The sequence below is a fragment of the Mya arenaria genome, chromosome 12 (assembly GCF_026914265.1).
Source record: "Mya arenaria isolate MELC-2E11 chromosome 12, ASM2691426v1".
NCBI lineage: Eukaryota > Metazoa > Mollusca > Bivalvia > Myida > Myidae > Mya > Mya arenaria.
The window spans coordinates 64,336,235-64,408,323 of record NC_069133.1 but is presented as its reverse complement, the minus strand read 5'-3'; the positions used below and the strand labels follow the sequence as shown (position 1 = coordinate 64,408,323).

Below are 72,089 nucleotides of genomic sequence, written 5' to 3'. Positions count from 1 at the left end.
GTGCGGTAACTGTTATGTACCATATTGCCAACAACATCGTTCAATCACTATGGTAATGGGTGCTGTAACTGTTATGTACCATATTGTCAACAACATCGTTCAATCACTAGGGTAATAGGTGCTGTAACTGTTATGTACCATATTGTCAACAACATCGTTCAATCACTAGGGTAATGGGTGCTGTAACTGCTATGTACCATACTGTCAGCAACATCGTTCAATCACAAGGGTAATGGTAGCTGTAACTGTTATATACCATATTGTCAACAACATCGTTCAATCACTATGGTAATTTGGGTGCTGTAACTGTTATGTACCATATTGTCAACAACATCGTTCAATCACTAGGGAAATGGGTGATGTAACTGTTATGTACCATTTTGTTAACTACATCGTTCAATCACTAGGGTAATGGGTGCTTAACTGTTATGTACCATACTGTCAGCAACATCGTTCAATCACTAGGGTAATGGTAGCTGTAAGTGTTATGTACTATATTGTCAACAACATCGTTCAATCACTAGGGAAATGGGTGATGTAACTGTTATGTACCATATTGTTAACTACATCGTTCAATCACTAGGGTAATGGGTGCTTAACTGTTATGTACCATACTGTCAGCAACATCGTTCAATCACTAGGGTAATGGTAGCTGTAAGTGTTATGTAACATATTGTCAACAACATCGTTCAATCACTAGGGAAATGGGTGATGTAACTGTTATGTACCATATTGTTAACTACATCGTTCAATCACTAGGGTAATGGGTGCTTAACTGTTATGTACCATACTGTCAGCAACATCGTTCAATCACTAGGGTAATGGTAGCTGTAAGTGTTATGTACTATATTGTCAACAACATCGTTCAATCACTAGGGAAATGGGTGATGTAACTGATATGTACCATATTGTTAACTAAATCGTTCAATCACTAGGGTAATGGGTGCTTAACTGTTATGTACCATACTGTCAGCAACATCGTTCAATCACTAGGGTAATGGTAGCTGTAAGTGTTATGTACCATATTGTCAACAACATCGTTCAATCACTATGGTAATGGGTGATGTAAGTGTTTTGTACCATATTGTCAACAACATCGTTCAATCACTAGGGAAATGGGTGATGTAACTGTTATGTACCATATTGTTAACTACATCGTTCAATCACTAGGGTAATGGGTGCTTAACTGTTATGTACCATACTGTCAACAACATCGTTCAATCACTAGGGTAATGGGTGCTGTAACTGTTATGTACCATACTGTCAACAACATCGTTCAATCACCAGGGTAATGGGTGCTGTAACTGTTATGTACCATATTGTCAACAACATCGTTCAATCACTAGGGTAATGGGGCTGTAAGTGTTATGTACCATAATGTCAACAACATTGTTCAATCATTAGGGTAATGGGTGCTGTAGCTGTTATGTACCATATTGTCAACAACATCGTTCAATCACTATGGTAATGGGTGCTGTAACTGTTATGTACCATATTGTCAACAAAATCGTTCAATCACTAGGGTAATGGGTGCTGTAACTGTTATGTACCATATTGTCAACAGCATCGTTCAATTACTATGGTAATGGGTGGTGTAACTGTTATGTACCATATTGTCAACAACATCGTTCAATCACTATGGTAATGGGTGATGTAACTGTTATGTACCATATTGTCAACAACATCGTTCAATCACTAGGGTAATGGGTGGTGTAACTGTTATGTACCATATTGTCAACAACATCGTTCAATCACTGGGGTAATGGGTGCTGTAATGTTATGTACCATATTGTCAACAACATCGTTCAATCACTAGGGTAATAGGTGCTGTAACTGTTATGTACCATATTGTCAACAACATCGTTCAGTCACTAGGGTAATGGGTGCGATAACTGTTATGTACCATATTGTCAACAACATCGTTCAATCACTAGGGTAATGGGTGCGGTAACTGTTATGTACCATATTGTCAACAACATCGTTCAATCACTAGGGTAATGGGTGCTGTAACTGCTATGTACCATACTGTCAGCAACATCGTTCAATCACAAGGGTAATGGTAGCTGTAACTGTTATATACCATATTGTCAACAACATCGTTCAATCACTATGGTAATTTGGGTGCTGTAACTGTTATGTACCATATTGTCAACAACATCGTTCAATCACTAGGGAAATGGGTGATGTAACTGTTATGTACCATTTTGTTAACTACATCGTTCAATCACTAGGGTAATGGGTGCTTAACTGTTATGTACCATACTGTCAGCAACATCGTTCAATCACTAGGGTAATGGTAGCTGTAAGTGTTATGTACTATATTGTCAACAACATCGTTCAATCACTAGGGAAATGGGTGCTGTAACTGTTATGTACCATATTGTCAACAACATCGTTCAATCACTAGGGTAATGGGTGCTTAACTGTTATGTACCATACTGTCAGCAACATCGTTCAATCACTAGGGTAATGGTAGCTGTAAGTGTTATGTAACATATTGTCAACAACATCGTTCAATCACTAGGGAAATGGGTGATGTAACTGTTATGTACCATATTGTTAACTACATCGTTCAATCACTAGGGTAATGGGTGCTTAACTGTTATGTACCATACTGTCAGCAACATCGTTCAATCACTAGGGTAATGGTAGCTGTAAGTGTTATGTACTATATTGTCAACAACATCGTTCAATCACTAGGGAAATGGGTGATGTAACTGATATGTACCATATTGTTAACTAAATCGTTCAATCACTAGGGTAATGGGTGCTTAACTGTTATGTACCATACTGTCAGCAACATCGTTCAATCACTAGGGTAATGGTAGCTGTAAGTGTTATGTACCATATTGTCAACAACATCGTTCAATCACTATGGTAATGGGTGATGTAAGTGTTTTGTACCATATTGTCAACAACATCGTTCAATCACTAGGGAAATGGGTGATGTAACTGTTATGTACCATATTGTTAACTACATCGTTCAATCACTAGGGTAATGGGTGCTTAACTGTTATGTACCATACTGTCAACAACATCGTTCAATCACTAGGGTAATGGGTGCTGTAACTGTTATGTACCATACTGTCAACAACATCGTTCAATCACCAGGGTAATGGGTGCTGTAACTGTTATGTACCATATTGTCAACAACATCGTTCAATCACTAGGGTAATGGGTGCTGTAAGTGTTATGTACCATAATGTCAACAACATTGTTCAATCATTAGGGTAATGGGTGCTGTAGCTGTTATGTACCATATTGTCAACAACATCGTTCAATCACTATGGTAATGGGTGCTGTAACTGTTATGTACCATATTGTCAACAAAATCGTTCAATCACTAGGGTAATGGGTGCTGTAACTGTTATGTACCATATTGTCAACAGCATCGTTCAATTACTATGGTAATGGGTGGTGTAACTGTTATGTACCATATTGTCAACAACATCGTTCAATCACTATGGTAATGGGTGATGTAACTGTTATGTACCATATTGTCAACAACATCGTTCAATCACTAGGGTAATGGGTGGTGTAACTGTTATGTACCATATTGTCAACAACATCGTTCAATCACTGGGGTAATGGGTGCTGTAATGTTATGTACCATATTGCCAACAACATCGTTCAGTCACTAGGGTAATGGGTGCTGTAAGTGATATGTACTACACTGTCAACAACATCGTTCAATTACTAGCGTGCGTTTAAGTGAACAGAGTAACATATCCGCACGATGGTTATGCGCCGTTTTAGCCAGCCTTCTTGTAACAAATTACCATTAAAGTCAACTTGGTCCTAAAGTGAAAAGAAAGACTCTAGCATTAACAATACTTTTAATATAGCACTGAGAGAAAAATGTGTGAAATTATACTAATGGGAATATTTGACATATTTCTGATGTTTTTTCTTGGCCACATATTCTTTTTTGTCCAGGACTATAATTTGTGTATATTTCGATTTAATTTATGTTACTGACAGTTCAGTGCAAAATCATTCCATTATTTTGTTTCAGATTACAGATATCTCGTAGGACACAACAGGTGAACAAGTACCTCGAGTGATAAAAGCTAAAAACCGGTTATATTATTGCCGTTAAAATGCATCGGCGTTGCATTGTTGTCGTCCTGTGTCTCTCACACATGTGTACATGTATTTGTTTGCTTGGAGAAGAAACAAAAAAGAAACTATAGGAACCCATGAAAAGGAAAACCTTTAGAACGAACATGGCACGGACAATTGAACCAATTGAAAAGGAATACCTAATGCATTTACATGCCCGGACGTTTGGTTATTGTTTATTAAACGATATAATACCAGGAAGCCCAGTTTAAGAACTATGAAAACGTTTACCCAATGGCAACGCATAGGAAATAACAAAGGGAAATTATTTTACCTCTTGCATTTCGAACATGCCTCCCAACAGAAGAATTAATACGACTTTTTATCTGTAGGGAGTTTCTAAAAACAGCAAGGGGAGTATGCGATTTATTGAACATATAAACATTCTTAGTTCATACTACATTACGTGAGATAAGAAAAGTGTAACAACTTACAGACCTGTAATTAAAATAATGTCTTCCTTATTTACGCCCTAAAGTAAGACCTGTTTACTGATACATTACTATACACAATTGTAGATGATGGATAAAAAGATAGATGTATATTATAGATGGTTTATTTATAATAATATATGGTTTATTTTGAGTACATGTTCATTAAGCCACATGGCCCGTGAGAAAAACAAAATACACGTTTAACATTTACAAATGACATAGCAAATGAAGCACGTAAGGATTGTTTAAATTTAACGAAAGATTTTACAGGTAACGAAGGACATGATAAGAGACAACGTAATACTTAAAGCTGCAAGTCGACATCATATACGTAGGTGTTCATATACCTATATTACTACATACAGTGCCAACATAGTGCAACATAGAACTCTGAGAAAAGTGAACTTTGTACACATTATATATTTACACATTTCAAAAACAAAAATATCGATCTTCAATTCATACAAATCAAAGGACAAATACCAATACATAAAACGAGATGTAAGGCAACATATTGAAATAAAAACAAAAGACAAAAAAAAAATAAAAAAAAAAAAAATAAATAATAATAATGAAAAAAAAAGAAGAAGGTTGTTTATCTTTGTAAACTTTTTCTAAATTTAAAAGCCTTATCTACATATGTGCATAACTTTCTGAGTTTAGAAATATTAGTTATTTCGAAGAGTTGTTTCAGTTTATACATACTTGGATTGGACCAATACTATTTTGCAATGTATCTTTTACGGAGTTCAGTATATAAACTACATTCTATCACAAAGTGATATTCGTCTTTCAATTGATTGCATGTAATACACTTTCTGTCTTGACGTGGAATACAGTTTGGACGATGCCATCGGCCTGTTTCAATAGACAGATTATGAGATGAAAGAAGTAACCTAGACATTGCTATGATTAAACTATTACATACGTTACATTTTAAATAATACTGAAAGCCAAAGGAAACAATGGATTTAAAGAAGTTTATGGTTCAATTTTCGCGTTCCAGTTTTGTACATTTGTATCACACAAACGTTATATAAAATTATTTACAAAAACATTTGCATCACCAACACCCTGAGCTAGCCAAACTTCATAAAATCCTTATGATGATAATAAATGTTGAAGTAATGTTACCCACGACACATTATTTGGAAGTAATTCAACATCAGTTTTTAAAACTTCGTAGACAATTTTACAATACTTCAAGTCGTCACTACTTAGAATCTTTAGCCAGTACTTCTATTTCTAATATATCTATTGTAGGCTAAGTCAAATCGACCTAGTACACCGTCAACAAAATCATTCTGTGAACAGCGTTTTACCTGAAGAATGCGTTTGCAATACTGTGTGTGGATACATTCGATAGTATTTGCCTTATGAAAACCCCAAACCTCACTAGAGTAATTAAAAATAGGTACAATCAGCTTGTCAAAAAGGTCGAGTCGGTGTTTGACGCTGATGTTAGGACAATTATATAAATATTTATTAAGTTTAAAAATAGCTTTTTGTGCTTTGCCAGCTAGAGTTACATCTGTTTTACTAAAAGAACCACCAGAGAAAAAGACAACACCTAAATAAGACAGAGACCTGACTATTTCAAGAATTTCTCCATTGAATGAAAGCTGTAGATTCCTTGGAAAAATGCCACCCTTTCTGAAAACAATTATTTTGTTTTCTGGACATTTATTTTGAGTTTCCATCTACGACAATACTCATATAAATTATCTAAACCGTTTTGCAAGCCTTCCGGCGAATCAGAAAAAAACAACAATGTCGTCAGCGTATAATAAAATAAACATTTTTGTCATATACATCTCGATACCATTAAAACCATTCAGTACTAGATGCTCTTCAATATCATTGAGAAACATTGAAAACAAGAAAGGAGACAACGATTCACCTTGACGAACGCCTAAAAGGCAAGAAAACTCTTCGCTTAACTTGTTGTTGAACCTAACACACTTGTCATCATTTTTCCGCGAATACCAAGTTTTATCAGTTTAGACCAAAGACTATTGCGTTCAACATAATCAGAAGCTGTGCTAAAATCTATGAAACAACAATGCAATGTTTTAACTGATTAATCATGTGTGTAATAATACCATGCAGGGCGAATATATAATCAGTAGTGCCCATTCCACTGCGAAAACGGCCTGAGCCTCGATGTAAACATTGTAATTTTCAGTCACGTGATAAAACGTCAATGTTAACGATATTTTCAAATGCAGATAAGGAATTTGGACCACGAACTGTAACACAAGTAATGAAATCAAACACGGATTCCGAAACTAAAACATAATCCACTAAACTGCATCCTCTCGACCCTACAAAAGTAAATTTACCAATCCCCGCGTCCTCGCCACAACGACCATGCGTAAGCCTGTTTGTTTACAAAAATCGATAAAAGCAGTACCGTTATTATTGGTGTGACCTTTATCCTGGACGAGATATGTCAACGTATAATCGTCAGGTAGTATAAACAGGTCATTATTTAGGTCAAAATCAATACAATCGGAGTTATCCGATGTACGGCTGTTAAAATCACCAGACAATAATATATTACACTGACCATCTGTATAATTGTGAATAAATGCTACAGAGTTTAACAAAGTGTCAAAAACATTTTCTAACTGTAAATTAAATATACCGCTACTCTCTGGTACAACATAACATACACCGATAAATAAATCATTATCTAGAAAGAAAATATTGCCGTCAAGCCGTATCCATAAAATGTCATCTTCACTTTGGAAAAACAAACTTTTATCATTCACATATGTATCTTTTACATAAATAATTTTTCCACCGGAATCACGTTTAGAGTTTTTACTTTTTTCCCTAAGTAAACAAAAAAGCTGAAAGTTTTCTACATTTAAATCAATAGATTCATTAGACCATGTCTCAGTTAGCATAACTATGTCATTTTTATCAAATATGGAAATAATTTCAGGACAATGCAGTTTGCTGCAATATTTAGACACTAAACACTGTACACTAAGGACGGCCATTTGAAGGTTTCCAAGGCGCGCTGAAATTGATTGTGTCCAACGTGGACCCAGCTTACGTCTGGTCGTTGATCTAGGAATATGGGAACCATCCTGACTCCCCGGCTGGGTTTTAGGCTTAACAGTTATGAGTTTTGTACCATACGTCACGTGCTTCCTTATGTTTAAAAGGTGATGGTACAACAATATCACGTGGCTGCGGAAAGTCGATCACCATGTCCTTCTCGTGACTATTGGATCGTGCCGTCGGAAATGTTACATCAGGCGTAATTTGGGATGTATTTCCTGAGGCATCAGCAGACGGTATACTCTGCCGCCACGTCGTTATCTGGCATAACATCAAGCACAGTGTGGGGTGGGTTTCGGGAAGGAGAAACAGATGTCCATTGGCGTCAAAAAGTTGTTCGACGTGACGTCACATTTTCCATATGTATCCAGTATGGGAAAGTCAACTAACCTGGACTGATTTAGTACAGAGTGCCAGTCGGGAAACTCATCTTGGATAACGCGGTTACCACAGAGGAGTTTGGCCGGATAAACGATACTCACACTGGACCCGGGGTTATCTTTCTTGGCGTTCTTAAACTGCCCCAATAAGCGTTTCCTGACGTCAACAATTTCCTTTGGCATATCTTGATCAACCAGGGCAATGTTTAAATGTTTTTGCATTGGACATAATATGTTCTACATCATTATAGTTCATAAAGTTTGCAATAATTGGCCTAGTATAGTTTTGCCCCATCTTAATGGGGCCTAATCGATGTGTACGAGTAATCGCTACTCCAGTTGTATCAATTTGCTGCGTGTGAGCAAAAACCTCCATTAAAAGAGTCGCACTGTTTTCATAACGGGTCTCCTTGATCCCTCGAAATATAAGATAATTTCGTCTGCCACGTGCCTCGATATCAATGGATTTATACGAGTTTTAAGAAGTGTCGACTGCTGGTTAATGACCGAGGAAATACCGTTAGTCTTATCACTGGCAATTTTCATATACTGATTGGATATTGATATTAGTTCACGAGTACTGGCTATATCACCTTTCAAATTCAAATTTCTTCAAAAATCATTGATAGTTTGGTATTATTACTTGCATTTGCAAAGTCATCGCCTGTAGGGACCGAACTAGCACTAGTAGTATGGCGCTTCTGTTTACTAGTTTTCTTGGCCGTAAACTCCCAATCACCCGTATCATCTTCCCGAGAAATATCTACCTGGGAAAAGTTAGCCACCATTTTGTACACCGTCGAAAACAAGCACGAGAAAAGAAATGTAATGCACTCGTACACACAAAATACAATATTTTTCTCCAGGCAAAAGTACAGTACAGTTTTGCGCAACTAATAATCCATGTATTTACCTCTGCAGTTTACAAAATATCCATTCCATATTAATTTAATAAAGTTTTCACTTGGAGTGCATAAAAACCGTGACCACCCAACGCCATCTTGCTACGTCATTCCAATGTATACAAACATATACAATAAACATTATACAGAATGGAAGATAAATATATATATATAAAGATACTATTACTAATATTACACATGCCTTTTATGGTCTGAAGCATTGCCATGAATAAGCTGTATTGCGTATATTTTGATCGACTTTTAACAGATGTTTACTTTTGCGTATATTTTGATCGACCTTTTTATAGATGTAGGCCCTTAAATGTGGTAAAACCTGTCAGTAATGGTTCGTACCTCTTTGCAAGTCATTTGTACAACAGAGTCACCATAATACAGGGAAATGGCATAAACAACATTTTTGGCGCGTCTTGTTCCCTTTGGATTGAGCAACATTGCCTGACTTTTACGAATCATTAGTTTGTTATTTATGCGTCGCAGGGGCTAAAACACCCCAAATTGCATCCCCCGTTAGCCTCTCAGAATTTTGACGAGGATATACAAATTGTATATGCAAACAGACTGGACTATGTCTACACTATTAACTATCTGGTAAATAGGATATCTGTCAACTTCGCTATTTACTATTACTCTAACACAAGCAATGTATGTGTTGCTATAAGAACAGACCTACCGGGACTTTTACAGTCTTACAGGCTATATTGAAAGCCTTTCAATGTTTTAACCCAGCGAGCATTGTTCTTAATGTCACAATAGAACTACCATGAACACGGCTTAATTCAGAAAGAATCATTGGCCCTTATGTAAGCCAATTTTGTCTTCATATTTCATTTTAACATTGAAATATTGTCACTATATATGACTGGGTATAAATCAACCATAATGGTCATGCAGATTTAAGCAAAATTTCACAGGAGTATTAAACAAATATACGCAATCAATAATATGAAATCCACATAGCAACGTGGTTTCTACGGAAGGCCATTAGTGACGTTATTCATCGAATGGCTGTCGTAGAACACATTTACCGACATAGATACATATCAAATTCAGACTAAAGAATACATAGATCATAACTGTCAAAAACAATTCCGACAAAATCAATGCCAATATTTCTAAAAATAATAACAAGCGAAAGGCAATATATAAATTTAAAATATGTATTAATCAGAATATTGGTTTTCAGAATTTAAACAAATAAGAGCATACATGTCAAAAATCGCCTTTAATTTATCTTCCACAATTAAACGCATTAGAAATGTCTTTTTTAATGCTTTGTAATCCTTTGCGAAACTGGTTATCCAAAAACCAATAAACGATAGGATTTATAGCATGGTTAATAAATACAATTCTCAGTGCAAGAAAAAACAGCGATTTGTTCAGATTTGTCATGTACGGCAGCACATCATTCTTCTGAGCAACTGTAGCTAAGCATGCCAAATACTCAATAACACTGACAGAAAAGATACCCGTCAGAATCAACATAATCACCGTTTTTCTCCGTATTCGTGCATTATTCCAAATTTGGGGACTGCTCTCTGATTCGCTTAAGAAAGTATGTCTATTCGATCCATTTACATTTGATTTCTTGCACTTTTCATTCGATTTGTTTTTTAAGTCCCTCGATTCACATCCGTTATTAACTGTTATGATCACGTCAGTGTCGCCGTTAACACCATGTGTATGATTCCTACCAGCTTCATTGAGTTCAATGTCCACTGTTGAGGTCGCCTTGGCAGACTGGTCTTTTACAGGTTGCACTGGTATGGTCAATATCTGTCGACATTTGCCACTGTTTTGTTCATCGAGGCTTGATTTGCTCACAGTCGGTTCTAAACAGCCACGTGAAATTCTACGCTTAAACAATTTGCAACAAACGAACCCATACATAATAATGTTTGGAACAAGAACAAAAGGCATTATGACCAGAAGTGCATGAATGTATTTCAAATGTACACCAGTATTTAGGTACTTCTGGTCCTTTTCACATACAGTTACCCACACATATCCATTTCCCTCCGTTCTGTTGTACGAGTGCACACCCCAGAAAATTGGCACCGGTGTAGACAAAATTGCTGCTAGAACGTAGATAATAACACAAAGGATCAACGCGTGTCGCGGACGAATCTGCCAAGCAAATGGTCGACAAACTTTACGGTAACGGTCGACTGCAATAGCGCACAGACAAAATGCTTCTCCTGTAACAATGAACACATTGCAGAATGATTTAATTTTACAGAACACCGGCACAGGGTAAATGTACCAGTAGAGTTCCGTTACCATTTCTCCAGCCATTGTCGTGAATGTGCTGATAAAATCCAGAAACGACAAACATAGAACAAAGTAGCGAAAATTGCACGCTTGATATCGAAAAAAGAACACGAGTAAAACTGCCGTATTTCCAATCAATCCAACAATCAATTCAACCCCAACCCAAACTGCTACATATATCACTGACTTTCTGAATTCTTCGTTCAGTCCCCTCGCCGTAACTTCAGTACTCGAATTATCCATTCTCAATAGACAGACCAAGGAATCGTTGAGTCAACCTCTGCAGAAAACTTTAAATGGGTGCTTTACATAAATAGTTGCGACTTGTTAGAGCTGGTGTTCGTATTTCCATTATCACCAGTAGCACCATGCGGCAGTAAAGAAAAAATATCGAGGTTATCATACAGTACGTGTCTTAAATTATTTTCCCTTTCACTGATTAAAATACATCCCCGGTGTGAGAATCCAGAGATGGACGATGTTGCTAGGGAAAATAGGATTGACTAGCGAATAAGGGGCATTCACCGTATGACAATGAAAATTAAACCTGCACTTTTGTTAAAGCTTTAAACAGGAAATTAGACCATTTCAAATTGCGAAATGCCGCTTTCAATTTTCACTGTAAACGTATGGCATTTGAATGTGTTTACTGTAATGTCAAAGTATCTCATCCGATGTATGAACTCTCTTAACTCACCAAAAACATTATAAAGGCATTCGGATCAAGTACATGAATTGTTTATAATTAATGAAATCAATGGTTTTAATAAAGATCTATTTTAAATAATATGTTTGTGATGTTTAATCCATTCTGCACATTTTGTACCACGCTGTCAAGTAAAAAGGAAACAAAATGATTGAACAAGTGTCATTTCTGAAATCGCTAACAATGTGGATGTGTTTGTTTAAAAAAAATACCGTTTTTATCGTTCGAAAATTAAAGGCATACTTAATCGTATTTACGAATGCAATATTAAGAGCTATTACAGGAGTTATGAATACACCCCAGACACCGCCTGGTCAGAGAAATAGTTTTACAGGCTAATTTTACTTTATCAAGGCCCGTATTTAAGTTATAAAGTGTAATGAGGTATATCCAGTTCGTTTGGTGGTACAAACGACACAATTCTGTTATTTTTTTAATAAATCTAGGACCATAACCTTTGTTAGAACTAGTAAAATATGGTAGAAATTACAAGTGTACAATAGCCCACCATTAGAGTTGCATGTGTATGTATATTTTTGTTTCAGCTACATGCAACGTGATAGTTTTCAGGCCGTTGACTAGCGAATAAGGGGCGTATGAACTCTCTTAACTGAACAAATAAACATTATAAAGGCGTTCGGGTCAAGTACATGAAGTGTTTATATTTAATAAAATAAATGGTTTTAATAGAGATCTATTTCAAATACTATGTTCGTGATGTTCAATCCTTCTGCACAGTTTGTCCCACGCTTTTATGGGAAAAGGATGCAAAATGAGTGAACGAGTGTCATTTCTGAAATCAGTTACAATGTAGATGTGTACTTTTAAAAAGAATAGAATGCCGTTTTTCTCGTTCGAAATTAAAGGCATACTGAATCGTATTTACGAATGCAATATAAAGGGCTATCACAGGAGTAATGAATACACCCCAGGCACCGCTTGGTCAGAGCAATAGTTTTACAGGCCAATATTCCTTTATCAAGGCCCTTAATTATGCAGTTAAATGAGGTATATGCAATTCAAACCATTTTTTACTAAATCTAGGGCCATAACCATTGTTTGAACCATATACATATGGTAAAAATTACAAGTGTACAGTAGCCCACTTTAAGAGTTGCATGTGTATGTATGTGCTGTTTTCTGCTACATGCAACGTGATAGTTTTCAGGCCGTTGTTTGATAAGTCAATGGTTATAATTTGGCCGAGTGAAATGGTACAAGAAGCAAATAATATTGTTAAAAAGTGACATAGCATTGATATCGTTGTCTACTCGTAGGTCCCAGTAAGTTAAGAAATAGAGTCGGTATATACGTGATTTGCACTTGCATAATATTCACACTTCATGAGTTTCCAAAAGGACGAATAGTGCAAGGAAGTGGAAAGCTGCTGCGAAACAGCGTCGACATAGAGCCCGACTGATTGACATCGATGATACATGATTTACATCGCTTAAAATGTTAGCGAGTCGGCTTAATGCTTATAAACAGGTCAGTGTGTGAATCGATCATGTGACTTCCAAGATGTTCGGGAAAAAAACACATTCCGCGCTTTTTAAAGCGGGAATACATTCTGAGCTATTTTAAAACGGGGTAATTCAGCTGAGACACCGTGTGGGTTGACAAGATTCCTGCGTTTATGCTTTAAATAATGTATTATAGGCCACATACTAACTTATTTTGACAATTCTATGCTTGTCTAGAAAATAAAATAGTCTATTTGCCAATTTTGGGACCATCCGGCGCCAGGTCCCTTTAATCCAAATGTAATTTGTTTTAAGGTATTAGCCATGTAATAAAACTCGGGAAACATCGGGTAACATCGACATATATCGCCACTCGCCGTAACAGATCGCGACGAACATCGGGCGTATTTGGCCTGTACCGGATGTTGCTATTTTTAGAAACAGAAGGTATTTCCCCGCTATTCATAGGTCAATAATGGAATTTCTACATTGTAGTATTTGGAAACTCTGTGAAGTATTTCTCATGAATATACGTTTAAAATAAATAAACACTTAAAGTGCACGCTGACATTTGATTACGATACATCTAACAACTTGAGTCATTACAGTAAAACAAGGATTATAAGTGAATTATACGCGAATGAGAAGATTTTCTGTCGAAAAAAACGAACTGTTAACAATCAGCATGGAACTGGGATATTCAGATATTCGTATCAAAGGGCTATGAATGTAAGTATCCTTGAGCAGTTTTGTACGTTGATGTGTTCAAAAACGTATGTTTTTTAATTTATCTTTGGAATTTTTAAATCATTTTTGTTAGCTAAATGTTAAGACAGCGTGTTCATATTTTTACATGTACTCATGGACATGTTACATATTTTTATATGTACTTATGTACATTATTTATGTATGTGATATGAGTATGTGATCTTTAATTTGATTGTTATATCTTAGAAAAATATCAGACTTGAAATTGTGTTTTAAAATGATGTGTTTTGGTACGTGACCTATTTCTAACATGTCATAATACATCTACATACGCGTTATTTGTTTACAAAATGCATATTTTCAAAATAAACTTGTGAGAAAAAGTTGTAAATGGCTTGTGGCTTGAAGCCACAACTGATTGGACACTAGCGACATTCATTTGCTTGGTGTAGGTCTCGTTAAAACCCCAGACTGTAATGAATCATTATCAACCATACGCACAACAGCTACATATTTGTACCTACCAACCCTTACTCTTGGCTAAAACGGATATTAGTGCAGACTGTATAATACTTGTGGATTTGTATTTTATGGTGGTAGTTTCTTTTGGTTGATAATCAGAAGTCTAATTTCTTTCAGGCAGGGAAATGACTGAATATTACTTAGTCACCAACACTGGGTTATGAAGAATTCGAGCCTGCATTAAATACTATGTTGGATCCTTCAGATAGATTTGACATCCATGTCTATGCACAAGGCAGTCGCATCTGACAGAGATGATGTGAGTATTTCATATAAAACATATTTGACTTGGTTTTGTTCTTATAAACCCACTGTATTCAATAATCAAGTGGTGGGGTGGTTGTGGTGGTGGTGGTGGTGGTGGTGATGATGATGATGGTGGTGGTGGTGGTGGTGGTGGTGGTCGTGGTGGTGGTGGTGGTGGTGGTGGTGATGATGATGATGATGATGATGATGATGATGTTGATGAATTTTATTGATAAATTTAATAATTTTCATTATATATACATGTATGTATCAGCTTGTTTTTTTCTTGTTGTTTTTTCAAAATAATGTCGAGAAATACTAAACTGTTTATATTTTATTGTTTATATGTATGGCAGTATAGTTATGTATACTTAGTAAGAAGTAAGAAAGGCTTTAAAGTACACCTCTTTTCCTTTACAGCACTTAACATTCCGGATGGGTAAAGTACCTGAAGGGGCATGAAAACCAAATCAGCATTGACTCAGAATTGAGTAGTTATCATCTGTGCTCACACTACAAGTACAAACGCATGGGAACAGACGAAACTTCAAATGTTGAAGAGTAAAGAATTATTGTATAAAAATCTTACTGTTAGAATACCAATGACAAAATAAGACAGATAGACATCAAATTACCCACAGAGAGTGTTTACATATTATAATATTAAAAAGACAATAGTTGAGAACTTTCACTCTGACATTTTTGGAGGGGCATTACCGCCCACTTAGTGTTCTTGTTTTTTCACATATTTTAGTTTAAAAGTAAACTCATTGTTTTAAACTCTATTTCTGAGTTAGTATCATAATTAAATTCATTTATTTGAAAAAGTACATTTTATGAATAAGTCAATTTAAGCTTTATAAATTTTTACAAGAAAAAGGTTGATTTTTAAGCATTTTATTAGCTATAAAAATGTATGGTTACATGATAGTATGTATATTTTCTTCAAAACTGGACGGTAAACTATCATAAATTGTCAATAGACATCATAGATAATATTTAAAATGATTTCAGCAATTTGCCTTATATTTAACTATTTTTTATGAATTTTGTAAAACTGCTATATATTTTCAAACATCGAAATACTGCTCTGTTCCGAAGACTCACAAGATCAATCAAAATGATTTTTTCCATGTGTATCAATAACTTGTTTGTTTGAACTTAAGTTTTCTGTTAACTGAAGTATTATTTTACCAGAAACTGTTGTGTTTATTTCATTATCTCTGATAATGCGAAAAAAATAAAATATAGACAAAATATTTACTTGTCGCTCTTTGTAGCCCTTGGAGTTTGGGGGTGGGTGTAATGAAACATAAATAACTTTTTTAATTCACGGTAAAAAATCTTCAAACTTTGGATGAAAGTCCCATAGGTTACCATGATTATAACTATAATGTCGGTTAAAGCTTTTGTAAAAGTGTGTATTACGCGGCTAATACCTTAAATGTATTCTATTTCATAAACAGGTACACAATAAAGAAACATGTTACAAAAAATAACTAAGAATTTGATCTAAAGCTAATGATATAAACCATAATCCTTGGTATCGAATATTCTGTTCTGTAATTGTTTTATGAATAACGAATGATGTGTTTGCTTTAAAATGAAATCATTATGTGTCAACAATAAAACGGTCCCAATTTTTCCAAAGTGCTTAGGCGTAACAAGCTTTAGTTGCTTATTTCAGTATGCAAAATGTCTTAGTTAATCTCATTTTTACAAATGAAAATCAGGTTCTTGTAATTAAAGTGACACTCTTATTCAATATCAATGCATATACATGTATAACAAACATATATTTTCACTGATAAACCTTAAAATACTTACTTAATAATGCATTTATGGAAAATATTGATTACTGATAACAAGATTGTGACCGTGTATTTAATAGCTGTAAACGCATAAATATTAAATGATTGGTGAATGCTAAAAGATTTACTGTGATCTACCATGATTTCAAATGGTATAAATACTGTGTTTTATGCACATTTCTTTCAAATTAAAATAGATATCCTTCATAAGAGCCATAGTTTTCGACATTTATTCATCCTTTTTTGAATAATAAAATAAAAGTAATAGTTGTGATAAATCTAATGTGGGAGTAAGGGTGCATCTTTGATATAAAACTAACTTCCTTAACAATTTTTTACATACAAAAACAAAAAAAGCGAGCTTAGCTTAATCCTATTTCGAGAGACTTCAGATGTTTCCAGAAACTGCTATGTATCCCTTCATTTCATTATAAGCTTAATTACGGGTCTTAACGCAAGATTATGGCAAAGTTTAAGTTTCAGCAAACTGTTAACAAGCCTCTTAAGTCTCGAGTTCTCCTTAGCAAAGCTCCTTAATACTACTAACAAATACTCAGACATTTCAGCTACTTTTTGGCAGTGATGGCTTGTGAAATTACCTACAATGTATATCAGAAGTATGTCCTGATAGGAAATATCGGTTAATATAGGCCACGTATGATAAATAGTTTTATCAGACGTCTGCATTACACCTTTCAATGAAAGTATAGCTTTAAATGACAGTAAGTTATTTTAAACATTCAACTGTCATTTTACTCAATTGACCGTGAATGAGGAAGATTTCCCGTTCCATGGACAATAGAAAGTAATGTTCACCAAACAGTCGGCTAGTTATATACAATAAACAATCATAAACAATGTTCAATTGTGCTATCCGGAAGTCCTTCAGCAGACGGAAAAGGTCACTTACATTATACACATTGTTCACCAAGCGTAAGTGACAGTCGGCTAGTTATATACAATAAACAATCATAAACAATATTCAATTGTGCTATCCGGAAGTCCTTCAGCAGACGAAAAAGGTCACTTACATTATACACATTGTTCACCAAGCGTAAGTGACAGTCGGCTAGTTATATACAATAAACAATCATAAACAATATTCAATTGTGCTATCCGGAAGTCCTTCAGCAGACGAAAAAGTCACTTACATTATACACATTGTTCACCAAGCTTAAGTGACAGTCGGCTAGTTATATACAATTAACAATCATAAACAATATTCAATTGTGCTATCCGGAAGTCCTTCAGCAGACGAAAAAAGTCACTTACATTATACACATTTGTCAACATGGACATCCTAGTGTGTTACCGATCGACCTGCCCTAATGACCATGCGTATATCTTTAAGAGAGCGGCCGTCAAGTCCAAATAACAATGCTCGTATGAGTATGTGAGGGTTCGATATACCTAATTGCAATCATTCAACTAGTATGTGTGCGGTCGACATACCTAATTGCAATCATTCAACGATTATGTGATCGGTCGACTTACATAATAACAATCAATCAACGAGTATGTGAGTGGTCGACTTACCTAATAACAATCATTCAGCGAGTATTTGATCGGTCGATTGACATAATAACAATCATTCAACGGGTATGTGATCGGTCGATTGACCTAATAACAATCATTCAACGGGTATGTGATCGGTCGACTGTCCTTATAACAATCATTCAACGATTATGTGAGCGGTCGAATTACCTAATAACACTTATTCAACGAGTATGTGAGCGGTCGTCATACCTCATTTCCATCATTCAACGAGTATGTGAGCAGTCGACATTCCTCCTTACCGCAATTCAAAGAGAATGTCAGCGGTTGGCATACCACATTTCCCTTATTCAATGAGTATGTGAGCGGTCGACATTCCTAGTAAGCATCATTCAACGAGTATGTGAGCCGTCGACATACCTAATTGCAATCATTCAACGAGTATGTGAGCGGTCGATTGACCTTATTGTAATCATTCAACGAGTATGTGATCGGTCGACTTACCTAATAACAATCATTCAAGGAGTATGTGACCGGTCGACTTACCTAATAACGATCATTCAACGAGTATGTGAGTGGTCTACTTACCTAATAACAATTGTTCAACGAGTATGTGATCTGTCGACGGAGCTAATAACAATAATTCAACGGGAATGTGAGCGGTCGAATTACATAATAACAGTCATTCAACGAGTATGTGAGTGGTCGTCATACCTCATTTCCATCATTCAATGAGTATGTCAGCGGTCGACAAACCTCAGAACCATCATTCAACGAGAATGTTCTCGGTCCTTATACGTTATAACGATCTTTCAACGAGTATGTGAGCGGTCGACATACCAAGTCATCATCATTCAACGAGTTTGCCAGCGGTCAAAATAATTACTTACATCATTCAACGAGTATGTGAGCAGTCGACATTTCTCCTTAACACCATTCAACGAGTATGTGAGCGGTCGACATTCCTAGTTACCATCATTCAACGAGAATGTGATCGGTCAACTGAACTTAAAACAATCATTCAACGAGTATGTGATCGGTCGAAATACCTTATTACAATCATTTAACGACTATGTGAGCGTTCGACATACCTCATGACAATCATTCAACGAGTATGTGAGCGGTCGACATTCCTAGTTACTATCATTCAACGAGTATGTGAGCGGTCGAAATACCTAGTTACCATAATTCAACGAGTATTGGAGTGGTCGACATTCCTCCTTACCATCATTCAACAAGTATGTGAGCGGTCGACATACCTCATAACAATCCTTCAATGAGTATGTGACTTGTCGACATACCTCATTACCATCATTCAAAAAGTATATGAGCGGTCGATATACCTAATAACAATCATTCGTCAAGTATATGAGCGGTCGATATACCTCATTACAATCATTCAACGAGTATAAGAGTTGTCGACATACCTCATTACCATCATTTAACAAGTATATGAGCGGTCGATATACCTCATTACAATCGTTCAACAAGTATACGATCGGTCGATTGACCTAATAACAATCATTCAACGAGTATGTGATCGTTCGACGGAGCTTATAACAATCATTCAACGGGAATGTGAGCGGTCGAATTACATAATAACAGTCATTCAACGAGTATGTGAGTGGTCGTCATACCTCATTTCCATCATTCAATGAGTATGTCAGCGGTCGACAAACCTCAGAACCATCATTCAACGAGAATGTTCTCGGTCCTTATACGTAATAACGATCTTTCAACGAGTATGTGAGCAGCCGACATCCTCCTTAACACCAATCAACGAGAATGTCAGCGGTCGGCATACCACATTTCTTTTATTCAACGAGTATGTGAGCGGTCGACATTCCTAGCTACCATCATTCAACGAGTATGTGATCGGTCGACTGACCTAATTACAATCATTCAACGAGTTTGTTATCGTTCGACTGACCTAATAACAATCATTCAGCGAGTATGTGAACGGTCAAATTTCCTAATAACAGTCATTCAACGAGTATATGTGCAATAGTCATACCTCATTTCCATCATTCAATTAGTACGTCAGCGGTCGACAACTCTCAGAACCATCATTCAACGAGTATGTTCACGGTCGTTATACCTAATAACGATCTTTCAAAGAGTATATGAGCGGTCGACATACCCAATTTTCATCATTCAACGAGTATATGAGCGGTCGCCATTCCTAGTTACCGTCATTCAACGAGTATTAGAGCGGTCGTTTTAACTAATAACGATCTTTCAACGAGTATGTGAGCGGTCGACATACCTCATTACCATCATTCAACGAGTAAGTGAGCGGTCGACATTCCTAGTTACTATCATTCAACGATTATGCGAGCGGTCGAAATACCTAGTTATTATAATTCAACGAGTATTGGAGCGGTCGACATTCCTCATTACCATAATTCAACAAGTATGTGAGCGGTCGACATACCTCATAACAATCATTCAATGAGTATGTGAGTTGTCGACATACCTCATTACCATCATTCAACAAGTATATGAGCGGTCGATATACCTCATTACAATCATTCAACAAGTATATGAGCGGTCGATATACCTCATTACAATCATTCAACGAGTATATGAGTTGTCGACATACCTCATTACCATCATTCAACAAGTATATGAGCGGTCGATATACCTCATTACAATCATTCAACAAGTATATGATCGGTCGATTGACCTAATAAAATCATTCAACGAGTATGTGATCTGTCGACGGAGCTTATAACAATCATTCAACGGGAATGTGAGCGGTCGAATTACATAATAACAGTCATTCAACGAGTATGTGAGTGGTCGTCATACCTCATTTCCATCATTCAATTATTATCAGCGGTCGATAAACCTCAGAACCATCATTCAACGAGTATGTTCTCGGTCCTTATACGTAATAACGATCTTTCAACGAGTATGTGAGCAGTCGACATACCAAGTCATCATCATTCAACGAGTTTGCCAGCGGTCAAAATAATTACTTACATCATTCAACGAGTATGCGAGCAGTCGACATTTCTCCTTAACACCATTCAACGAGAATGTCAGCGGTCGGCATACCACATTTCATTTATTCAACGAGTATGTGAGCGGTCGACATTCCTAGTTACCATCATTCAACGAGAATGTGATCTGTCAACTGAACTTAAAACAATCATTCAACGAGTATGTGATCGGTCGAGTGACCTCATAACAATCATTCAACGAGTTTGTGATCGTTCGACTGACCTAATAACAATCATTCAGCGAGTATGTGAACGGTCAAATTTCCTAATAACAGTCATTCAACGAGTATATGCATAATAGTCATACCTCATTTCCATCATTTAATTAGTACGTCAGCGGTCGACAACTCTCCGAACCATCATTCAACGTGTATGTTCATGGTCGTTATACCTAATAACGATCTTTCAAAGAGTATATGAGCGGTCGTCATACCCAATTTTCATCATTCAACGAGTATATGAGCGGTCGCCATTCCTAGTTACCGTCATTCAACGAGTATGAGAAAGGTCGTTTTAACTAATAACGATCTTTCAACGAGTATGTGAGCGGTCGACATACCTCATTACCATCATTCAACGAGTAAGTGAGCGGTCGACATTCCTAGTTACTATCATTCAACGATTATGTGAGCGGTCGAAATACCTAGTTATTATCATTCAACGAGTATTGGAGCGGTCGACATTCCTCATTACCATCATTCAACAAGTATGTGAGCGGTCGACATACCTCATAACAATCATTCAATGAGTATGTGAGTTGTCGACATACCTCATTACCATCATTCAACAAGTATATGAGCGGTCGATATACCTCATTACAATCATTCAACAAGTATATGAGCGGTCGATATACCTCATTACAATCATTCAACGAGTATATGAGTTGTCGACATACCTCATTACCATCATACCTAGTAACCTTCATTTAACGAGTTTGTGAGCGGTCAACATTCCTAGTTACCACCAATAAACTAGTATGTGAGCGATCGACATTCCTAGTTACCATCATTCAACGATTATGTGAGCGGTCGACATACCTCATTACCATCATTCAACGAGTATGTGAGCGGTCGACATTCCTAGTTATCATCATTCAACGAGTATGTGAGCGTGCCTTCATGCCCATGTTTTTCACTAGTTTATAAGCGATCGACATGTTCTTATTACTACAATTGTAAGAGTGTGTCAGCAACCGACGAGGTCGACATGCCCTAAGTACTACGTTTGTTAGAGTATTAAAGCGATCTACATGCCCGAATGTCTCTGTTTTTAAGAGTGTGTGAGAAATCGACTTGCCTTAATGATCATGCTTCCACAGGAAGTGTAGGAGGCTTAGCCTAATTCGTGCTAGTACAATTTATTTGACACAAACATACATGTGGACTACAGCTTTAACTCAACACTCAATTTCAACTTCCCGGAGCTCTGCTAGCAAGTTCAGTTTCGCTCTCATGTGACCGACTCAACTCTGATCTTAACTAGACAATATTCATAAAGTAATAATGTGAATAAAAAGGTCATAGTATGTATCAATGGTCATTACCCAATACGTCCTTCGCTGGTAAGCACGTTCCACGAATACCGTGCAATATTATATTATATTTAATATAAAACAATAACATGTAATTTTCTATTAATCTCGCCATGTTAGTTCATGCATTATAAAGCAATTTTAATGGCAAACTAAGCGTGATAACACACATACAAGTCACCCTAATTGCTCAATATTATTATCTGCTCTTGTTATCTTCAATACATGTATGTACTGTAAAAGCTATATATCAATTTTATCAAAATTGAACGTTCGTAAAAATACGAATAAATGCATAAAGTTCACTCAATTAACATACTTAATACTGAGTACTTTAATGTTACTATCGTTATTATTTCTGTTAAAACTCAATTTTATGACCCTATCAAACGTAACATGGTTCTACTCTACACAATTCTTGACTCAGACTGCCTGCCAACGAAAACCATGGCGCTTTTATACTCGCACAGCAACTGTAGGTTGGCGGAACGCTTCTGCCATAAAAATGATGGTACTGCCACCCAAGACGTTATCAGTGCCAACCAAAATGATGGCAGTCATGTGACCGCCACGAAAATGAACGATATAGGAAATTAATGGCAGCCATCTTGGAGAAAATACGCTACTGATGCAAAGAAAGGCTCTGAACATAGCTTAAAGTTTTGGAATATAAACACAAACAATTCAAATGGATGAATACCCTTATATATGACTGATCTCTACCTCAAAACAGCAGAAATGCGCATAATATCAAAAGGCTGACTTTGTGCGAGCACAGAAAACTTGCGATCAATAAATGCAATAAATATGGATATAACGTCGGACCAGCGGTGAGGAAAACAAATGCATTTTGACACAAACATATCGAAGGAAGCTATAAATCATCATCTAAGATCTTGAAGCATGTACATGTTGAACAAAATTTAACTATATGCTTGTAGTTGTAACTTCCGGGTGAGGTAAAGTCTATCTGATTGGCACTTTTGACAAATGCAAATCCAGAGTCAGTCTATGATATTTTACTCCTCCGAAGGTCAACATGCTCTACATGGAGTGGGGTAAGTATAGACTCAAATCACTTTCAATATTAGATGTCAATATTTATAATTTTCATATAAATACTGTACTTATATTTATAATAGTTTTATTTTATTACAATGTTTCTACGAGTTTGTGAGCAATCGACGTGCTCTAATTACCATGCTTTTATGGGTATCTGAGCGATCGACATGTTCTTATTACTATGTTTCTACGAATATATAAGGAACGACATAATCTAACTACCATGCTTCTCACATGCCCTTGTGTCCCTACTAATTACTATGTTTCTATAATTATGTGAGCAGGCTACGTGCCCTAAAAACTGTGCTTCAAAAAGTATGAGAGCGATCGCCTTTGCCAAATTACCATGTTTCAACGAGTATGTGAGCGATCGACGTGCTCGTATGACTATGCTTCAACGAGTATTTGAGCGATCGACGTGCTCTAATTACCATGTTTCAACGAGTATGTGAGCAATCGACGTGCTCGTGTTACTATGTTTCAACTAGTGTTTGAGCGATCGACGTGCTCTAATAACCATGTTTCAACGCGTATTTGAGCAATCGACGTGTTCTATTTACCATGTTCACACGAGCATTTCAGCAATCGACGAGCTCTTATTACCAAGTTTCGACGAGTATGTGAGCAATCGACGTGCTCTAATTATCATGTTTCAACGAGTATGTGAGCAATCGACGTGCTCTAATTACTATGGTTCGACGATTATGTGAGCAATCGACGTACTCTAATTATCATGTTTCAACGAGTATGTGAGCAATCGACGTGCTCGTGTTACTATGTTTCGACGAGTATGTGAGCAATCGACGTACTCTAATTATCATGTTTCAACGAGTATGTGAGCAATCGACGTGCTCTAATTATCATGTTTCAACGAGTATGTGAGCAATCGACGTGCTCTAATTACTATGTTTCGACGAGTATGTGAGCAATCGACGTGCTCTAATTACTATGTTTCGACGAGTATGTGAGCAATCGACGTGCTCTAATTATCATGTTTCAACGAGTATGTGAGCAATCGACGTGCTCTAATTACTATGTTTCTACGAGTATGTGAGTAATCGACGTACTCTAATTATCATGTTTCAACGAGTATGTGAGCAATCGACGTGCTCTAATTATCATGTTTCAACGAGTATGTGAGCAATCGACGTGCTCTAATTACTATGTTTCGACGAGTATGTGAGCAATCGACGTGCTCTAATTACTATGTTTCGACGAGTATGTGAGCAATCGACGTGCTCTAATTATCATGTTTCAACGAGTATGTGAGCAATCGACGTGCTCTAATTATCATGTTTCAACGAGTATGTGAGCAATCGACGTGCTCTAATTACTATGTTTCAACGAGTATGTGAGCAATCGACGTGCTCTAATTATCATGTTTCAACGAGTATGTGAGCAATCGACGTGCTCTAATTGCTATGTTTCAACGAGTATGTGAGCAATCGACGTGCTCTAATTACTATGTTTCAACGAGTATGTGAGCAATCGACGTGCTCTAATTACCATGTTTCAACGAGTATGTGAGCAATCGACGTACTCTAATTATCATGTTTCGACGAGTATGTGAGCAATCGACGTGCTCTAATTATCATGTTTCAACGAGTATGTTAGCAATCGACGTGCTCTAATTACCATGTTTCGACGAGTATGTGAGCAATCGACGTGCTCTAATTACCATGTTTCGACGAGTATGTGAGCAATCGACGTGCTCTAATTACCATGTTTCGACGAGTATGTGAGCAATCGACGTGCTCTAATTACCATGTTTCGACGAGTATGTGAGCATTCGACGTGCTCTAATTATCATGTTTCGACGAGTATGTGAGCAATCGACGTACTCTAATTACCATGTTTCGACGAGTATGTGAGCAATCGACGTGCTCTAATTACCATGTTTCAAGGAGTATGTGAGCAATCGACGTGCTCTAATTATCATGTTTCAACGAGTATGTGAGCAATCGACGTACTCTAATTACCATGTTTCGACGAGTATGTGAGCAATCGACGTGCTCTAATTACTATGTTTCAACGAGTATGTGAGCAATCGACGTGCTCTAATTACTATGTTTCAACGAGTATGTGAGCAATCGACGTGCTCTAATTACTATGTTTCAACGAGTATGTGAGCAATCGACGTACTCTAATTACTATGCTACCAGAAGTATGTGAGCAATCGATGCGTCCTAATAACTATACATGTACGAGTCGGTAGATACGCTCTGTCACAAGAATGTGCATAACCTACCTACGTTCATGTAATACAAATATGTTATGAACATTTGGTAGCCAAATATTTCAGATTACATTGTTTAGAGGCACAAATCTCAAAGGTTAACATACATCCAAATAGAGACACACAGCTCCACGATACAAAGGATATAGAATTGTATTATCTTTCGAATTACCGCATTCGAACAGACGGTGAAAACGGATGTTCAAAAGAGGTTCAACCGTTTTATGATTATAGACTGGTGGTTAAGGTGTCTGCCTCTAACTCAAAGAGTGTATGGGCTCCATCACGGATACCACGAAATGTAAAAAAAAATCAGTACTGGTCAATATCCGGGACGTTGTCTGATTTGGGTCAATATGTATGTTCAGGTCTCTTACAATTCATTTTGTGTGTAATGCATCATATTTAAGTCTACGTTAGTTTTACAGCTAAACATGCTTTCAATATGAACTAAGACTTTTGGCTGCTTTTGATTGTTTTAACTAAAAAATAATATTTTAGTTTTGACAACCTGCGTTATTTTCTATAAAAGTAATTATTTTGTATAAAATTAACCTCTTTTATGTCTGTCACCTTTCACTGCTTATTTTAAATTATACTTCCATTCCTTCTGTTGATACATAATAAAAAGCAAATGAAAGGAAATGGTATGGCTCTTATTTCTATACTTCTCCGAGTGTTTAAGCATTCGAGATGCACTCATAACCATATTTTATACGGGTTTTTGAGTAATTGATATTGCCTAAATGTCATTTCATGGTCTAATTACCATACTACGACGAGTTATGTAAAGGATCAGTAATGCAGTAATAAACAAACTGAGTACGATTATGTGAGCGATCGACATTGCCTATTTAGTATCGACAGTCCCAGTATTCGACAGAATGAGATAAATCGTTGACAAAAGTTTCTTCATTTTATTTACTCATTTAGTGTTGTTTATTTAAAGCTTAATGTACGTATTACAATTAATACCACTTTAATTAAAAAACGAAACATGTATTCACTACTGCTTTGTTTTGTTTTATTAAAATACAAAGATTCAAATGTTTACAACTTAGTTTTGAATTTCGTTTACATCTATTATTTTCCAAAAAAGTTGTTTTTGTATGTACCCTTTCATGTTTGTAAACCTTCAAACACTATAGTTAAATAATACTTCCATCTTTTTTCATGCAACTTTCAAAAATACATTTTTATAAAAAGCTTTGTAAGGTGGGTCTTTAAGATTGTGACTTGCAGTTATTTTAGGGGTATTTTCTTTTAAATTTTATTCGTCTGCCGCAAATAGATATGAATCGATGCATAAATCTATTGCGCAGTTGCCTTGTCATTATATACTAGCCTTCAGTTTAAACAAATTTATTTACGCACTGATAAAGAAATACTTCTCTGGAGCTACTTTTTGTTATATTTAAGAGGTGTTTTCGATGGGCAAATGAAATGTGTTTAACTTAACATGTATATCTAGACAGAACAAAATGGGGAATTGGCTTCAAAGGTCAAGTAAGTGTATTTTTCAGTTTATATTGTCATTATTTGAAGCAATTGAAAATGGTATTAAATTGCTTTAAAATGGTCAAAAATATATAAATTGAGCCGTCGACGTTCTCAAACTACCATGTTTCAACGAGTATTTGAGCAATCTACGTAAAAATATGGTCAAAAATATATCAATATTCCACGGAACAATGGCTGATTCATGTATATCCTGCATATGGACATTTCGTCATGATTTAGGTTTGACTTGTAGCATATCAAGATCTGCATATATAATGTATTCAACATTTTCAAAGGATATTTGTAATTGTAAAAATATAAACACAAATTAAAATAAACAACATTCAATTTCCTTTTCTTTCAATTAAAGAGGTGTTTAGTGATATTCTAAGGTGAGTATTAAATGTTCAAAGTGTGTTGTGTTTTTTGTTTTGACCTGATCTTTGTAACTATTGAAATAGTATAAAGAGATCTCTAAAGTCCTCTAACCCAAAGTGTCTCTAACCTTATTTTTACTCGTTTATGTTGATATTTAAGTATCAACCAATAATAAGCGTAAACTGTCTGGTTAGTTTTGTGGTGTTGGAGACGAAGAAGGTGTGTGTTTTTTCAAATAAAATGGCATTTATGAATCAAACACAATACAAAAACAACTATCAATGTGTACGGTACATACACTTTGAATCAGCAAATGTTTAGTTTTGTCTTAAAGATTGTACATGAACGACGTTGTAGGCTAACGCTTTAGCATACAGCTAATATAATATGGCCTGAATTCATATATCAAAATGAAGATTGGAGAATAAATTATGGCATTTCTGAAAATCAATCGATGGCAATGGGCTATCAACGAAAACGCTGCCGAGGATTTTTATAGGATATTATATTGCAACTGCTTATCCCATATTTAGTATTGGAACAGAACGCCAATTAATTATATATTTTACAACGATTGTGAAGAAAGTTAAGATATTGTGGTCTTGTGTTGTGGGGGAAACCGGAGTACCCGGAGAAAACCCACTTGTCCGGCTTGATGACCACTAATCAAACTCAATTGCGCCCAGGTCAATAATCGGACTCGGGTCGCTCGGTAAGAAGCAAGTGAGCTTACAACTACGCTAACCGGAAAACCAGGAAGATAATTAATACGGTCACATCTTTTGTGGCCTTGTGCCAGATTTGAGTGCATATCTGCATGTTTGAAATATTTAATACATTTAACACACTGTATGATATGCACTAAGGCGTACGTCTATTTAACCATAAACAATTTTAAGTATGATTTTGTCAATATTTATCCCAATGTTATACTATTTGAGTTACTACAGTGTTGGGTAACTTATAAGAAATACCATACTTTAAATTCATATAGTCTAACTAGTGCCTATTATGTTACATTAATTCCACTACGGCCATATACGTCTCATTTCCAGGAGCGGAGCGTTCATTTGTCAAAAGAGAACATAACAAAGAGCTGAGGTCTACAATTGGTAAATGTAATTTATTTATTTTTTTTATTATTTTTTTGAGGTACAGGAATACAATTGAGGTATTACTGGCTGAACCTAAAAAACAAGTCTGAATGACACCACATGCTACTAACCTTGAGGTATAACGAGTACAAATACGCGATAGTTCCAAACGTTCATGCGATATTGACAACATTAGCGAATCCAGGAACTTACTTTTGAGGGGGCGAAATCTTTTGGTATTCGCCCCTCCCTCAGAACCGAAATTTATATGGTTACAATTTTTACATTTTTTGTTAAAAACATATTACAATTGCAAGTCTGAAATCGTGCATTTTGAGTGTATTTTTTTTCTCCGACATTCACATTTGAAATAAATTTGGACCATTTAAGGGTGAGCGGGCGCCGGGTGCGCCCCCTCACAATCCGCTAGTGATTTATACCCATTATTTTTCTACATTCAAAACCCTTTCGATTGATATAAATTGAATATGGGTTACCAGGCATCCAAATTTCATTAATGGACTGTACAGCAAGAAGTACATAGTTAGCATCCAAGCGTTGACGGGGGATCTTCTTTGAATGATCATGCATCGTATTCAAAATGTTGTTAATTGTGTCAATGCACATAAGATTGTATTGTCAGTAAGGCAGATTCGGCTTTAATTGCTGATTTCGCAAAACAAAACGCCACACCGCTTAAATAAGCTTTTCTCATTTCAGCCACAGAATCTTCGAGTGGCTACGGTAGTGTGTCGAACAGTGTTATACGAGATGGTAAAATGCTGATTTTTTGTACAATCATAAATTGATTTAACATTATGTTTTAAAAACATATACATGATATCAGTTACTTCAAACTTGCAGTTCTGTATAGCTGTTGGCTGCTAACGTATTTCTCCCTTACCAAGTTATATTGGCAATGCTACACATTTATACATTTTATATAACACATTATGTCATAACAAATATGTCAACAGGAACAAAATGAATTTTTGGATAAACATGTGTATAAAAGCGTCGGCTGCTTTTGTAAAGTAAAATAATGACTGTTCTTTTTTTTGTGCGAGAAGAAAGGGAATAGGTAAAAACAGTATTGGTTGATTATATAAACTTTCTTATATCATTGTTGATATATTTGACCTACTGATACACCATGTTAAAATTTTAGCTGGTCCTCCTGGCAGATCAAATTTCAACAAAAGAAAGATTTTAAAAAACTTTCGATATCTCAAACGAGAATTAGAACCGGATCCCTTGATCGACAGATTCGTTCAGGATGACTATTTTGATGATTTCCACATTGACACGCTGGCAAGCGAACCAAGAAAAATAATGAAAAACGATGTATTTCTACGGATGCTTTTGCGCCTTCCAAGTGAAGCTTTCAAAAAATTCTTGGAATACTTGTCTGAACAAGATGTACAGCAAGACTACATACGTGTTCGACTTGAATCTTCCGTAGAAGGTAATGGTAGATCAGTGTATATTATGACCTAAAGCGAATTTGTAAAAATAGAACAATCCTAACTTTTAAGTATTACACTAAAAAGTTCTATAAAGTCGTATGCTTTCTGATTTTTTTCCGACATGTTCTCATTGTTAATGGTTATTTGTTTATACAGAAAATACTTTTGACCTTCCGGGGGTTCAATTCAGTTTACCAGATGTAAAACAGAACTTGGTGGCGTATAAAAATCTTCTTTTAGAACAGTTGGAGCCAGAATTAATCGCTGACTTTTTCTTGGAATTTGAAGTACTAACTGTTTCTGAATACGAAGACGTTATTCAACCATTTCTGTCTAGACGTGAAAAATGCAAACTCCTTTTGCACTTGATATCATCAGGAAGACCTGAACATGAAGAGGAAGGTTACAAAGTGCTTGTCTTTGCTTTAAAAGAAATAAAAAGGAATGACCTTGCTGATTTATTAACGCAACATGATAACTTCCCCACGCAAGGTAAGAGTTCATGACTGTTACGTTAAATAGAAGATAATGTTTATCGAAAATTGTATATTTTTTTTACGTTAATATTTCTTATCCAGGAACACACGATGCATCGAGTCACGAGCGAAAAGCGTGCACACGGCAGTTGAAAGTAGTATCAGAGCCGACCAACTGTGACAAAACCTCTTTATCTGCAATTAACGAGCATGTTACTGGTAAACAAAACAATGCATTGATAATGAAGTTTAATTTAACATAAATTTTTCAGTTGTGTTTGATAACATAATGACAGTATGTCGTTGCAGAACTATATGCGCGCTTTCCTTTTGTATATATTTAGGAAACAGGGATTTGTACCTGCTGGTTCGAGTAAAAGGCTTAGGCAGAGAACATGAGGAGAGGATCATAGACGAATTGAAAACATCTGGAATGCAAAGTTTAAACGGGCATTTAATATTACATGCTTCAGCCGTTGTCCAAAAAATTGACAGGGGTTCCATTATATTTGAGATTCACATTTGCAATTCGAGGTATCGTGCATCAATCGGAAACCATGGTTTCAGTATTGTCAAGACGGTCGTTGAACTAGTTGAAATGGCACTTAATCAACAGGGTGTAGCACGGATTTTATCACCGTCTGAAATTAAGTTGCAAATAAGCATAAAGCCTTTATTCACATCCTCATTGGGCGATAGTGGTAATTGTTTGTTATTCAGTGTATTAATGAAATTGCATGTATTTCAAATTCTTCACTTTTAATATTAAACGATTATTATAGATGTTGAAAATCAAATATGCCTTCCAGGGAAACCGTTTCGGTTAATAAAGCATCGAGATCACCTTGCCGATAATATCCAAGTCCATACCTTCTTGGATTCGATGCTAAGAGAAAGAATTTCGTTTTCAAAAGATGAGCTGAGCGCAATGTACTTTCGAAGGGGAAAAAGCTCAAAAGATGCGAACTATATGCTGATAGATCACGTTGTGACCAAAAAGAAAATAGCGATCGCAGCATTCACAGACACACTGAAAAAAACAAACAGAACACTGTACGCGACGCTTTTGCCTGAGTTTCCCCCAAGACATGGTAAGATAGTTTGTTTCAAAGGAAATCAGCAAGTGTTTTAAGCGTAAAAAATCAGACCGCGTTGGTTTGACACTTGTTGTTATGAGTAATGGTTGCGATTAAATGTTTTTAAACATGCCAAACACTATGTGGTTCATAGGATTTAACGTGCTTGTTGGTATTTGCCAAAATTATTCTTAATACTAACGTTTCCGTACAAAAAACGCTGTTAATCATAAAAGCACTATAGTACATGAACATAAGAAAGTTCAAAATATTATAAACACACCTATAGGAGAACTGCTAATTAAGCAGCAATATGAACTTTTTGTCTTTTAATTTAAACTTGCGTAGGGTTTATTAAAATACAAATAATAAAACATTATCATAAATTTAAATTTCAAAATCATTTAAATGATGCAATAAAATCCTCAAGGACAAGCCAGGTAGTCGAAGCTTCATCAAAACCTGTTTATAGCTCAAGGTTAAGGCCTTACTGATACTGGCCGAGAGTCGCAACATACGGACAACATAGACAGACCACGCATGCATTTATTCTTATTAATACATACTGGGTTCTTGGCACGAATACAGATAGCTTAACAGGAGTTCCCTGCGTGTTTAAACTAGTGTAGAGTACTCAGCCCAACATTTATCCCAACATTTATAAGTGATTGCAAAACTCAAACTCAAAACCAAATCGAAGAAAGCATCAACTTGATGATAATCAAGAATAAACTTACATAAATCACATACACTAAAACAATTAAAATAAACTAAATTTGTCAATTTTGTTTCACTTCTTTCATTTTAGGAATTCACTTGTTGTATCTCAATACTTACTGTGAATTACACCTGTTCACATACAAGTGTTTAGCACACCTGAACACGCTGCTCAAGTGCTCAGGGTGAGCTATTAGGATGGATCTTCGTCCGTCAACAATTGCTTGAAAGACATATTCTCTGAGACAGTAAAACCAAATTCAATGAAACTTAATGGGAAGCTTCCTAAGGTGACCTTCTGCAAATATTCAAAAAAGACGTCTCTTTTGACCAACAACAACATCATCATAATCGCCGACTTCCTGTCTTGTTTTAAAATACACTTCCTCTTAAACTACTGAGTCAATTTATTGGAACTTCACACGAAGCTTCATTGGGTGACCATCTACAACAAAACAACAAGGCGTTTCGATTGACCTACAACAACAACAAAATAATGGCCGACTTTTTGCTTTACATTTATAAATCTATCCGAAATGTCCTTCTTCTCTAGCTATATTAAAAATACAGCAAACACATTAATACCTGCTCAATCTTCAATAAATTCTGAGCAACTTGTACACTCGACAATCATGGTTTATTTGTTTAAAATGTAAACTGATGTATAATCAAAACTCCTGTGTTGTTAAACTTTGAAAGGCAATATTGTATAATTGTTTAATCTCGGGAAATAACGAAAGAAATAAAGTCTTACTCTGCATTTTATTTTCTAAAAAATTACTTGTCAACGTGTTTTAATATTAAAACAGGCATGCTGTTTTTCGTGTACATTGTGTCATGTAAGAGCTCTGTCTAAACATGTTGTTTTGCATATTTAAAGGCTTAAACATAATTGTCGACTGTAGGTTGTATATTAACATTACAGAGAGCGATAAGAGAATTTACCAGATTGCTCGAAATATGGAAGGTTACTTCGAAGATCTCCTTGATAACATTTCACCAGGAGTTATTGCAAATGCTTGCCGTTCCCTCCCTCTCTCATCGTCAACATTTGCAACACTGGAGAGAGAACACGATAGGGTCGTCAGGACAAAAGCGTTGCTTCTTGGTGTTATGGAGTTGGGTCCATATAACAGATACATGTTTATAAAAATTCTACATTATTATCAACAACTTCCGACAGCAACTCTGGAAAATGAAGGTTTCGCGTAGCAACATAGTTTCATACGACATTTGTTGTATCTTATATAAATATCATTTTAAAGTCGCGCATTGATTAAAACTACACTATTACTCTGTGTGTGTGTGTGTGTGTGTGTGTGTGTGTGTATGCGTGTGTGTGTGTGCGTGTGCGTGTGCGCGTGTGCGTGTGTGTGTGTGTGTGTGTGTGTGTGTGTTACTGTCTGTCTGTCATTATTGACAACATTTTACTTCTCACTCTTATGTTGTATGTATATATGGTGTCAAAAGCGTTCTAGACAAAAACAGAGAATTTATATATTAAGGTCATGTTTACTGGCTGCACTTACTACATATTGAATAACTTCACAGATTTGAGGGAGAGCGTCATTTTTCCTGAACTGAAGCACCTTGACAAGCGTGTAAACCTGGGACGCTTTAGTTTTGACTCACCACAATTTTCAAAGCAAGGAAAGCATGTTCCAGGTAAATACAATATTTGTCGGTAACACTGACATAGATCATATTAGGAAACGATATTATAACGCCATTAATAATTGTTGAGTGTGTCCTATCATAACACAACGATTGTACGAGATAATTGAATTCAATATATCTTATTAACATAATGCGTAGGCGACATATTTCTGAAATAAAGTAAAAATTGTATAAAGTTATTTCAACAAACATATTGTCAAACTGTGATTTACCTTTAAAAAATAATGATAGGACTATAAGTAAAACGAGCATTTTCCTGAACAAAATATTGCAATGAATGTTTGGTTTGTCTGTGGTGTTTTGTTTGTACGATATTGATATGTGTGATCTGTGTATCTCGTCTACTGTATGTTGGGCTTCATTATCCCTGTAGTTTTCATTGAATTACAAATATACAAACTGGTTTTCATTTTCTTAAAATCTAAAATGTATTACTAGTATCACTACGCATATTCTATCAACGCCGATTTAGGGACGTTCTATAGGTACGGACAGCAATGGTCGTAATGTCTGAACATGGTACGTCTGAGTTAAAATGGATTAAGTGTGACATTAGAATTAACCGGTTAATACCAACTGAAATATGAACGATTCGTCTTACACGTTGTAAATGGAATATACATAATAAGTGTAGAGGAAATGCACAAAAGAATCGTAATTACAGAGAAAAACAACAGCACTTCTGTCATAACGTTATAGGTCAGTGATTCCCGTCCAAGATATGCTTTGGTGTTAACGTATCAAATAACGGGCTTTATTCACTTAATATTATACATACTAGTTTAATGTTGTTTTATACCCCTTACAGAAGAATCGGTCACAAGACGTGTTTTAGAAAACGCCTTAGAAAAAACAGGCCAACCTGGAACAAAAGATGAATCACGTGATTCAGCCTACGAAAGCATAAGAAGTGACAATCACTCTATCCATGAAGTGAGATCAGATGTTTATAAACTAGTAATGAAAAAGGAAAGAATTTAAAGGATCGTTTCTAAACCATGATAAACATGATGGATAGAGACCTTAAGAATAAGCCAACGACAACTGTGTACCAAAGGAGGTTATTTGACCCTAATTTAACAAACATTTTGAGTTGTAATAGTCAAGTTTAGGATCATTACATCGATATTTCCCAAACTTGCTGTGGGTATACTATCTGTTTTTTGTAAACTTTATTCATACTATATATACAAATAAGGTCATTTTCGGTATGTTCTTTACCTCGATTCTTGTACAGGTGATGTGAGAAGTAACAATATTTTTTTATTGTACGTTCACATACAAAGATGTGAGATTAATTTGAATTATACCCGTCCAAATCAGTTAATAACGAGTATCGGAAATTTACATATCTACATCAATTGGTAGTTCGTACCATAAGAACTTCTCAGAAGTAACCAGCAAGAGCAATTTGCTAACAAAACGCTATCTACACATGTAAATAGAACATGACAATAGTGCATGATTTAAGCTACGCCAATGGGGGTTAAAAATGTTGCTGTTTGTGTCTGTTGAACTAATACATGCTTAAACAAACAAACAAAAACACTTATTGATTGCTCAACCGTTTTTATTTTCGGTCAAAACAATCTGGCTGTTAAGCTTAACATTATGTTGTTATGTTTACCTTCAATAAGTGGTAATTTTAACTTTGATCTGTTCTTTTTATTATTAATACTGTATATTGTTATATTATTGTGTAATTGCTATAGTTTAATAAATACTAATTTAACCAATCTTGTTTCAGCAAACATTTTAAGTGTTTTTTGCATATGCATTAGCCACTTTGAATAAAAAATTGTACACAAAAAGGCGACAAAGATTATATTAAATGTACCGGACAATATGTGACAATATGACCTTTGAGGCAAAAGGTGTACATCCGTCAAAATTTATGTGCAAAACTACAAGTACAGTAGTCGAAAGTTTAAACAAAACTCCGTTTTAACTAATTAAGTTGGTTGCTAACATATAGGTGAATGTAAGCGTTCCGTTTCAAAAATGCGCTTACAAAACAAAGACACACAGGGCCACAGTACAACACAAACAGATTACACACATCAAAATACCCGTAATGATACATTACCAAATAGTGTGGTATGTCCGTTATTGATACTATATAAGACAATGACCCGCATGTCTGATACACGTGTTTGCATTTCTTGAACAGTGAACCTAGTAGCTTAGTATTTACAGAAACAAAAATGATGAGATGAGCCTCATGTAATCACTGTACACATACTCAGACTGAGCAAACATTTTTTAAAAACACGGTGTGTGATTCTATTTTTAGTGAACAGGCACCAATTGGTGTGTCTTCAAAACTTAATTATTGTTTTTACCAAGTATATATTAACAAAAAGTGCGAGTAGAAATACAGATATCTATCCCGCCATCTAGAGGGTGTACCGAGACAAGGGGTGAATCACCAAGTGACAGATGGGCATATGTATCGTCACAGCATTACATTAAACTATATTTGTAAACATTTGTGTCAAAAAGTCAAATGATATTTTTCCATATCATGCATACAAATTAGTGATGTTGCGGATAACATGTTAACCTTATATATCCTTATTTATAAACACATAAGAGCCAGTTTGATGTCTGAACAATGTGTTTGCAGGTACTTCCATACCAACCTCTTCAACAGCATTACTGGTAAAACCGATTCTGTACATTTAATATGTAATTAATGTAATGAAAATCAACAGAGGTGGTAATCAGATATATGCAGTATAGCGTAATTTAGTATTATATGGTAATAAATAAGTGATTTGATATTGGCTCTGTTAATTGTCCGAGGGCAGTCGTATTGGCACGAGCCCGAGGGCCTATTCGACTGGCCCGAGAACAAAAATAGTGCCAATGTCAAATCACTTATTTATTGACAATTTTATTCAATAACATCATGCACTTTAAGGATTCAAAGTTTAAAACACTATTTTTTTTAAATATTAACGTTTTATTAATGACTTTAAAATAAAATGGCTTCCGTTTCCGAATTTCCAGCTGCGAATCTGTATGACTTTTTGGCCCTGTTTAATTAGCCAATCAGATTCTGTAAAATGCAGGATTTATATCTATATCACTTTTTGACCCGGGGCCTCTAACTGTTATAAATATTGGCACTGTTATAGAGGATGCCTTTGTATTATTGGACGAGGGAAATGCTGTGTTAAAGGGCTAATATTTAACAGTTATTTAATAATATTCGTTACAAAACCGTACGGAACATTAAATAAAACGGCTCTAAAAGGCTTTGATATTTGTAATTAGGCTGATAATTTCATAAAAGCAGTATATAATTTAGCTTTACAGTGAAGGAAACTGTGAGAGCTTGGTTCCGAACAATGGGGGTTTCGTTTATAGAAGCGAGATGAATATGTCTCTATCGGGGCTCGACCCCACCGCTTCCTGTGTAATAGGAGGATACCTATACCATCATATCTATGTCGCCCTGTAAGAGCTTATCAATACAATCAAAAACGAAAGCATATGCACACAATAGTTTTGCCATATCATTTTACATGAAAGCATATCATTGCAGAATCAATGACATAAATCATAAAACTATGTATAAAATGGATGGAAACCAACTTTGAATAAAATATCTCTTATATCTTCAGAACATTTGGGTATCTTCTTAACACATTAAAACGTGCATAAAAAGGATATGTTTAAGTCCTGCATACAGTTTTTAAAATGATTGAAAATATAATTTTGGAAATTTTATGTTTGACATTTTTATTCTGGAAAAAACCTTAGCATATACTATTTCACACTACCAGACATAACGCTTTTCTTCTTTTATGTTAATATAACTTTAATTTAGCAAAGACATTATGAAATAGCTTAGTTGCTTTACGACCAATATCTAATTATTTTTTCTCCTTCATCATATCACGTAATTCAGCATATGTTTAATCAGTTTAACAAAACAGGAAAAATTAACAATTGAATTTGATCGAGTTCGAATATGATTTCCAATCCCTTTTCGATAGATCAACATCTTGAGGCACTAAACGATATTCTTTCGTTTTATGACATTACATAACTTTTCTCCACAAGGTGATTTTATTATTCATCATGCATAAGTTAAGCAGTTTGTGATCATAGTGACCGATCATCGACGTAAATACCACTCTATATCTTGAATTTTTAATGCAAAATTTAAAACTTGTGCAGTAGCTACCTTATTTCCTCCGTGACGGTTTCCGGTCCGTCCAAAACAGTGCTGCCAGTTACTACTGCAGTAGATGGATATAATTTTAGATCATTAACCTCATTATTTACAAGACCATTAATAAATAATCGTTGCATTTACTGAATTGTTAATATCATTAAAGAGTCTATCGAGTAAAGAAATACCTCTAGACCTTTAAGTGTACATGTATACATGTGCTGTTGATGATTTACCTTAAAAGGCTAAACCACATGTATGGAATTTCAATGGTGTAAAACAGTGTCAAATCTTATTAACATTTAACAAGTTAATAGGTTTATGCAACTAAGCAGTTATATACATGACCATGAGCAGAATGGGATTAAAAGTACGCCACCCACGACCCTGTGCGTCAACTTAATGTTTTCAATAAATTGTATTTGATATAAAATATACAAACTATTTTCTTGATGTCCTGTGGTGGGGTACGATGTTGAATTGGATAAAATTGAGATCATATTTAACAAGCAGTGAAAATTAAATTCCAGATGTATACCCGAATTGGAGGATTTATGGTAAAAGATCGATCGCGGCTGACTAATAAATGGCTTTAGAAGTGAGTGTTTACCTATAAACAAAGATATTATACCTTAAAAGAGGGATAATATTAATTTGAACAGTGTTAAACGAAGATTAAAACTGGTTTGGATTTAGTGGTTAAGAACGGTGAGTGAACTATTTTAATACAGAAAATTAATACCCTTAAAATCAAATGTATCTTAATAACTGAGTTGTGTCAGTAGTGTATTTGTATATACTCCATATTTTACATCTATAGAGCACTGCAGGACGTTATATGTATTATTTGTTTGTTGGTTTAGTTTTAAACAAAGATTTGTGAAGGTATTCCTCCAGCTATAGAAAATCTTATCAGGATAAATGATTTTGTAAACATGTAAAATGTTGATTGTAAACTGCAAGCCGCCTTGTACAACTTTACAATTAACATAATTTTGATAATGGTACTTAAATGAAATATGCGTAGTCATAAACAGAAATAATATAATCATAAATTGTAACTTTACTACGTTTATCAAAATGTTATTTGTTGTAATGAATACTTAATTCCAAATGTTTGTATTTAACCCGGTGCGAGTATACATGTACACTCATGAATGAATGAACGCATTGACCTGATTGTCACGGGTCAATTTGTTCACTGCTCATTTTATTTATTATTGGATTAAACTCTACGATATTGAATTTTAATTGTGTTAGCTTTGAAATACGTCTATTAAGCAATAGGTCGAATGTGGCTGCTTGATAAGAAACCTAATAATCAAGACCGCCTATGTAAGGAAACAATCTGGATCCATACACTTAAAACGATGTTCCCCAACGGTCTAAATAATAAACTTTTGTATGATATTTAACAATACTACATGGTTGTCATAATTTATTGTTTGCTTATTATTACGATTTTTTTACACAAATCATACAAATTCACTTCAGAGAATATATCTAAGATGTAAATTACTTTTTCTACCTATAATTAAAAAAGTAGAAAAAAATAATAATAATAATAATGATACATCTATACATCTAAGTACCAAGATGTTGCCATCTTAGAAAAGCTTTCATATCTTGCAAGTAGTCGCATGTATACATGTTGTTGTTTAAATAATGTATCATACAGATTTGATCAGCAACGTTGCCGAGAAACAATCATCCTTGAATTATCGACTATACCACCCTGGCGAGAAATTGATTAAAAGTAAAACGGTATTAAGGTGTAGCCCCCTTCCTCCTTGCATACTGAATGCAACTGTTATTTCCATCTTAATCCTGCATAACAATTATAATCATATTTACGAAAGTGTAAGTTCATGAACCGACTACCTGTGATATCGGTCCAAACCATTGCGAAGCGAATACTCCTTATACTGAAACCTTGGGGTCTGCTTACTAAAAGATGGAATTATCTACTACGGTCTAAACTTAAAACCTTGAAATGTGCTTACTTAAAAGTGGGATTTGTTTTCAGTATTATCGCCTGCAGAAGTAATCCGTTCTTTTTTATGGCAGCACGATCTCACGACGCCGAATCCACAGACTTCTTACAATTACTTGCGTGATGGGTTGCACCTCCTCACAGCCCCCACCCCGGGAACCGACCCCACTACCACCACCTCCTCGACAGAGAACACCCCTCCCTCGGGACCGCGCACAGATCGAGATAGACAGGGGCAAAGATGAGGTAGGGATGTTCGCCAATATCTTAATAACTCGAAATGGGTAATGCCAGTTGAATGAAACGCACATCAGATAAGAGTTAGGATTTTTATTTCAGTACAGATTTATATTATAATTTTATTAAATGACTTATTGTTGTTGTTTTTTTTTCGTTTGACTACCTCCAATTCTATGACTTGTCATTTGTAGTCGCTGTCCGTTTAATTTATATTAAGTACAACACAACCATTTAGTGCCAGGTATTTTTATCAATACGAGAAATAAGATGTTCTTTTTCTTGTATATATCATATATTTGCACTCCTTGTTAACTTAACATCCATAATAGGACCACATCCGTTGGACGGAAGACGGCTACCCCGATCCCTTACCTCCCTCCGATGACCCGGATGTGAAGATCAAAGATGCCGACCGTTGGTATGATGACGATGAGTTCAACAAGGCTAGCGAAGACGTTGACTTGTTTGATACGGAAGTAGCGGTCGATGACGTCTCTATGACGTCAGTAGACGATGGAAGTGCAGTACCCGGGTCCAAGACGGCTCTCTCTCTCAGCCATATAAAACCTTCCACCAAAGCGAAACCGACCTTGAGATTTGACCGTGTTGATGCGCATGCAAGAAAGGTTGCTCTTTTAATCATCATTTTGAAAATTTATTTGTATAACTTTGATATGAGTATTATAAGTTAAGAGTAATTCAACCTTTAAAATATAAAGTATTAATTTCATTCTAAAACAATTCAGGCGGATCCAACACTTCTAGACTCTTTCGACACCTTGGTATCCTACTTAACGACTCCTTGGGAAGGCGATCGGCACCGCCAAATCAGAGTCGCTAGGGCGCTTGTTGTGTGGTTGAGTATACAGACGCTTGATGAAGGCGCGAGCGTCGAGGAGCCCAGTTTGGACACCCCGCGAGGGCTACTGAAGTTCCTAAAATTGAAACGAATGACATATCCCACGTGCTACGCAATTCTATGCAGGTTGGAATATGCATTTCTATATGTTAAGTCGCTTTATATTATCATGAACATGTTTTCATCTTAATATGTGTTAAAACGGCTAAATATTTACTTAGGTAGTCCTTTTGAAAACAATAACAAAATAAGAATGAAAATAATTCTTTAAAATTAGCAAATAATTTGATGGTTCAAAATTCAAACATAACTTTGGATCTTAAATAAACTCGTTACAATAGTTTTTTGCAACGATATAATGAGCTCGATTCTAACTTAGAAAGGCCGGACTGAAATGCGTCGTAATAGACGGCTTGGTAAAAGCGGCGCCGTATGAACCCGGTGACGACTCAGTGTCATCAACCAATTGGAATGCCGTATTTTGCGAGTACGGCTGGCAATTGGTTCATCCGTACTGGGTATGTCGGGCATTATGTGGCCATCAGCTGGCAGGCTGGACCAAGTCGGTGACGGACCGTACAGAGGGCGGGTCAGGTGAGCTAAATATTTATTATCTATAATTATTTATCCGATACACACATATTGCACCATTTGATGTTTTAAAGTACATGAGCTTTCCGCCAGGAAAGCGATTTGGCCATCGTGATAGTCCATGTGAACGTTGTTTTCTTCCGTCGTCGGCACCCGAAAACCATACAAAAATCGTATTTGTGTGTAGAAGTAACATTTGATATTTAGAAACATTTCAATGGTCGCAATAGTGGAAGGCATTTAAAAATATTTGTTAAGCAACCATAAATAGGCTTTATTTACGGGTTTCATTTTCATGCAGAAAAAAATCAAACTTTACAAAGAAACTTAATGTCCCATACGTCCCATTCTATCACTATTTCTACAGATACATCATGACAAACTCTGTCCGTTGATGTTTCCGCGGCGAGTAAATTGCTCACTGCTCAATTTTAGTGAACACGGACCGGACTTGCAAGCGTCCGCGGACACATAGAATAGAACCGACAGTATTTAACTGGTTCGATTTTAATGTACGTGGATATCGTAGACATGTAAGATCGGCCTTACGGGGTGTGGAACAGTTAGTGACCGTTTAAAAAAGATAAAACTTAAACGACACGATACACACAAAAGAGTATGAATATTTGATTTTATATTTCAAACTATATTACCATGTTTTATTGAATATTATTTCAGTCGGTGTGATACGGAACGCGTTTCAAAACCGTTACTTCATGCCGAAACCGGCTGAATTCCTATATGAATGCTTCCCAAACAAGAAGGCATGGCAACTCGTGGAACCGGATATGCAAGTACCCAATCGAAAAGCATTCTTAGAGATGCCCTACCTACTACCGCCCTTTCACGGATTGGGACTTCAGCTTGTATCGGACCGAAAGTGCCATTTGGAAAGCACTGACGGGTTCTGCAAAATCGAACTCAAGGGACGTAATACTAATTCACATCTTCTGAATTTGCAATACGAGTTATTCAAGAAAGGGGATGAAGACAATCAAGATAAATCGGTGTTCCCAAGAATGGTGTTCAACTACAGAGCGAATGAATATTTTGTGTTTGAAATACGATTCCCCACTGAAGGGACGTATAAACTAGTTATTTACGGCGGGCCGTATAAATACACCGCATTACGACTGTGTGAATTCCGCATAGATTGTAAGAAAACCATGCCATCTAGTCTCGGACTGCTGCCCCTGTGTTGTGACGATATTGGGTACGGGCCTGGACCAGTGTGCATGGCCGCCGGGCTTCTGATGCCATCCAAGCCCAATGGACTTCTACCCGTAAATAAAGGGGATAAAAAGTTGACAACAGAAATCAAGTTCCAGATAAGGGATGATTATGTCCGAAAACACGAGGTTTGCTTTTTGTGATATCTAATGTAATAAATCCTTGTTTTAATTTCACATCCATGTTTAAACAAATATAGTATGTATGGCGTTTGCTTTATATTAAAGTAATGTTGATAAGAAATTAGTTGTTATCGGTTTAAAGCTAAAGTTTTTATTTATAACGACAATAAATCTAGCGAATTTTACAAAACAGAAGAGCGAATATCACTTTCAAATTGACAAGAAAATCATGTTTACAGCGTTATAATTAGAGCTTAATGCCCGATACTTTTTCAGTACTCTGTTGCTCTTTACGGCGGAGATGATAATGGGAGTCAGGCGGCGTGTATTGACGTCAGCGACGGTGTACGTGACGTCAATGATGTCCGCGAGGCAAAGTTACTTAAGCTAACAATCACCAAAGAGTTTCAGGTAAGATAATAATACAGGTATAAATAGTGATATCAATTGTATACAGTAAAAACACATGTTGTGGTTGAAACCTATGTAGCTTGATGATAGTTATACTAATGGAGATAATGATAAACTTTCAATTAGAATGTGTTTTTATTTCACTTATCCTTTCAGCTCGCAATAACCGTGCAGCTTCCCAGCGAAGGAGAATTTGGCTTGACTGTGTGTGAGAGGATTGGTCGTGGAAATGAGGTCAAAGTAAAGGTCATTTGTAACTATCTCCTTTCTACGCATGCACATCACGGAGGATTTATGAAGGTATCTATAAAGGATGAAGTATTTTCAGCGACACATTTATCCAAACAAATGAAATTGTACTAGACTAGGAGTCACATCCAAATACACAGAACATTCGCCATAAATCGTGTAAGGCTTCTACTAACAACTTAAGTTGTGGAAGAAATATGAAGTGGCGAAATTGATACAATGCTTATTTGTCCATTCAAAGAAAATTGGCACTAAATTACCAAACAAAATTCAAGTATGAATACCTTTAAATGTGTTTATAAGATGAAAATGCCAAAGGGCAATAACTCAAAGAGTATGAAATTTCCATATCAAGATTTATTTTAGTTACGTTAACATATGACTTACGATACTAAGAAAAAAAAGATTTTTATATATTGGATGGGGAAATTTTGATATTGACGTCTTGAGTTTACTTGATACTCACATTTTGAAAAAAACCCTGATCATTTTATGTAACGGGGTGATACTGATAACAGAAACCGTTTATAATCCGTTTTAGACCTTATTTGGAACGAAAAAAACAACAGGTGATCTTAAGCAAAAATAAAGTAGAATATGACAATTCTATAACATTAACATGATTTTTCCAGGCTAATGTTCGAAACGCCAAGGCAGAATTAGCTCGCGCATGCACAGAGCCAGCGGGTGGAGAGGCATTGAAGCGGAAAGTTCAGAATATTTCTACGGGTCTAGATAAATGTCGAAAACAGGGCGTCAGAGACTCGGATCAAGACGTCTGCGTTGCGGAGACGGAAATGGAGTTCCTTAAGTGCAAGGATTGTTAGTAACTGCTTAAACATCTTATACTTACAAGCAAATGTATTGCATAAGTGCAGCAGTTACAAAGTGAAATTAAGATAAGGCGATAAACAAGTCATTTAATACGTGGGCAATTATTTCAGCAATACTGTATCATCTACCTTAACGTCATCTATGTTTACAATATTATGAACATGTTTACAGATAATACATTACAGATAATTTTGTTTCAACAAAATGCCCTCTGATATGTAATCCTCGTCTTTCATAGCTGTCTCAAGAATACCACCAATTCAAGTTGCATGCTGTCAATCTATAAACTGCATATTGACGTTATTGAATGAATTACTGGTCGTAATTAAAGCGATTTAAGTAAAAGAAGAAATACATTAAAGGGAATTTATTCTCTTTAATTTTATTATAGGCAAAGTTTTTGTTATAGTCGGTATTCAATTACTAATAAGAAATCAAGCTGTTGGTGGTTTGTTTGTTTTCAGTACTGCGTGACTGTCATCTGCGCGATAACTATCACGTGACTCTGCGCGCACTTGCAATAATGGAGCGTTATCGAAATCGAGGCGCGTTGCTAAGAGAACACAAGTCTGTGGAACATCTTCGCAAGAAACAGGAAACGGAGAGAGGCGACTGAACAGGAAATAGTTAACTGCTTAACATTGCCTCTCGGGTAGAGCCAAATATGGACTCTCCATAACTGGGACTTTTATATTACCCTTTCCTTGTTGCTATTTTCCACAAACGCTCATATTGCTAAATATGTTAATATAAAACATTGGTTTGCATATTTATGTGCCAAATAAAAGTTTCAACGACCATCATTTTTTATCCAAAATTTGATACAATGCCTGAAGAATATAATTCACTTAGGCAACAGTTTGTGAAGGTAGAAACTCAAATAACATGCCAGTGTCATACATGTACAATGTTTATCGTTTGGTTAATTCACCTATAATATGTGTCAAAATGTTGACATTAACTGACTTGTAATACAAGTTTATGTTGCTTAACATGCACATTTTAAGTAAAGTACTAAACATCCAGAAGTCTCTATAACTAACCACACCATCTCGTCATCAAACACCAGAGTTCGTTTATAGTTTCCTGAAATGTTAAAAAAAACTCAGTTACGAAAACAGAACCTTAACAATTTTAAAACATAATCAGTATGTGTTTACCATTATAATGCATGCTAAAGCAATATGAACGTGATAATACCCACCTAAATGTGATTTTCTTTTCTCTGATTCTCCTGTTTTTGCTTAAGATTTTTCACAGCTACAATTTCGTTATGTAAAGCTTCTTTGTATTTGTACCGAGTCAAGATGGTCAGAGCTCGAACGGACACGTGGAAGTTGTCACGGAGGTGGCAATCACGTAGTACTGAAAAACAATAAGAGGAGGCCAAATTATTCTATAGGTCGAGATAATGATAAAAACCCGCTGGTTGGCATGATTGCCATGGCACAGATATGGTTGCAACGTTAAATATAACAAAGTTTTATAGATAGTTGAATTTACGAATAGTGTTCATTTTTTTAATCCTTCCGATGCTATGAAAATAACAATATGTTCAAACTATGTCACAATGACACTACGAAAAAGCATTACACCTAATCTAACAATCGATGAACTTGTCAAAGTTAACGTTAAAGGTGTAACCGTACAGTCTTTGCATTTGAGGAACTCTTTCATCGTCTCCGCCATACAGACGTCCTCATCGGTGTCAGGAATCTTCTCTTTCCGGGCCTTATTCAGCAGAGAGTCTATGTTCTCTATTTTCTTTTTCATGTCTGCTCCGCTAGCTGGCTCGCTGCATACACGTGTCATCTCTGCCTTAATGTTCTTTACATTTGCCTGACATACAACGAAATGCATTCCTCGTTTAGGAGATTAAAGTCGGTAGGAAATTCCAATGTGATAAACTTTAAATAGAGAAAATGACTTATTAACGTAGCCGATACTTAGTTGTGTGATTTAGTTTAAACATGATATATTTTACAACGATTGTGAAGTTCTTTTTACATATACTAAGTCACTTTCGATGGCACGATGTTTCACGAGAGTGTGGTCTTGTGTTGTGGGGGAAACCGGAGAAAACCCACTTGTCCGGCGATGACTTGCTACGAGCAAGTAGTTTGACCTCAAATATTGCAAAATAGGCCATTTATAAATAAAAGGAAAAATACAACTTCAATTAGTGTATATTTGTCGTTTTAGTCACTCATATAGATACATGTAACCATTCCAAATACTACCAAACTAACTATGGGGTTAAACGTCTCGATGAAATCATTTTTAAATGAGCTTCAGCAATTTTGCCTGTATACTGTACATGTAACGATACTTTCAGACATAAACAAACTCAAATATCTCACCATAACAGTGGTATTTTGACGTTTACTTTGAGACGTAAACTCCAAAAGTCAACTGTTGATAACAACCTTGGTATGTACATTGAAATAACGATACGATGGGCTTGATAAGGTTTCGATTACCGATCAGAATAAATAATAAATACTATCTAAATCGATTTAATTCAAAAGTTCAAGTGTGGTAGTAGATACCCGACGGTGGACCGGAATGTGCTCATATCATATACACACAAGAAACAGGCGACACAAACAGGAACGCCACATGACACAACGTACATATAAAAACTCAATATACTTGTAAGATATAATATATTGTATCATGATTCATATTTGCATTAGTACGGTTGGTGAAACCACTGGTGTATGGGAATAAACCAATTCAAATGAGCGAAACGTCAGACATATCCTGCCACCTTTAGGTAAACCAATAACAGTTTAACCACCAGACCTTGTAAAATGCACCATGATATTGCAGCGTGGAGACCAGGTAGTTGCAGATGGCCTTCTCTTGCAGCCCACCGGAAACACTTGCCGCCTTGTGGATGGTGACGCCAAATTCACCCTCTTGCGGAAGGCGAACCGTTATCACCAACTGGATAACATCATAATTTATTAGGCCGTACGATACCTCAAGTCCATGTTTATAACATAATCATTAAATCTACATAAACACGAACGGTCATTACAGGGGTGCATTTTGCGTTGATCTAATCAACAATACAGCATTCTTAAAAATAAAAACACATCTTTTCTGTGTGCATACATATGAGAAGCTATGTATTCATGTACCTGATACTCAGTGGTAATTTTAACTGAGACGTGTTCCTTCTCTGATACACTTTCATCATTTACCCCTTTCACAAAGTCGCTACCATCGATCTTCGCCGCTCGCCGCCCACCAACCTCACCCCCGTGTATAGCTGCAGAGTACTGTAAGAGATTGACTATAAAGTTTATGATCACACCTTAATTGAAGCAATACGTACATACTTATATCAGCAACGCTATTTTTTCCTTAACTAAATGTAACATTATGTAACATTGATGATATTATAACTTGATTGTGTATTTCTTTCGTCAGACAAATCATGTACATAAAATACGTCCTGTTCTTCAAAATATATCTGCTTTATTGAACATAAGGATAGCTTCAAAATATTTTGTTTTCTATGTTTACCTAGGCAAATGGTAATTATGTTTTGAGACATTGCACTTTACACATCGTTGCCTCTGTTTACCAAATTCATCATAACTTCTACCTGCTCGTGTTTAACAAAATCATCTCTGATTTGAAACTTTATCTCCGTTGTAAGCTTCTTGTCGTTCTTGTTCACAGGAATAAGTCCACTCGGTTTGGTTGGCATCATAAGGCCTGCTTCCATCGATACTGGGCCTGGTCCATAACCAAAATGTTCACAGCTAAGAGGCAGTAGGTCAAAATCTTTCATCGTCTGTTTACATTTAATCAAAACTTCACACAGCCGTAGCGCTGTCGACTTATATGGCCCGCCGTAAATAACAAGTTTGTATGTTCCCGTTCTCGGAAACCGTACATCAAATATAAAATGTTCGTTCGCTCTTGAGTTAAAGACCATCCGTGCCAGAACGTTCTTTGAATCGTCTGAATCGTCATGCCCGTCTTTCTTGAACAGCTCGTATTGAAGATTAAGCATATGTGCGTTCGTCGTTTTGGCTTTCAGTTGAATGCGGGAGAATCCATTAACAGTTTCTAAAACGCAAGACTGTTCACTCTCCAGAGTGAGAGCTTGGCCGTGAAAGGGCGGGAGGAGGTATGGATATTTGTAGAACTCTTCCTTGGTCTTAAGTTGAGCTTTTGGTTCAACCAGTTGCCAGTCCTTTTGGAAGGGAAATGCTTCGTAGAGGAATTCCGAGGGTTTTGGCATAAAGTACCGGTCCTGAAACGTATTTCGGACTATTCCCCCTGGAAGGAAATGGGAGAAAAATGTAACGCTTCAGTGGACTTTGTATTTACTTCTATAAAACACTCGATAAAAGCCTACATAAAGAGGTAAATAGTAAATCATCCGGTCAGAATGCGGTTGTTACCAATAAAATAACCCAGTAAGTCACATGTTATGCAACGATAGTAGGGTCACAACAATTTTTCCTTATCCGATTTATTTACAAATTGCATATGAAATTAATAATTACTTATTGAAGGTAAAACAATGTTTGTATATTGTTATGAATATCATGCTCATTCCTGATCTTTTTCGTAAGTGTTGTTTGGGGATATCTGGCCCCATTCTACACATGTTTCGGGGAAAAGGAAATAATTAATTGGCTGCATAAAAGGAAACAAAGAAATTTAATTATTAAACAATTATTAAATTTGAAATACCGGCAGCTTTCTCTTGTTGCCGCATTGATTTTCCATCAGCTTCCACTTTCGTCCAGCCACCGAGATTCTGCCCAAACAACGCTCGACAAATCCAAAAAGGGTGCACAATTTGCCACCCGAAATCGCCACAATATACGGCTGTCCAGTTTGTTGTCGGAAGTTTCGTATCCCCTGGTTCGTACCGCGCTGCTTTTACGAGACCAGTTATAATGGCACATTGGAGACCAGCTTTCCTGTTTGATTCGATACGAAAAGCAAACGCATGACAATTCTATATTATTTACAGCAATACTTTCAATAATTCATTTTTACACGTTCAAACCAATATTGCAAAATATGTGGAGATGTTTCAAATTTTATATAATGTATGAGACATTCATAATGTAATAATACATCCATCTAGTTAAAGAATATACACTACAGATGACCTAATATGATACAATATCAGCTGATACGAATCTCAACCATTCTAATTGGCTAACTAGCCCGCCAAATACAGGACTCTCTCATTTTTCATTGGCTGTCAGAACCAGCCCGGATACCAGGAACAACGCGCAATAACCTTTTTGTGACAGTGTAAGTAGTACATAACAAACCTGCATAGAAGAGCATAGCACGTTGTATACGTCATCCGTTCTTCTTTCACCAGCTGCATCACACCCCGAGGACTCTCCATATCTCCAACACAGGGTGTGTCCATCCGCTGAGTGCTCATCCATACAACAATAGCTCGAGCCAGCATTATTTCATTGAACCGATCCTGGGGCCATGAACGTTTCAGGTAGGCAGTCAATTCGCTAAAGGAATCCATGAGTCTGTCACTTGCCTTGAATTTAAACAGAATGACAAATATTGTCCGAAATGTAAATGAATCGTCTGAATGACAACGTTTCGCTTTAACTTCATTTATTCACTGTCAATATACAATGTACTATATAGTGCTCATTGAACATTAGGAAATTAAATACTTAATTGACAATTGTCGTAGTAAACGTCATAATAACGGACTGCAGTCGGTATCACAAGACAATTTCATGGTGCATCATTCTTACCTTTCTTGCATGGTCATCCACTTCATTAAACTTTAAAGTTGGTTTAGTTTTAGTGGAATGTTTATCTTTCTTGGTTCGTCCGCCAACCTCCCCACCAAATGACGTTACGCTAACATCATCATGCCCTTCCTCCACGTCAAAAAGATCGGCGTCGTCGCTCGCTTTATTGAAGTCGTCATCCTCGAACCAACGGTCGTTGCCTTTAATTTTGACGTCTGCAGCGTCACTAGAAGGCGGTGGAATCACATCCGGGTAAGATCCTTCAGTTGATGATAATTCATGCTGTAGCAAATTGAAAACAATACCCAGTTGTTCTGGTTATATCTTTCGCAGAGCTATACACATTTACAACATCTGCTGAAAATTCTAGCGTATTGATTGGATTGATAATGATATACAAGTACAATTTAACGAATAAAGGATGAACCTATTTTTTGTGGAAGGTTATAGTATATTCTACAATTATTAAAGAGCGAGCCTTTCAATATGATCTGATATCTACTGGCAGAAAGTCATATGGATATAAGTGTTTTATTATATGACAATTTACATTTTCAGACCAACTCTTAAAGCCTCGTGTCTTTACCCATATGCTATGGATTGAAAACTAAGAACCATACCGGAAAAAACAGCAACATTAAAATCATAATAAGAATGATTCTATATTTAGATCAGGATTAAGAGAAAACCCTAATGAATATAGTTTTTATTTTGCTCGTCGATGGCTCTCTGAACCAATGAGAGACTGTCTATTTAAAGGTCATATTAAACCATAATGTTTTATATAAAGTTTCTTCGAGAGAGATCCTTAGCAACCACACAATGCATCCTCCAACGTATGAAAATATTTGTCACTTGTCCACTGGTGTGCTATTTTCAGTGGCAATGATGTTTAGTGTTACATTCACTAGCACACATGTTAAGTGTCACATTCACTGGCACCAATGTTAACTGTTACATTCACTAGCACACATGTTAAGTGTCACATTCACTAGCACACATGTTAAGTGTCACATTCACTAGCACACATGTTACGTGTCACATTCACTAGCACACATGTTAAGTGTCACATTCACTAGCATACATGTTAAGTGTCACATTCACTAGCACACATGTTTAGTATCAAATTCACTGGCACCAACGATAAGTGTCACATTCACTAGCACACATGTTAAGTGTCACATTCACTGGCACCAATGTTAAGTGTCACATTCACTGGCACCAATGTTAAGTGTTACATTTACTGGCACCAAAGTTAATTGTTATATTCACTAGCACACATGTTAAGTGTCACATTCACTAGCAAACATGTTAAGTGTCAAATTCACTGGCACCAATGTTAAGTGTCACATTCACTGGCACCAATGTTAAGTGTTACATTCACTGGCACCAATGTTAAGTGTCACATTCACTAGCACACATGATTAGTGTCACATTCACTGGCAACAATGTTTACTGTTATATTCACTTGCACCAATGTTAAGTGTCACATTCACTGGCACACATGCTAAGTGTTACATTCACTGGCCCCAATGTTAAGTGTCACATTCACTAGCACACATGTTAAGTGTTAATTTACTGGCACCAATGTTAAGTGTCACATTCACTGGCACCATTGTTCAGTGTTACATTTACTGGCACCAATGTTAACTGTTATATTCACTAGCAAACATGTTAAGTGTCACATTCACTGGCACCAATGTTAAGTGTCACATTCACTGGCACGAATGTTAAGTGTTATATCACTGGCACCAATGTTAAGTGTCACATTCACTGGCACACATGTTAAGTGTTATATCACGGGCACACATGTTAAGTGTTACATTCACTGGCACACATGTTAAGTGTTACATTCACTGGCACCAATGTTAAGTGTTACATTCACTGGCACCAATGTTACGTGTCACATTCACTGGCACCAATGTTAAGTGTTACATTTACTGGCACCAATGTTAACTGTTATATTCACCAGCACACATGTTAAGTGTCACATTCACTGGCACCAATGTTAAGTGTCACATTCACTGGCACCAATGTTAAGTGTTATATCACTGGCACACATGTTAAGTGTTACATTCACTGGCACACATGTAAAGTGTTACATTCACTGGCACACATGTTAAGTGTCACATTCACTAGCACACATGTAAAGTGTTACATTCACTGGCACACATGTTAAGTGTCACATTCACTAGCACACATGTTAAGTGTCACATTCACTGGCACCAATGTTAAGTGTCACATTCACTGGCACCAATGTTAAGTGTTACATTCACTGGCACACATGTAAAGTGTTACATTCACTGGCACACATGTTAAGTGTCACATTCACTAGCACACATGTAAAGTGTTACATTCACTGGCACACATGTTAAGTGTCACATTCACTAGCACACATGTTAAGTGTCACATTCACTAGCACACATGTTAAGTGTCTCATTCACTGGCACCAATGTTAAGTGTTACATTCACTGGCACACATGTTAAGTGTCACATTCACCAGCACACATGTTAAGTGTCACATTCACTGGCACCAATGTTAAGTGTCACATTCACTGGCACCAATGTTAAGTGTTATATCACTGGCACACATGTTAAGTGTTACATTCACTGGCACACATGTAAAGTGTTACATTCACTGGCACACATGTTAAGTGTCACATTCACTAGCACACATGTAAAGTGTTACATTCACTGGCACACATGTTAAGTGTCACATTCACTAGCACACATGTTAAGTGTCACATTCACTAGCACACATGTAAAGTGTTACATTCACTGGCACACATGTTAAGTGTCACATTCACTAGCACAAATGTTAAGTGTCACATGCACTGGCACCAATGTTAAGTGTCACATTCACTAGCACACATGTTAAGTGTCACATTCACTGGCATCAATGTTAACTGTTATATTCACTAGCACCAATGATAAGTGTCACATTCACTGGCACCAATGTTAAGTGTCACATTTACTGGCACCAATGTTAAGTGTCACATTTACTGGCACCAATGTTAGGTGTTATATTCACTGGCACTAATGTTAAGTGTCATATTTACTGAAAACAATATTAAGTGTTACATTTTTGGCACCAATGTTAAGTGTCACATTCACTGGCACCAATGTTCAGTGTTACATTCACTGGCACCAATATCCAGTGTTACATTAACTGGCACCAATGTTAAGTATTACATTCAGTGGCACTAATGGCAAGTGTTACATTCACTGAAAACAATATTAAGTGTTACATTATTTGGCACCAATATTAAGTGTTACATTCACTGGCACTAATGTTAATTGTTACATTCACTGGCACTAATGTTTAGTGTTACATTCAGTGGCACCAATGTTAAGTGTTACATTCAGTGGCACCAATGTTTAGTGTCATATCCATTGGCACCAATGTTAAGTGTTAATTTACTGGCACTAATTTTTAGTGTTGCATTCACTGTCACCAATGTTGAGTGTTACAATTACTAGCACTAATGTTAAGTTTTACATTCACTGGCACTAATGTTTAGTGTTGCATTCACTTGCAGTTATATTTAGTTTGACATTTACTGGCACTCATGTTAAGTGTAGCATTCACTGGCACTAATGGTAAGTGTAACGTTCACTGGCACCAAGGTTAAGTGCCACATTCACTGGCACCAATGTTAAGTGTTACATTCACTGGCACTAATGATAAGTGTTACATTCACTGGCACCAATGTTAAGTGTTACATTCACTGGCACTAATGATAAGTGTTACATTCACTGGCACTAATGTTAAGTGTTACATTCACTGGCACTAATGTTAAGTGTTACATTCACTGGCACTAATGATAAGTGTTACATTCACTGGCACTAATGTTAAGTGTTACATTCACTGGCACTAATGTTAAGTGTTACATTCACTGGCACTAATGATAAGTGTTACATTCACTGGCACCAATGTTAAGTGTTACATTCACTGGCACTAATGTTAAGTGTTACATTCACTGGCACTAATGTTAAGTGTTACATTCACTGGCACTAATGTTAAGTGTTACATTCACTGGCACTAATGATAAGTGTTACATTCACTGGCACTAATGTTAAGTGTTACATTCACTGGCACTAATGTTAAGTGTTACATTCACTGGCACTAATGATAAGTGTTACATTCACTGGCACCAATGTTAAGTGTTACATTCACTGGCACCAATGTTAAGTGTTACATTCACTGGCACTAATGTTAAGTGTTACATTCACTGGCACTAATGTTAAGTGTTACATTCACTGGCACTAATGTTAAGTGTTACATTCACTGGCACTAATGATAAGTGTTACATTCACTGGCACTAATGTTAAGTGTTACATTCACTGGCACTAATGTTAAGTGTTACATTCACTGGCACTAATGATAAGTGTTACATTCACTGGCACCAATGTTAAGTGTTACATTCACTGGCACTAATGATAAGTGTTACATTCACTGGCACCAATGTTAAGTGTTACATTCACTGGCACTAATGTTTAGTGTTACATTCACTGGCACCAATGTTAAGTGTTACATTCACTGGCACTAATGTTAGGTGTTACATTCACTGGCACCAATGTTAAGTGTTACATTCACTGGCACTAATGATAAGTGTTACATTCACTGGCACTAATGTTAAGTGCAGCATTCACTGGCACTAGGGTTAAGTGTTACATGCACTGGCACTAATGTTTAGTGTTTCTTTTACTGACACTTATGTTAACTGTTACATTCACTGGCATTAATGTTAAGTGTTTCATTTACTGACACTAATGTTAAGTGTTACATTTACTGGCACTAATTTTAAGCGTTTCATTTACTGACGCTTTACATTCACTGGCACTAATATTAAGTTTAGTGTTACATTCACTGGCACTAATGTTAAGTGTTACATTCACTGGCACTAATGTTAAGTGTTACAGTCGGTGGCACTAATGTTAAGTGTTACATTCACTGACACCAACGTTGAATGTTACATTCACAGGCACCAAGGTTGAATGTTACATTCACTGGCACCAAGGTTGAATGTTACATTTATAGGCATCAATATTTAAGTGTTTTTTATCAGCACCTATGGCACGGCCATAATCGGTAAAGAATTTTTAAGAATCAAGGATACCAGTGTACCAGAAAATCCATTAACCACAATGGCGTTTTGAATTGCTAATTTGAGCTTTCAAATAGAGTTACCGCATTTGAATATACAGCTTTTGTGTGTTTTATAAAAAGAAGAACAGTGAGGAATTTTTAGAAATACAGATAGTTGTTCTTTTTTATAAAGTTGTTTATTATGTTTAGATGCATATAACCCAATATAAAAAAAACTTAATATGAATAGATATTTTATCGATATTAAATCACATTAAAATGTCATTATGTTTTCATCGTAAGGAAATGCATCATGTCGGGTATAATAAATTGGTATATATAAATCCAACGCTAAGAGTTTAAGTGAATATAAATGGGTTATAATCCACTCTTTAGATATAACCTATGGTTGAGACGGATAGAGAATCGGTTATCGATCATGCACGTTTCCAAACAATAGGAAAGAATAATGATTTTCGCGTAACTTCTTCATGAACCGTGTTCGATGCCATAATGAGGAAGTACTCTAGATTTAAAAATCTATAATAGATTACGTATAACTAGTATTATTAGAACGTATTTGATTCCATTGGTGCCTTGGAAGATATTTACATTCGCCAACGACAAAATGCAGAAAAGTTCCTGCATACAAAATACCTTTTTAAAAAAAACGTTTATATAGTAGATCTGATGTACTGGTGTGTCGCCACCAAGACCACTCGGCTTAAGACAACACGAATAATTTTCAAACCTTTCAAACTTATAATATCTCAAACACTGTAAAACATGAACGCCTCTCTATTCGGAAACAGAAGTGGTTTGTTTAACGTCTAAATCCAACGCCAGATCTCTGGATTCCCTTACCTCATCCACAGCGGTGTCTATTATCACTTCCGCCATGTCCGGCGGAAGAGGTGTCGGTTCTCGAGGAGGCGGAGGTGGGGGCGTCGGTGTCCTTGGTGGCGGTGGTGGAGGCGTGGGGGTCCGGGGTGGCGTCGGCAATGGTGGAGGTGGTGTTGAACCTCCGCAGCCCATTATTGGACGTACGGATTGTGTTCTAGCCTCTAGATATGTGAAATTCAAATTTACAGACCAATGCCATCGCCGAGGGTGTTTAGTGTCGCGAGATTTATGAATATACACGATAACGACAGACATGTTAAATGTGGTATGTTGTTAATTTAAACAACGGCAATAATATGATTCTATATTGTCAATTTTGGTTGCTTTATAACCTACCCCCCAACCCCGCCAAAAATAATGAAAAAATAAATGAATAAATGAATGAATGAATGAATGAATGAATGAATGATTGAATGAATGAATGAATAAATGATTGAATGATTGAATGAATGAATGAATGAATGGATGAATGGATGGATGGATGGATGGATGGATGGATGGATGGATGGATGGATGGATGGATGGATGATGATAAATAAATAAAAACATAAATAAATAAATAAATAATAAATAAATAATAAATAATAAATATATAAATAAATAAATAAATAATAATAATAAATAAATAATAATAAATAAATAAATAATTTAAAAAAATAAAAAAGTATAAATAAGTAAGTAAATAAAAAGTAAATAAAAATAATAATAAAAATAAATAAATAATAGTAAATAATAATATAGAAATAAATAAATAAATAAAAATAAATAAAAATAAATAAATAAATAAATAAATAAATGCCGCTATCGGACCTCAAGAATGATGTTCTACTAACAAATATGTTTACATTAAAGTACGATTTGCCAGATTTGTATAATAAAAGACGCCATGATGTGTGTCTGCCATCAGAAAACGTGAAGAGCGTGCCTTCCGTTAAACTAAGCGGCAGTATTTTACACAATTCGTAACAAAAGCATTTTTAAATACTGCTGAATTGTTTGATGTTCTAAGGCGCTGTCTTATTGTATAATATACATCTACCCTTTATTATTTCAGGAATATATTTCATATATCTCACTCCTCGTATTAGGAAAAAATAGATACAGCAAAGATACTGATTAATGTAAATAAAAAACATACCGTGTATTCATAACTCCTTTCAAGTAATCAGTGTATCATTTTAAGTCGAGAGGTGTCAGAAAACTGATAACAACCAAAAGCAGTCTCTTTTAAGTTTAAAAACCATATTGACAATCGATTTGCATTTTCAGAAAACTAATAAAAAGGAAGTATATCAGAATGGTTTACATTTCTTCCTATTTCTGAATATTAAATTGATTACCTCTAAAGTTTATTGATTCTTGTAACTCAATAAACTAATTTATGATTTAAAAGAATTCATCCGTACTCATTTGTATTCAAAATAAGCACTTATGGTAGACTAGTTACATAGAAAAGGATTGTTTAATTTATATCAAATCTGAACATGAGTTTTGAGTCAACGTTTTGTTTAAGGTGTTAACACCTCCAACACAGGGCGAACACCTCAGCACCGAGGGCAAACATACAGCAGCATTCAACCCAGGGCGCACACCTCAAGCACAGAGCACACATCTCAAGCACCGATGGCACACATTCAACACCGAGCGCACACCTTCAGCACAGAGCGCACACCTCCAGCAGAGAGCGCACACCTCCAGCACCGACGGAAAACTTCAAGCAGAGAGCGCACACCTCAAGCACAGAGCGCACACCTCAAGCAGACAGCGCACACCACAAGCACAGAGCACACACCTCAAGCACCGAGGGCACACATTCAGCACCGAGCGCACACCTCCAGCACAGAGCGCACACCTCCAGCAGAGAGCACACAACTCCATCAGAAAGCGCACACCTCCAGCAGAGAGCGCACACCTCCAGCACGGACGGAAAACTTCAAGCACAGAGCGCACACCTCAAGCAAAGAGCACACACCTCCAGGAGAGCGCACACCTCCAGAACCGACGAAGAACTTCAAGCACAGAGCGCAACCCTCAAGCACAGAGCACACACCTCCAGCAGAGAGCGCACACATCCAGCAGAGAGGGCACACCTCCAGCACCGACGGAAAACTTTAAGCACAGAGCGCACACCTCAAGCACCAAGCGCACACCTCCAACAGAGAGCGCACACTTCCAGCACCGACGGAAAACTTCAAGCACAGAGCGCACACACTACAGCACAGAGCGCACTACTCCAGCAGACAGCGTACGCCTCCAGCAGACAGCGCACACCTCCAGCTCCGATGGAAAACTTTAAGCACAAGAGCGCACACCTCAAGCACCAGCGCCACCTCCAGAGAGAGCGCACACTCCAGCACCGAAGGAAAACTTCAAGCACAGAGCGCACACCTCCAGCACAGAGCGCACACATCAAGCAGCGATGGCACACATTCAGCACGAGCGCACACCTCCAGCAGAGAGCGCACACCTCCAGCAGAGAGCGCACACCTGCAGCGGAGAGCGCACACCTCCGGCAGAGAGCGCACACCTCCAGCACCGACTGAAAACTTCAAGCACAGAGCGCACACTTCCAGCACCGACGGAAAACTTCAAGCACAGAGCGCACACCCCCAGCAGAGAGCGCACTCCTCCAGCAGACAGCGCACACCTCCAGCAGACAGCGCACACCTCCAGCACCGACGGAAAACTTTAAGCACAGAGCGCACACCTCAAGCACCAAGCGCACACCTCCAGCAGAGAGCGCACACCTCCAGCACCGAAGGAAAACTTCAAGCACAGAGCGCACACCTCCAGCACAGAGCGCACACATCAAGCACCGAGGGCCCGAGGGCACACATTCAGCACCGAGCGCACACCTGCAGCAGAGAGCGCACACCTCCAGCAGAGAGCGCACACCTTCAGCAGAGAGCGCACACCTCCAGCATCGACTGAAAACTTCAAGCACAGAGCGCACACCTCAAGCAGAGGGCGCACACCTCAAACAGAGAGCGCACACCTCCAGCACCGACTGAAAACTTCAAGCACAGTGCGCACACCTCAAGCACAGAACACCCCAACATTTATAGGTATGGTATTATGTATATATATATATATAAAGTAATATGTGTTTGAATTATGGGGGAATTAAATGAAATCTGAATGGTAGAAATTAAGATTTGTCTAATAAAAAACATGGTTTTAGATTTTCCGTAAACTAAATAGTATTTAGTTTAGGAAATACCCTTATGCAAAGGACAATTTTGGTGAAAAATGGGTTTTTATGGTTGTGTGAAGTAAGCATAACATACGACATTCGATATTCAAAACATTAATGTCGTACTGTCACGACAATAGGAATTGTACATTCAAAAATGGACATTCATTTTTGAATGTCGTGCTGCACATTCATCACATTAGATATTTATTTTGTGAATGTTTACAGCCGAATGCCGTATGTTAAGTACAGCTGTTATGGTCCGCGATGGAACAATTTGTTAGAAGAGTTTTCTAAATATGAAAACGAATGTTAAGAAACAGAGCAATATTAAGTGTGTAATTATAGAGTATTGGACAGACATGTGAAAGGAAACTACATGTAGTATCAACAGATTGAACCCAGGGTGCTGTGGGGATTTTCTTTATTGAAGTGGGAGCTACAAGTCAGTCGGGAAATCCAGATCTTTAACGCACTTTTGTTTTAGCAAATGATCTCAAAATCGAAATCTACGCGATGAGCTATACATATTAAACATACATATGCTAAGTGTTGCTGATGCAAACTTACCCAATTCTAACAACTTTTATATGTTTTTCAATATATTATTCAAACTAATGCGGGCCTTATTTAATTGTATTGATGTTATTTTAGATTATAATATGTGTCTTCTTTTAGATGCCAAGCATACTCCAGATCTTAAAATGTAAAACAGTTTCTTCATGATCATCTTGAGCATAGAGTTCAGACATATTAGAAAAAGGACTACATTTTACATAGTTCAACACAGTATCATTGTAAAGAGAGGCAATTGCTTTCAAACAAAATCACTACACAAACGTTGGTTATCTCCCTTAAATAATGTATATGTGACAATTGATAGAGATATACATGTAGTTCATTAGTTTCTCTTTAGGTCCGCAACAGGTTAAGAATCACAAGGATAATTTGAAATGAAAGTTAGTTTCAATTTGAACGTTACTTGACGATAAGTATTACGCAATCATTTAAAAAAACATAACAGGGCGACGATGACACTACCTCTACATCGAAAACATGAAAACATATATTAAATACTGTACATATTAAATGATACCTATTATTTTTTATAGTATTTTATGAGCTAGACAATATGTAGCCAGTAGATTTAAAATCCAGTATGGGGACTAAATTTCTTCTTAAAGGTTATACTCATATTGATTTGTAACGAGGTTTCATATATTATAACAGACAAGTTTATGTAACGAGTTCGGGATGATCGTATGTCAGCGAGCCTTTGCCTGTACAAATTTCCTGGACGAGTTGAATACATTTCAATATTACATGCTGACGAGAGTCAGATTCTTTTTATAAAATATGTTTTTCTGTCAAAAATAACGAAACTTATACAACATGTTTCATCCGCGCCGCTACAGAGCGGAACACCACATGCAATTACGTTTTTATTTTAGTAACCAGCCGAAATATAGTCCGATCGTTTTCAATTCTATACTAGTATCTTAAATAAATACGGCGTTGATATGCAATTATTATCACGACTTATTCAAATGACTCCTTTTTTTATTTTTGAACATTAAATTATTTTACAAAAATGCGGTGTGATATATTTTCTGACCAACAAACATTGGACAAAGTTTGTATAGCACATGAGCTCTACAGTCGGACATAAGGTGTAGATTGTGATTATAAGTATCTTAAATGGCCGCTTGTGTAACAGGGGCGTATCCAGGAAAAAGAGTTAGAGGGGGCGTAACTTAGGGGCGAAATCATTTGGCATGCGCCCCTCCCTCAGAACCGAACGTATATGCCATTAACTGTTTTACATGGGGATTTGGGGTAACTCCATCAATAATTTGTTTAAAATGTATAGTCGGAAAACGTGCATTATGATCGTATTTTTTCTCCGATAATGGGATTAAAGTAAACTATTACAATTTTAGAGTGGTTGCCAACCGGATGCGCCCCTTCTAAATCTGCTATTGTGTAAGAAAGGTTCACCCCGTACAAAGCGTAGAGTGTTTTGAGGTTAACCGAGTATCTGCAGAACACACTGCGCGAGGGATGGGATGGACCTATCTTACACGAGCAGCCACGGTAGATGCCTTTTCTCCAGCCTCAGTTAAACAAAATTTAGTAAAAATGTATTTTTCACTAGTACTCTTTTGTGCGTAGAGAAAATAATTTGTGTATTAGATATGTGATGATTAGTGGTTGTCAAAGATATGCGCGTAGTGAATTAAAATGTGTGTAAATAGTCAAAACGTTCATTTAAAAGTTCTGATGAGGGTGCAGCATTATTTCTTGAGTGCAGCGTGTTAATATTTTTGGTACATATGAAGCCAGAAATGATTTTTTTTTAAATTATTGCCACAAGACTATCATTTGATTGTTTTCATCGGCATATATGTAAAGGCAATTTCATGTCAAAAAAGTAATGACAGCCATTACCGTATATTGCTGTGCAAAGTCCACGTGAAAAAAAGGTAATTACTATAGAAAGTAGTTTCATACGGTAAGTTTTTTATCCTTGCCCGTGGCAAGATTATAAGTATCCTCCATGGCCGAGAGTGTTATATAAGTAAGATATATTCATCCCAACCCGTGCGTATGGTGTTTTGCGGAAACGAGGTTTACCGAGTATCTGCAGAACACACTGCGCGAGGGTCGGGATGAACATGATTAAAACGATCGGCTATGGTAGATGCTTTTTCTCCCACCACAGTTAAACCAAATAAAGTAAAAATGTATTATTTTCGCTGGAACTCTTTTTTGCGTAGTGAAAGTAATTTGCGTATAGATATGTGATAATTCGTGGTTGTCATAGACATGGGCAAAGTGATTCAGATTATGTAAATAGTCAAATCGTTATTTAAATAGTTTTTAGGTGAATGAAGCATTATTTATTGAATGCAGCGTGAAAACCTTTTTCGGTAACATTTGAAGCGTGTAATAATTAATTTGGATTTTAAATCCTGCCACAAGACAATGTTCCCATGATGCTACAGACGACGGTCTTCAACAAGGGGGGTAATTGTGTGATTACAACAAAAAAGGAGTTCCATACAGGCACATGTTTTATCTTAGCTCAAGGGCAAGAGAAGAATTTCCAGCATGGCAAATATTTGGATCTACTTTTCTGAGGTTGGACAAAAGGATTTCCAGCATGGCCAAATATTTTGACCTAATTATACGGGTGTGAAGCTCTATTAGACTGCAATGACTACAATTCCCAATTATCACAAATTTGTGAAATATAGTATTAAGATTATATATTTAAATAAAGGCTCAACTATTTCCCCTTAACATGATATAGCAATGATATATGTTCTACTTTCTTTGCTGTTTGCTACGCGAGTGTGTAGTCAAAATAGGTCACTTCAACGAGAAATAATAATCAGTGGTGTGTAACCTAAACTGGATGAGGCTGTCATCGAGACCTCACATTAAGTTTTTTTCTTCTTATGTTACATTACAAAACTATTTTAATTCTAAATACCTGCGTTACTCGATTTGTTAAGCGATAATTGATATATGTTTCTTGTATTACTCACAAATGAAATAATTCCTTCTCATTGACAGGGCAGCAAATTAAGCGTATGGTCCATTTGTTACGTCTCATTGAAAATAAATGAGAAACCAGTGGTCACATTTATTCGAATTTCCGTTTGTATGATGTTAGGCGATGCACCTGGTGGAAATTGACAAGATGACGTGTAGTGAATCAGTATAACCTCAAAAAGAAAACATATGGAAACTGGCTGTAATAAATACCACACCATTGTAGTTTGTAAAGACACTCATGATGTCAGCTGAATTTTTCAAATCAACTCATTAGGCTTTTCGAATGATTAATAGTGTGTATTTTTCATAGCAAAATTAAAAAATACAGTTATTCATTTATTAATTGATTGATTGATTTGTTGATTGATTAATTTGTTTATTTGTTCAATTTTATTTATTTGTTAATTGATAAATTTATTTATTTGTTCATTTCTATTAATTCATTCGTTCGTTCGTTCGTTCATTGTGTATTTTTGTTTTTATTTATAAATTCATTCGTTCGTTCGTTCGTTCATTCGTTCGATCATTCATTCATTCATTCATTCATTCATTCATTCATTCATTCATTCATTCATTCATTCATTCATTCATTCATTCATTCATTCATTCATTCATTTATTTGTGTGTTTGTTTATTTATTCATTTATTTATTTATTTATTTATTATTTATTTATTTATTTATTTATCTTTTTATTTTTTATTTATTTTTTTATTTATTAATCATTTTTTTTCATTTATTTGTTTATTTACTTATCATATTTTTGTATTTATTTATTTATTTATTTATTTATTTATTTATTTATTTATTTATTTATTATTTATTTATTTATTTATTTATTTATTTTATTTATTTATTTATATTTATTTATTTATTTATTTATTTATTTATTTATTTATTTATTTATTTATTTATTTATTTATTTATTTATTTATTTATTTATTTATTTTTATTTATTTAAACAACCAAAGTGTAATTGAAAGTGTATCCGTTGTTCTTTAAACGACATGGTGAAGAAATTCACTATGTATTCATTTGTTCCATTTCATTCTAACTAGAAAGAAACATTTACCCACGACCCAATGTCCTGAAGTTGAGATAATTTTTAAAATGTTAGAACCCGGATATGAAGTCGTTTATCGGTAGCATCCAATGATTCATACACGTGATTACTATTTAACATGTATTGTAGAGAATAACATGCAGATACTTAAACTGTGAGTATGGATAACATAAATTTGAGTTGAGTTAGGTAAAGTTGAATTTTATTAATTACCATTTTCAATGTTTGTATATTGCCCGATTTCATGATGATAAAGTTTCAAATTTTCGCTAACAATCGATCTAAGCAAATCAAGTACAGCCATTCTGCTTCTTGAACAAATAAAGAACAGTGCTGGTTTAAACCAAAGTATTTAACTGAGGCTAGTAAAAGGCGTTCTTCATTACCCAATTATTGACAAAAGCTAACAAAATCAAAATAATGAATAAGACGAAGTAAGGTTTTAATTTGCTTATCAATAATATTGTGGTTACCAGTAAAAGATCAGTATTTGCTTAAGAAAGCAATGTGCTAAAAAGTAATTAGATCTATATCTAAACCCAATTAAAGTATTGACATTACCCCATCTACGTATTTACGATAAATATATTAGGCGCTAAAGCTACCCCTTGGCGTAGTCCTAATACCTTAAGATCGTGTTTATTTGCAAGTATATTCCGTCTAAATCACACTATCATGCTAAGATCAAACAGAATATACCAATTATCTGCACATATTAAGCGATAAAAACTTGAAAATGAATTAACTGCGTAAAAGATCCTTGGCAATTTTGACGAAAGTAAAATAGTACCCGTCCAAGAGTGTTAAATGCTTGATAAGATCAGAATGTCTTCTTTCCAATTACTGTTATCAAGCCTATACACACGTTAACAGTCAAACAAAGTAGACAGTTCAACTTTAACATAAATACTGATTCCTATTTTTTAGACAAAAAATAGTTATGTTATCAAACGTTATCGACCAAGTCTATCAATCGGTATTAAAATTGACAATATAAAGGTTGATGTCTATTCATTCCATTGGTCTTTTTCTTCATTTACATACTTACACAATTTAATTTATTTGCATCTTTCCTACGTGTCAAATATATCAAGGTATTAGAGTTCAGTGAATTGTTTATTTACTTAATCAACACGAACTCTAGTATACGCTTAGTTACATTTTCTTTCGTTCGCCTGATCTAATTAATAGTCGTTCTGCAGAACTTCTTCGCCAAGGGGTTTACATGTCATCACCTTAATTTATTGGATGTTGACATTTGGAAAGAAAAATTGTTGAAAGGGTTATACATATAATTACTCAGTACCCAATAAATAGACAAGGACGTATTATTCAAATGTTTATTCTTAACCGCCCTCTTTTATTTTTTTTCGTGGGAAATACGTTCTGTAAACATTTTTCTGCAAATCATATTAGAAGAAAATAAGAGCATTTTGTGCTAAATTACTACGTTTGATTCAATTACTGATAATAGCATTACACAAATAAACTTTTAAGTGAGAAATTGTTTTGTCATTTTATTCAATTTAGGCATTTAAAAGGCTAATTGTTGGAATTTGTAATGAAAGATAAACTCTATTATAAATTGAAAAGAACCTGGCAACATTTATAAAGATGACATCATTTGAATTATATAAACAGGTGCTCTTGTTGATATAGACGTTAAAGAAGTGAATGAAATAGATTCGGTTTATCAGCTGTACTTCAAGAAGGTTGTAAAACATTATTTTCATTTCCCAAATAATAGTATACGCGGTAGGGAAGAATTCAGGTTGAAGATTTAGGCTTTGGTCATTAATACTTAAAGTGCCCTGGCCATTTTATATACGCGGTAGGGAAGAATTCAGGTTGAAGATTTAGGCTTTGGTCATTAATACTTAAAGTGCCCTGGCCATTTTATATACGCGGTAGGGAAGAATTCAGGTTGAAGATTTAGGCATTGGTCATTTGTACTTAAAGTGCCCTGGTGATGTTATATGCGCAGTATGGAAGAATATAGGTTTAACATATAGGCAGTGGTCATTGATACTTAAAGTGCCCTGGCCATTTTATATACGCGGTAGGGAAGATTCAAGTTGAAGATTTAGGCATTGGTCATTTGTACTTAAAGTGCCCTGGTCAGTTTATATGCGCGGTAGGGAAGAATTTAGTTTTAAGATTTAGGCATTGGTCATTCGTACTTAAAGTGCCCTGGCCATTTCATATGCGCGGTAGGGAAGAATTCAGGTTAAAGATTTAGGTATTGATCATTCGTACTTAAAGTGCCCTGGTCATTTTATATGCGCGGTAGGGAAGAATTTAGGTTGAAGATTTAAGCATTGGTCATTTGTACTTAAAGTGCCCTGGTCATTTTATGCGCGGTAGGGAAGAATTTAGGTTGAAGATTTAAGCATTGGTCATTTGTACTTAAAGTGCCCTGGTCATTTTATATGCGCGGTAGGGAAGAATTTAGGTTGAAGATTTAAGCATTGGTCATTTGTACTTAAAGTGCCCTGGTCAGTTTATATGCGCGGTAGGGAAGAATTTAGGTTGAAGATTTAAGCATTGGTCATTTGTACTTAAAGTGCCCTGGCCATTTCATATGCGCGGTAGGGAAGAATTCAGGTTGACGATTTAGGCGTTAGTCATTCATACTTAAAAGTGCCCTTGGTGATGATAAATACGCGGGGTTGAAGATTAAGGCATTGGCCATTCATACTTAAAGTGCCCTTGGTGATGATAAATACGTGGGGTTGAAGATTTAGGCATTGGCCATTCATACTTAAAGTACCCTGGTGATGATAAATACGCGGGGTTGAATATTTAGGCATAAGTCATTCAGTCTTACTGTACCCTGGTGATGTTATGTACGCGGGGTTGAAGATTTAGGCATAAGTCATTCAGTCTTACTGTACCCTGGTGATGTTATGTACGCGGGGTTGAAGATTTAGGCATAAGTCATTCAGTCTTACTGTACCCTGGTGATGTTATGTACGCGGTGTTGAAGATTTAGGCATAAGTCATTCAGTCTTACTGTACCCAGATGATGTTATGTACGCGGTGTTGAAGATTTAGGCATAAGTCATTCAGTCTTACTGTACCCTGGTGATGTTATGTACGCGGTGTTGAAGATTTAGGCATAAGTCATTCAGTCTTACTGTACACTGGTGATGTTATGTACGCGGTGTTGAAGATTTAGTCATAAGTCATTCAGTTTTACTGTACCCTGGTGATGTTATGTACGCGGTGTTGAAGATTTAGGCATAAGCCATTCAGTCTTTCTGTACCCTGGTGATGTTATGTACGCGGTGTTGAAGATTTAGGCATAAGTCATTCAGTCTTACTGTACCCTGGTGATGTTATGTACGCGGTGTTGAAGATTTAGGCTTAAGTCATTCAGTCTTACTGTACCCTGGTGATGTTATGTACGCGGGGTTGAAGATTTAGGCATAAGTCATTCATACTTACTGTACCCTGGTGATGTTATGTACGCGGGGTTGAAGATTTAGGCATAAGTCATTCATACTTACTGTACCCTGATGATGTTATGTACGCGGAGTTGAAGATTTAGGCATAAGTCATTCATACTTACTGTACCCTGGTGATGTTATGTACGCGGGGTTGAAGATTTAGGCATAAGTCATTCAGTCTTACTGTACCCTGGTGATGTTATGTACGCGGGGTTGAAGATTTAGGCATAAGTCATTCATACTTACTGTACCCTGGTGATGTTATGTACGCGGGGTTGAAGATTTAGGCATAAGTCATTCATACTTACTGTACCCTGGTGATGTTATGTACGCGGGGTTGAAGATTTAGGCATAAGTCATTCATACTTACTGTACCCTGGTGATGTTATGAACGCGGAAGAGTAGAGCACTGCTGATTACCAGAATTGTATATGTTGTAAATGTAAGAATTAGTAATAGTACACATTGAAATATTAGGAGAATAGGTAATGGATGTTGATAAATATAGCACATGAGATACAGGATACTTAATCTTTACTTTCTATAAAACGCTCCAATTGTACAATATTCAAAACGCTGATATAAGTTTAGCATTCGGAATGAATAATGAATATATAACTTACTTAATTCATTCACAGACTGAATTATACTGCTCAACAAAAAAAACATTTTCAGCACAAACATGTCTAGTGGTGGTCAGATATGAAACACTACAATTACAATGATCCATACAACACCGAACAAGACAGCCACTACACATTAAATCATGGATAACCGTAGCTTGGCCTGGGCAAGACGACACCAAACAAGAAAACCAAAAAAGACCGTATCAGACGACACCAAACAAGAAAGGCACAAGAGCCAGAATCAGACGACACCAAAAAAGGAAACCCACTACAGACAGAATCAAATGACACTAAACAAGACAGCCACTACCGACATAATCCGACGACACCAGACAAGACAGCTACTACCGACAGAATCAGACGACACCAAACAAGACAGCTACTACCGACAAAATCAGACGACACCAAACAAGACAGCCACTACAGACAGAATCAGACGACACCAAACAAGACAGCTACTACCGACAGAATCAGACGAAACCAAACAAGACAGCTACTACCGACAGAATCAGACGAAACCAAACAAGACAGCTACTACAGAAAGAATCAGACGAAACAAAACAAGACAGCTACTACAGAGAGAATCACACGACACCAAACAAGACAGCTACTACCGACATAATCAGACAACACCAAACAAGACAGCCACTACCGACGGAATCAGACGACACCAAACAAGACAGGTACTACCGACATAATCAGATGACACCAAACAAAAAAGGCACTACCGACAGAATCAGACGAAACCAAACAAGACAGTCACTATAGACATAATCAGACGACACCAAACAAGACAGCTACTACCGACAGAATCAGACGTCACCAAACAAAAACGGCATTACAGAGAGAATCACACGACACCAAACAAGACAGCTACTACCGACATAATCAGACAACACCAAACAAGACAGCCACTACCGACGGAATCAGACGACACCAAACAAGACAACCACTACAGACAGAATCAGACGACACCAAACATGACAGCCACTTCAGACAGAATCAGACGACACCAAACATGACAGCCACTTCAAGCAGAGTCATGGGAAAATGTAGATTCGCATGGGCCAGACGATACAAAGCAAGACAGCCATTACATACAGAATCCCGGAGAATCCTCGCATGGCAGGCTCTACATCGTCAACTCAGAACAAAATTGTTATTAATTAAAGTTAGCAATAATCTAAATATTTTTTTGAAAATAAAATAGACATTGAAGCATCATCGGCTTATAATTAGACTGATTGCTGCTGCTCCTGATGATGATGACTTATATGGACTTATACAGTTATGCCAGTTTAGTTGTATTCACGGGCAATATGGTGTCTCAACGTGCGTTTTATTTCACTAACATATTAACTAAATCATTACCTTGCGAGTAATATTTCATCTTGTTTTCAGCATTCAAATTTACCAAATCAATCATAGCTTTATGATCATGTTCGAAAACATAAGATATATTTTCAAGTGAGTTTAAAATTACACTTGAACTCCATTAGACTCAAAAAAGTTATTTGTTCCCAATTACATCTCTAACAAAGATAGCGTCGGCCGGTAGGCATAACTCTGTTTTTCTATTTCTTTTTTTGAGAACCGGAATTTTGTACCAATCCGACCTATATCGGTGTAGATCAATATTGTAGAAACATTTCGAATATAAAATAGTCAAACGTTAACATGTTCACTGAAAAAATGTACATTTTTAAGAAAATCCACGCCACGCAAAGTAGGGTCAGGAAGAAAAATAGGTTCGGTCGGGTAAGTGGAAACACACAATACTTTTTTACTCTGTATTAGTCATGAAAAAAGAAAGTACTTTTCCTTAAAATGAAAACAGGGAGCGATTTTACAATTGGTCCGCCACTATGTGTATGCCTTTTAATTTACCCTATTCATATTTATAACCCTTAACCAACAATAACTCACCTTAACCTAACATAACCCTTACACTAAACATCATTTAATTTCCTGAAAAAGTGTTGAATTTTGCGAGGAAAGAATTTGGCAATTTAGGTGGCATCATCACTTTTTCATCTTCATCATCATCACCATCAGCATCGTAATCGTCGTCGCGTCGTCATCATCCATTATCATCATCATCAGCAGCAGCAGCAGCAGCAGCAGAAGAGGCAGAAGCAGCAGAAGAGGCAGCAACAGAAGTAGCAGACAGCAATAGCGCATCATCATCATACCTACCAAACATTATCGTCGTCACAATCGTCGCCAAAGTCATTTTTTCTTAATAGTTACTGAATTGATCTGTTTTTCATGTACTAACATAAACAATATTTCAATGTTATAAAATGAAATTGATATCAAACCTGTCCTTCGTTTATAAGAATAGGTAAGTTGCATTTTCCATATGTTACATATATTTGACCATTTACATTATCATTCGATATGGTGCATATTGAACACTATTAGCATTACTATTAAATATAGTTGTAGTAAGCAAACGTATGATAGTCTTTCAAAGCTCGTGTAAAAGGAGATGAATAAGGCAACAGAAATTTGAAACCAATTATACTGTCAAATGGTTGAAGACGATTTAGCAATTTATTGACCTCGTTTTTTGTTTGTTTTATTCCTGTGCAGTTTCATCTAATGAATAAATGAAAAAGACACAATTTGAACTGTATTTAGTTTTTATCTGGTAATATACGCAGATGTGTGCGAGTGGTCTACCCATTACCGCCCATATCGGAACGGTTACAAGAAGAATGGTTGTTAACGTTCTATAACTACAGTGCAGATAAATTACAACGCCAGCTCGCTTTTATTAAAGGTCGTCCTTGAAAACATGGTACAAAACAGTTACATCGTCCGTAACTATCGTGATTAAGCGCACGTGTATTATATAAACCTCGAGTTGAATAATTAAAACTTAGAAACGTCATGGATTTTTATTTATTTTTGAATATGTAGTTTTGAATTTATGGTGAGAAATACATTTTGTTTAACAATATGCTATTAATGGTATAATAAAACATGATTGTGAAAACCCACATTGTTTCCATCAATGGTACAAAACACCGAGTCCCCACCGATTGTGTAGCAAATTAATTTTTACATCATTTTCAAGTTGATTTTGCGTTCCAATACTATTGGTCATTCAAAATGCTGACGATGAGTTTATGTTTTGGCAAATGGTCGTTACTTCACGCAGCAAAGAAAGGGTGTCAATCAAATTATATCGGCCTTAAATGTATGGTTAGTTTCTATGGAAACCGATATCGGGAGCATGAACAAATTAGTCTCTTTTTGACAATTTCTTCCCTTTAGCTCTCGAAGCTCTTGAGTAAACAGTGTTTTACCCCGGCACACGAACAGGGGGCGGGCTGGGCCTTAAAATTAATT

The 72,089-nt window shown here is 36.2% G+C and overlaps 4 protein-coding genes and 1 long non-coding RNA gene across 7 annotated transcripts; 4 read left to right on the top strand and 1 right to left on the bottom strand.

Moving 5' to 3' along the window:
- The first annotated feature begins 13,842 nt into the window (after window positions 1-13,842).
- LOC128212512 (uncharacterized) lies at window positions 13,843-16,215 on the top strand. The gene is made up of 3 exons (XR_008257468.1): window positions 13,843-14,097; window positions 14,716-14,857; window positions 15,265-16,215. It is a non-coding gene; the product is annotated as an uncharacterized LOC128212512 (long non-coding RNA).
- An 11,079-nt stretch (window positions 16,216-27,294) lies between these two features.
- On the top strand, window positions 27,295-36,131 carry LOC128210207 (uncharacterized). 2 transcript variants are annotated; one of them, XM_052914402.1, is made up of 11 exons: window positions 27,295-27,489; window positions 28,917-28,979; window positions 29,676-29,729; window positions 30,124-30,420; window positions 30,578-30,913; window positions 31,000-31,116; window positions 31,242-31,598; window positions 31,707-31,988; window positions 33,616-33,891; window positions 34,242-34,355; window positions 35,176-36,131. In XM_052914402.1, exons 1-11 carry the CDS (start codon window positions 27,465-27,467, stop codon window positions 35,346-35,348), a joined length of 2,094 nt encoding a protein of 697 aa, XP_052770362.1. In that variant the 5' UTR covers window positions 27,295-27,464; the 3' UTR covers window positions 35,349-36,131. The 2 variants fall into 2 exon arrangements, with proteins under 2 accessions (XP_052770362.1, XP_052770363.1); XM_052914403.1 differs by having other exon boundaries at window positions 27,296-27,489; window positions 28,917-28,973.
- A 2,978-nt stretch (window positions 36,132-39,109) lies between these two features.
- Window positions 39,110-45,757, top strand: LOC128210340 (lim and transglutaminase domain protein ltd-1-like). 2 transcript variants are annotated; one of them, XM_052914628.1, is made up of 10 exons: window positions 39,110-39,148; window positions 40,618-40,789; window positions 41,113-41,409; window positions 41,530-41,768; window positions 42,022-42,236; window positions 42,912-43,591; window positions 43,862-43,996; window positions 44,153-44,296; window positions 44,878-45,067; window positions 45,544-45,757. In XM_052914628.1, exons 2-10 carry the CDS (start codon window positions 40,667-40,669, stop codon window positions 45,693-45,695), a joined length of 2,175 nt encoding a protein of 724 aa, XP_052770588.1. In that variant the 5' UTR covers window positions 39,110-39,148; window positions 40,618-40,666; the 3' UTR covers window positions 45,696-45,757. The 2 variants fall into 2 exon arrangements, with proteins under 2 accessions (XP_052770588.1, XP_052770587.1); XM_052914627.1 differs by having other exon boundaries at window positions 39,126-39,258.
- Window positions 45,758-45,809: 52 nt separating this feature from the next.
- On the bottom strand, window positions 45,810-58,134 carry LOC128210339 (hillarin-like). Its single transcript, XM_052914626.1, has 11 exons — window positions 57,981-58,134; window positions 56,804-57,003; window positions 50,851-51,132; window positions 50,395-50,624; window positions 49,799-50,031; window positions 48,696-49,378; window positions 48,226-48,366; window positions 47,885-48,028; window positions 46,729-46,918; window positions 46,284-46,444; window positions 45,810-46,165 (listed from the first exon to the last, which is right to left on the bottom strand). The coding sequence occupies exons 2-10, from the start codon at window positions 56,972-56,974 to the stop codon at window positions 46,284-46,286; spliced, it is 2,235 nt and encodes a 744-aa protein (XP_052770586.1). The 5' UTR covers window positions 56,975-57,003; window positions 57,981-58,134; the 3' UTR covers window positions 45,810-46,165.
- Window positions 57,096-59,853, top strand: LOC128210885 (uncharacterized protein C2orf16-like). The gene is made up of 3 exons (XM_052915240.1): window positions 57,096-57,107; window positions 58,356-59,087; window positions 59,416-59,853. The coding sequence occupies exons 1-3, from the start codon at window positions 57,096-57,098 to the stop codon at window positions 59,851-59,853; spliced, it is 1,182 nt and encodes a 393-aa protein (XP_052771200.1).
- Window positions 59,854-72,089: the final 12,236 nt, after the last annotated feature.

Excerpts from the sequence above, each read along its gene's own strand:
- LOC128210207 (XM_052914402.1), top strand. The coding sequence starts at position 27,465 with ATGGGGAATTGGCTTCAAAGGTCAA. Across the intron at positions 29,730-30,123 it reads GAACAGTGTTATACGAGATG|CTGGTCCTCCTGGCAGATCA; the intron begins GTAAAATGCTGA and ends TTAAAATTTTAG. Across the intron at positions 30,914-30,999 it reads TGATAACTTCCCCACGCAAG|GAACACACGATGCATCGAGT; the intron begins GTAAGAGTTCAT and ends TTTCTTATCCAG.
- LOC128210340 (XM_052914628.1), top strand. The coding sequence starts at position 40,667 with ATGGGTTGCACCTCCTCACAGCCCCCACCCCGGGAACCGACCCCACTA. Across the intron at positions 41,410-41,529 it reads TTGATGCGCATGCAAGAAAG|GCGGATCCAACACTTCTAGA; the intron begins GTTGCTCTTTTA and ends AAAACAATTCAG. Across the intron at positions 43,592-43,861 it reads ATTATGTCCGAAAACACGAG|TACTCTGTTGCTCTTTACGG; the intron begins GTTTGCTTTTTG and ends ATACTTTTTCAG.
- LOC128210339 (XM_052914626.1), bottom strand. The coding sequence starts at position 56,974 with ATGGGCTGCGGAGGTTCAACACCACCTCCACCATTGCCGACGCCACCC. Across the intron at positions 50,032-50,394 it reads TGCTATGCTCTTCTATGCAG|GAAAGCTGGTCTCCAATGTG; the intron begins GTTTGTTATGTA and ends CGAATCAAACAG. Across the intron at positions 48,029-48,225 it reads AAATTACCACTGAGTATCAG|TTGGTGATAACGGTTCGCCT; the intron begins GTACATGAATAC and ends GATGTTATCCAG.
- LOC128210885 (XM_052915240.1), top strand. Across the intron at positions 59,088-59,415 it reads GCACTACTCCAGCAGACAGC|CACCGACGGAAAACTTCAAG; the intron begins GTACGCCTCCAG and ends GCACACTTCCAG.